Below are 52442 nucleotides of genomic sequence, written 5' to 3' on the forward strand. Positions count from 1 at the left end.
AAAAATGTAAAAAGTGGTAGTAACATAATTCGCTTTTATTTAATTGTTATCTCCTTAATAATTTATTCATAATTACCACTATGACTTACATTTCAAATTATTCTTATTGCAAAACAAAATACTTCATTTGCATTCACTTTCGGTCAGTAGTAATCTGTAAATTTTTTTTATACATAAAAAGTTGCTAGTTTTAATTTCTTTTAATATAACCTTTCATTGAAAGAGCAGTTCATTACCACTGGGAAGTAAAACTTGGCAGGTATGAAATTGGCAGCTATGATATTACTTGCCTGAAGACTCTTTTGGATTTTCCCGATGATTTAATTTTTATATTTAATGTGGTAGCAAAATTATTCTTATTTATTACAATTTATTCTTATTTGAATAAATAAGATTTAAAGTTATTCTTACTACCATTGCACTGAAATAATTGAATCATTTATACATAAACAATTATATAGAAGCTCTGTTGGTTCTATCAGAGAAGCCTCGGGCATAAAAGAAGTAGAAACTCCATTCATTATTTATTATTACTTTAGAAAACTTATTTTCAATAATAAGGAAAATTTAAATAACAGTTACAATTCTACAAAGTTTTCCAAAATTGATCGAGAAATTAAGCAACTACAAAAGAATTTTGTATTTACTCCTATAGACAAAGCTAACAATAATTAAACAATCTTCTATAAAAAAAATTCTATGTTGAACTTTCAAATAAGGAGTTAAAAAATAGTAAAAACTTTAAGCTTAGAAATATAAATAATAATATTATCATTAAAAACATTTTAACTTTGTTTAAGAGGTTAAAAATTAAAATTAATAATATATAATTTCCATACTTAATTATCCGTTCAAAATTTCTATTAAATTTCGAACAATCACTTGTGGGTCTAATACTTACCTAACTAAATCTGGCGCCATTTTCTCTAACCACTTAAATAAAATTATTAATATTATTATTAAAGAAGGTTCTTTTTTTAATTATCACTAGTAATCCCCGGATTTTAGAATTTATTAAACATAATAAAATTAATTCTATTGTGACTTTTGATTTCCAGGATCTTTTCAACAGCATTCCCCTTTCAAAACTAAAAGATGTCCTTTTGAATTATTATTATGAATTTAAAAATATCCTTAATTGCGATTTTGATTATTGGGAAATTCTAATTAATTTTTGTGTTTTTAATAATTATCTTTACAATGAAAAATATATTTTTGTTCAAAATGATGAAATGCCGCAAAGATCTAATTTTTCATCTCTCATATCTCATATTTATTCATAATGATAAGAATGAAAGAAATCACACAAAAAATCTNATTATGCTTTATTAAAACTAAATACGAATGGGTAGACTCGCCCGCGAATTCTGGCCTTTTGTTTACAACAGCAAAACTTATATTCTTTTTGTTTTTTTTCATATAAAATTAATGCAATCTTAGTCTTAGATAAGTTTATTACTTAACCAAGATGAAAATAGTAATAATAATACTATACTTACGGAGTACCAACTAAAAGTTTGCTGATTTTCAATACAAATCTCTCAAAAGACGTTTGAACAGGTCGGTTAAAAAGACACCAAATAAATAAAAACGGATCAAACTACTACAGCGCCATCTTCCTTAGAGTCTGAACTAAGTCCTCCGTCGGTAAAAATTTTTTTATTTGCAATTTAAAATAGTGAAAATTAAATAAAACTAAAATGGGTAGACTCGCCCCTGGATGGGTAGACTCGCCCCGGCTTACGGTATGTTAAAATAAAAATAGTTTCGTGACCACACACAATTGAAATCTGTGATTTTTACTAAACTGATTAGTTGATTTTTTTTTTATTGTAAGTTGTAAGTATTTTTTATTTAGTACTTAAGCCAACACAAAGCTATCCCACCTTTCATTTGTTTTTTTGCCAGAATGTGAATCTGGGGTAGCATATTAAGATACCTACACTGTATTTTCTAAGCCGTTCCGGCAATTTTAAGCAAAATCTGAAAATATTTTAACAAACTAAGGTGAAAGACAAGAAAGTAAAATTCGATTAAAGGGAAAAACTGACAATAAGGGACAATACAACTAATTATTTAAAACATTTATTAACCCTCAAGAGGGGAAAATTTTGTTAAATAATTCATTGTCCAGAAATTTTTCCCCAGAATCCCAGTACAACAAGCTCCACCAACCCCGAAACTCTTTTTACGTCAAACATAAGAAAAAACCAGAATAAGTTTCTTTTTTAATATTCTCGCCTATATGCTGACCCCGCTTGTTTTCGGAAGTAACTCAAAATCGAAATAAATCGAATCAAATCGAATTTTTAGATAAACATAATTAAGATATTATTACTAGTAATTTAAATAACATAAACTTAGAACTAGTGACCTAGAAAACTTAGAACTAAGAAATTTAATGTTAAAAGGCACAAAATTTAGAACCATTTACCATATATCAATCTTCAAAGGTCTAAAATACTTTCTTAATGATCTCAATAATTTTTGTTTAACGATATCTAGTAGTTTTTCTTTGCGTTTAGGAATGTTAAACAGAAAGGAAATGGGCTGTTTATTATTACTTTAGAAAAGTTATTTTTATAATAAGGGAAATTTAAATAGCAGTAACAATTCAACAAATTTTTCTAAAATTGATCGAGAAATTAAGCAGCTACAGAAGAATTTTGTATTTACCCCTATAAGTGGGACTAAGCTAACAATAATTATGCAATCTTCTATGAAAAATTCTATGTTGAACTTTTAATAAGGCGTTAAAAAATAGTAAAAATTTAAAGTTTAGTAATATAAATAATAATATCATAATTAAAAAAAAAATTAACTTTGTACAAGAGATTAAAAATTAAAATTAATAATATACAATGTCCATACTTAATTATCAGTCCAAAATTTTATAAATTCCTATTAAATTTGGAACAATAACTTGTGGGCCTAATATTTACCTAACTAAACCTGGCACCATTTTCTCTAACTACTTATGAAATTATTAACAATATTATTAACAATGGTTTTTCTTGGTTTATCATTAATAATCAACCTATTTTAGAATTTATTAAATTAAATAAAATTAATTGTATTGCGTCTTTTGATTTCCAGGATCTTTTCAATAGCATTCCCCTTTCTAAACTGAAAGTTGTCCTTTTGAATTATTGTTATGATTTTAAAAATATCCTTAATTGCGATTTTGATTATTGGGAAATTCTAATTAATTTTTGTCTTTTTAATAATTATCTTCACAATGGAAAACATATTTTTGTTCAAATTGATGGAATGCCACAAAGATCTAAATTTTCATCTCTCCTATCTCATATTTATTCATAATGATAAGAATGAAAGAAATCACACAAAAAATCTGTTATAAAAAACTATGTTTAATTTTTTCTGTACCATTTTCGATTTTAATGAAAATTGAAAGCCAGGAGCCCCACCTTCAAGGGGGGCCCATTATAGAAACAGGGGCCCAGGAGGTGATCGCAATTTTGTTCTATGCCCTGTGCAACCCTGTGATTTCTAAAAATAATATGAAGACCTTAAAAAGTACACATAAAGATTAAAATTAAATTTTTTTAAATGTTTTATTTTATTAGTTAATAGTAATATAAGCATTATAATATATCGATAATAATTTATGTTCCTTAAGAATAATATAATTACTATTTGTGTTGAAAATATCGTTCTTTGTTAATTAATTTATATTTAAGCTGATTATACTTTTCCGTCGATTGCAAACTTTGCGGGCTTATAAATAATTGCATTCGGTTAATGAGGAATCAAATTAAATTTCCATGAATAATGAGAAACTTCTCATTCGTGTGATTTGATTTGTATTAAGAATTAATTGCACTTCCTACTTATATCAGAAGCAAACAAAAAAGAACTAAAAAAAAATTATCTTTAAGCTCACGGCAAACAATTCTCGCTTTCTTCGAAAGCGTATCTGGCTTATTGATTTATCTACTAGGATAAGATCAAACGAAGCATTTAAATTATATTTCGTTCTTTTCTCAGTAAAAAAAAGGAGAGAAAAATCACGTGGAATTTTGTTCTGTTTCTAGAGCCATTTCTTTCAGTTTCACCCAGGGGCAGAAGATAAAAAAAAGAACAAAAAGAATAGAGCTCGCTTGCCATTGGATGAAAATCATCGCTGACTTGGTCCCAAAATCAATGGCGTAAATATCTGATTAAATCAACTTTAACAAATCGAGTGCTTTCTTTTATTTTTCAATGGTACCAAGAACACCAGCTTGTACCTTAATTTGAAGTGTCGGAGCGCAAATTTTCAATTTACTGCGGATATTTTGAAGCAATAAACATTTTATTTCGGCTGTTTTTACCGTAACCGTGTTCATAGGACTTTTCAAGAGTTTCTGTAAGTTAATTATGTTTTCAACAATTTCACGCCAACCGGTTATTTAATAAGCGTTACAGAAAACCTAATTTAATGAAGACATCAAAAAATATCGGCCATTATCATAATTCTGTATTGTTGAAAAGAAATTCTAATTCGATATCGCTGAAATATAAATGAAATTATTTTACAAAGATATAGTTTAGTTTTGAAATAAAATAAATAATAAGTAGTATAAAAGAACAAATTCGATGACGCTATTATACTTGTTTACTTTAAATTCAGTTTTAAATAATTTCAAATTTCGAATCTAGTTAGCGAATTACCGTACTTTAAATGTCATTCGCTGAATGAACTTTTAAGTTTTCTATAAAAGTGAAAATACTAATTTCGTTTAACAACGAAATGACAAACTAATAAGATCTAATTTATTATGCAAATAGCCGTAAGCAATCAATTTACCATAAAAGTAAATAATAACAATAATAAACAAAAAGGAAAATGCAGCATTTTTAAGTTATGTAACTCCGTTTTTAGTCAAAGTTTTTAAGCTTATGCTTTACTAATTAGATAAACGAAACAAATTTACGCTCCTTTATTGCTCTTTTACATTAACGCATTCCAGGTGCTTGGCCATTAAACTTATCAATTCTTTTCTTCAACAAAAAAAAACATAAAAACTGCTAGCGAAATTAGTTTTATTAATTATTTTTATTTCGGGGAAATAAAACATGTCTGTTTATCGTGATAATATTAAATTTTTAACTTTAATCTCTAATCACGCTGGAAAAAATTAATATGAAACCGCGAAACTTACTTCATTCGACGAAACAGTTCCTATTGTCACTTCTTCGAGGAAACGTATCTCGTCAAAAGTAAAGAAATATTTCGTTACTCTTTTTTTCTCAAAAAAAAAAGAAGAAAAAACTCATTGTTCCTAAATTAGGTTTCTTTATTTTCGATTGCGTAGTCTTAATTCTAGTTAGCAATCTCCCACAATGCTCTACGATGAGGTTACGAGTTGAGGAAACATTTTCGTCACATATTTCTGAGTTCACATTTCGTCACAAATCACGTGATTTCGTGATGAAATTATTTTCAAATTTAACGAAATGTTACTCAAAGATTGCGGTGCAAAGATTCGTCAAATGTGAGAGTTTTTTTTTTTTTCTTCTTTTTTCTCTGAGAGTGCATAAAATAGTGATTCAAAAAATTAATTTGAATAGGAAAGTTTTCTTGATAAAATCTTTCTTTTACAGTGACGGCCATCTTTTCGAATTTATAAGAGATTTCCTTTTTAATTGGTCCATCAACAAAAAATGCAGATGAATCCACTTTTTTTCTCCGCTATTCGAAAATCCGCTTTTTAAAAGTAATAATAGTAATAGTGTCAAAATATATAGTCAAAATTATGTATAAAATTCTGTTAGCTTCAATTGAAGATGTCAAAACTCAAATTCGAGATAGCGTATTAAAAATATCGGATTTTGAAAAATCTTGTGTAATAGACAGAAACAAATTATCATTCAACGATGTGAACTTCGATGGATTTGTCAAGAATCGAACGCGGTCAAAGAGTGATAACTCAAATTCGAACTTGGGAATCACATCGCATTAAAAATATCAGAATTTTCAAAACATATGAAAAGGGCTGAAAAAGTGAAAAATAATTTCCAGAAACACTATCATCAAACGATCTGAAATCACGATGGTATTGTCACGAATCGAATACGTCAAAAGGTGAGAATTCGAAATTATGAAAACAACGTATTAAAAATTTCGGAATTTATTAAACCGTGTGAAAGGAACTGAAAAATAATAAACAACTGCCGAAAAAGCTATCATCAAACAATGTGAAATGACGATAGAATCGTCACGCATCGAACGCGTCAAAAAGTGACTGCTCAAATTCAAAATTTGCATGTCGTAACAACGTATTAAATGTACTGAAATTAATTTGAAAAATCATATAAAAGGGACAAAAAAAAGGAAAGAAAAAGAGAAGGAAAAAAATGATCTGAAAAACTAATTTTTTATTTACAAAGAAATTTGAATAAAAAGAGTGACTGCTAAAACTGTATGTTTTTCAATAATAAGTTTTCACAAAAATAATTTTCATTTCTCTCAAAAATATTATTTTGCGGCAAAAATCGGCCTAAAAAAAACTGGATCAATCCTAGTACTAAAGTCTTATAAACCGGTGAATAAGTCGACTTTTCAAACCCCCAAAATTTTACGAAAAACTGGGGGTCGACTTATACACCGGTAAAAAAGTCGGACATTCGTTGATCGTGAATTATCGTTGCATTGTAGACAATGAGAGAGTTATGAATAACTCTTTATCAATTTACCCTTGCAAATTACCCCTTTTAAAAACTATTTTTAATATATTATATGCAATTAATTTTGCATTTTCTCTCATCATATTTTCCTTACACATAGTTTTTTTTTCATTTTAAGAAATAATAAAAAAAGATTAAGAAAAAAAAGAACAAAATGAAGTTCAGAAAAAAAATTAAGAATGAGAGAAGTTACGATAATTTGTTCAGAGTAGTTCGAAAAATATAGGACAACGAAAACTTTTAAAATATAGCATAAAAGCTATAAATTTATTCAGGCTGCGTAGCCAAACCTTTCAACAAAAAATAAGCACCTTTTAATAAGCACTATTACAAATTCATTCACACATTAACAAAATGCAAAATAATTTTCAAAGACGCTTTTCTTGATTATATTAGCCACCATAAAAGATCGAGAGATTTTCCGAGTCGATTTCAGAGGGTGGAAAATGAAGCCTGAACTTATGCAAAATGAACTCTTGCAAAAGGACGCGCAAGTATTTCATCGATCATTTAGAATGATTGCAGATTTCATACTCTACGGACCGACGGTATGCCGAAATGCATTGCGAAAACGTTGAATAGAACAATGTGGCAAAATAATACGCGGCAAAAATCGACATAAAGAAGAAGAAAAATTTCATTTTCGAAAAAGGAAATTTAAGCACTCTTTAAAAATACCCAATAAAAAAAGCACCTTTAAGGGCTTTAAAAAAAAAACGAAAATAAGCAACTTTAAGCACTTTTTAAAAACGCTACGAAACATGTTACTTAAAGATTCCAGAACATCATCTGTGTCTTATTCAATAACGTAAGCAAGGGTGCCATGAACTTATATTTTTGAGAGGGAAAAATTCATATTTTGTCGAAGGAAATTTCGAATTTGACCGAATCATAAATTAGTATGTAATTCAATGGCTCCAATCAAAAAATATTTTGTTGCTAACATTTTCTCTTGTTAATATTTCCCCTCCGTAGCAGATAAAAATCGCGTCAAGACACGTCTTCGGATCATTCTCAGGGATGTTTCCCAGACAGTTGTCAATAGCCTATTGTGCAGCTCTAATGCGACATAAATAAAGTATAACTACTACTCCACCAATATATTACTAAATTAACAATATTATACTTAATTATTCTAGACAAGGAGCCGAGATTGGTCATTAGAAAAGCACTGAACAGTTGAGAAGATCTATGGTTCGATTCCCAAAGTTGGCTTGATGATTTAGAATCAACAGCTCGAAATTTCTTGAACCAGGTTTAGCGTTGGCGCTATCGTTACCGTAAACGTTACGCAATTTTTCTCAAGCTGGATGCGCGTCTTTCCCCTTACGGAAATAAACTATGGTGAAAATGAGCATTTTGATCTTCCATGTTCAACGTGCTGTCAAATCTTCAAAACTCAACGAAATATCTCAATTTGTGAAGCTTAAACTGTCTGCTATCCATAACGTAATGCCTGACAGGTGATTTTGATTTGAAAGATTAATCAGGAAAGCCAACTCAGATTGATTTTGACAAAATAGGCATTGATCTAGTGAAACCGACACGACACGAGAGATTGCAGGGATACTAAAGATCAGTAAAAAAAAAATTATCACGTCAATCTAAAGAAGCTGTGATACGCAAGCAAGCTCGAAATTTAGGCATCTCATGAACTTAGAGAAGTTCATTTGACGAAACGAACAAACATCTGCGATGTGCTCATGAAACGATCATACTCTAAAACGAATGGTTATTGGTGATGAGAAGTGGGGTATGTAGAACAGTGTGGTGCGCGAACGGTTTTGGTCCCAAGGTGAAGATCCACCATAAACGACTTCAAAACCTGAACTTTATCAGAGCCAGGCTATGCCCTCAGTGCTTCGGTTTTGAGCTCCAACCAAGTAACGAAATAATCAATTCAGACGTGTAATGTGGGCACAATTTTTTTATAACCGTCGTTGAACAGCCGAACCAATTTTATGGGTTCACGACTACTAATGTTCATCTCAGTAGCCTTGTTATTTTGAACCCAATTCAAAAGACAACGGAACTCCTGGATCGAGTATGGAGAAATTTGCCTTCGTGGAGAACTTTTTGATGGAACTAACACGCATTTGCACGTTACATGGAGAGGAAGACCACGAGAACCTCCCACGCATAGCTTGACGGCAAGGGGACTCTAATCCATGATCCGTCTACCACTGAGAATATTTCACGTCAGCACTGTGGTCGGTGCAAGCCGGATGCGGAATTCGTATCGACTGGGATTCGAACCCGGTTCGCCTCATTGGAAGGCAGAGGCATTGATTTGTTATAGGAAGCCCCAGAGGTATTGATTTGTTATGGGAACATGGAGGACTTTGCGACTCGACAGATTTAACGCGCATCAGTCACCATTTTCTACACGGGGAGTCTTCAGCCGGCGAACCCACGAACTCTTGGACATGGGCCCAGCGCCCTACCGACCAGGCTATCCCGGCCTACTACAGGCATTTGGACAGTTTGAACAAAGCTGCCATCCAGTAACGTTTTTAACTCGTCAATCGTATAGGAATAGCGAGACCACAAACATCTTCTGCAGCCAGTTAAAAGTTATTGGAGCTTTTATATGGCATGTGTTGTCCCACCCACCATACTCCCCTGACCTTACATACTCAGATTTCTACTTGTTTCCTTGAGTGGAATAACGTAACTCCTTGATTGGAATAACGTAAAATTCAGACGAGACTGTCAACCAACACCTTGTTCAGCTACAAAGCAATACACCCAATATAAAGCTCAAACTGTGTTTGAAGAGAATGAGATAAATTTGAATGCATGCACTGCATTGAATCCTCTCATTTCCAAATTTAAATCCAATGCAGAATTTAATATTGATGCAGGCAATTCAAATAAATTTAATTAAAACAAATTAACTCACCATGTTATTCACCATTGATTCCATTCTGCATAGATTGGAAGAGGAAAGCGTAAGATATTGTTCGTGTTTAGTTATATAGTTACTTTTTATATAGTTACTTTTTTTCAACTATATAAAATTGTGTACTCGTTTTTTTTGTTTTTGTTACTATTAATAAATTCGAGTTATTGACAGTAAAATTTGAGTACGTAAAAATAATTGACATGAGACTAGGTATTTTCAACAGACAAAATTTTGATTTGCGTTGAGTCCATTTTGGACAGAATTCATTATAATTGGGAGAAGAAAAAAAATAGTTCATTGATTAAAAAAAAAAAACTCTTGAAACTTTTATAAAAAAGGAGCGAAAATCTTATTTGTCAAATATAAAATGCTTTTATTAACATATTTACAACATTTAATCAAAAGTTAGTCAAATTTCTCGCAATTATATTTTTAAAAAAATTGTTCAAAATTTAACTTTTGATAAACAAGTAACACAAAATCACATATTCAAATGATAATGCCTTTTAAAAAATAAAATATAAAACATTTTTTTTCACATAACTGATGAGCACAATTTAAAACAATGGCAAGTTATGACTATTTTTCAAACAAAATAATACATCAACATAAGAAGTATGGACAATACAAATTTAAAACAATATTATGTAAGAAAATTTCTTAGAAATTAATTTTCTACAAATTATGTGTTAGAGGAAATTTAAATATATTAAAAGCATGTTTTTGGACTTTACCTTGTCATCAAAAATGAGCAAATTACAAACCCCTCCTGCCATGTTCATGTAAGGAAGTCACAAATCCTTTTTTTTTAACTTTAATTCAGACTATTACCGCAGTAATCTAATTCTCACAATTTTGGGATTAAAATAAAATAAGAGATTTAACTGACATATTAAAAAAAAAACGTATTTAAAAAACTTATTTCATAAAATTTCATATCTCCCTGAAGAAATTTTTTCAGACCCCTTTTTTTTTTGGTCGGTACTTTATTTGCGTCGCACTAGAGCTGCACAGTGGGCTATTGGTGACGGTCTGGGAAACATCCCCAAGTATGATCCGAAGACGTTCCATCAAAATTTTGCTCCCCTGCAGAATGGATGGCTCCTCTTCTCTGGTAGCTTGATGACCTGCGTGCAAAGCCGAGCACTTTACGGTAGAACAGTTTAACGAGGACCTATACTGCACACCCTCGGTCCCTATGCAGTCTGATCAAAGTGGTCACCCACCTGCTTTGGTAGCTCGATGACCTGCGCACGAAGTCGGGCACTTTACGGTAGAACAGTTTAATGAAGACCTATACTGCACAGTCTGATCAAAGTGGTCATCCACCTGCTTACTGACCCCAGCCAGTGATGCTTGATTTCGGTGTTCTACTGGGAACCATGTCTTTACAATCAGTCCACTGCAGGACAGAATTTAGATGCAATTATACATCTAAATTCAGGACAGATTATTCCAAATAGTTTGAGTGTTCTGCGGTTTTCACCACTGATATTAAATATTGCTTGAATCCTTGACAAAATTGACATAATTTTTTCGTTTTATGTATTTCGTTGATTTTTTTTAAAATGTGAAAATAAGGAGATTTTAGAGTCTTAGATAAGCATTGGTCATAACCCTGCTCCACTCTCGTCAACAAAAATAAGCAAATCGCAATTCCTTCCTCCCCTTCAGTGCTTACCTAATATTTGAACGACCCCTTAGTCCTAAATTGACATCTTTAAAAATGCAAATACAACAATATAGATATTACTTAAACCTATGACCTTCTGCTTAAAATGGAAAATACAAAATATACTCCGATTGGAAAACAAATAGTTAAAAAAAATTGATATCTTTGCAATGCCATTTTTATAAATAAAAATAGGACAATTTTATTTGATGTTCAACCAAAACATTTTCAAATTAAAGTATTCTTGAAATTTATAATTTGCAATAAATTTTAAAATAAAACATATTTTATCCAAAACCATAGTTACGTTTAAGTGGTAATAACAAATAATAAAAACTATAAACTAAAAAATATACATAATTACGTTTTTCTACGACAGGATTTTAAATCATCACATAAACATTGACTAGTTGTCTAATAGAACACATTTTCAACTTAACATTAGACCAAGCATACACATAACACCGTCAGCATAAATAAAAAGTCAAAAAGAATATTCAAAATATTATTTCAGACGAATGGCAAATTATCAGAGCATCAACATTTTAGATATCTTCGAATAAGTATTGTTATCACAAAGATGTCTTTGAGGACAATGGCATAGTGAAATAATAAAGAATAAAAAGTTCTTTTTTTTTCTTTTTTTTTTTTTAAGAAGCAAGTTGTAATTCATGGACAACTTCATTACTACTATTTACTAAGGATGTACAGAAATGATTGACACAATGAAACTATAAACAATATATCAGGGAAAACCAGTGAAATCGACACAAAAGAGCCTGATCTACCAGGAATAACTTGTGCTACGTGGAGATAAACAGTAGAAGACGGTATAAGGTAAAATCAGGAAATATTGCTAATGTTCAGTTATAGCATTTCTTACATTGGCCACTTTTTAAAATATGAGGCCACTTCTTCAAAAATTTAAAACAATTAAAAAACTGTTTATAATAATGTAAGACAATTCTTTTTGAAACATTTCTTAAAATATGAGGAATATTACAAGAATTATTAAAATGAAGAAAAATTTCAAGAAACAAATAAAGTTGACATACATAAATAATATTAAATTAGTAATCATTATTACTATTATAAAATATACATAATAATTACTTATTTATAAAAAATAGTAATAATAATAAAATGAACACGGGACTTGACGAAAAAGTGGGGATCGGGTGAAATTTATTTTAATTTTATTATCTCCATTTGTTACCTTTAGTTGCCCCATGACCAGCAGTGACCCTTAATTTTGCCCTATATCTCAAACTATGCTTTATTCATCAGGATAAAGGATCTAGTCAAGTGCCAACATGCTAAATATTTTGTGGAATCACACTCAATTGCCCATAGCTATAACATTCAAATGATGTTGATATTGTTTTTCATTATAATAATATCAAAAAAACACATGAAAATGTTTTACATGAAAATATTTTTGATTACCTTATTGCATGCAAGCAATTAGTACATATATACTAACTTGTTGTTAAATTTTAGAAAATACATAAGCAAATGATTGTAAGTAAGAGGTAAATAGAAAATTTTACCTCAAAGAAAAAAAAATTATCACATAGTAATGAAAGTAAAAATACACAGATGCTTCAAGACATGAGAATTTTTAAAATAATTGTCATGTATGATAATAATACTTAAAAATAAGTAGTCACAATATACATGAAAAATAAAAGGACAGTATTCTGAAAATAAATCGGTAAGTCTACATCAACAGTTCTTCGTTATGTAGACTTCTATAAGCATTTGATGCTTTTATTTATCACAGTGATAAACTCAAAAGAAAATGTCTATGAAATGACGACATATTTATTCCTTTAGTGGCTGAATTGTGGAAACAGCTGGAGTAAATTTTCTTTTAGCTAAAAAGAAATAAAAACATTTATATTTTAATGACATAAATGTTACAATTTAATGTAAAGAAAAAGGTATGTTTAATTAATTGGGCAAATTAATTGGGACAAGTTACTTCTGTATCCTAAACATGTGGCAAAATGTGCTCCCCCCCCCTCAGCAAAGAGTGTGGCAAGATTTGTGACTTTTTTTTGTTGATATTTTTAAACAAAGAATTTTAAAAAAAAATTGTATGTTATTTAACATAGTTCAAAATTCAGCTGTATTAAAAAACGAATAAAAAATACCCTAAGATGTTTCTATAGATCATAATTTTTTAATAAATAAATAAAAATGCTCAAGTGAGAAAAAATTTCAACAACCATTTAATATATATATCATGTTTCAAAATTTTTTACCTTAAACTTTCATCTCCTCATATAATAAAATAAAGAATGTGTGTGAATGCCTATATGTCAGTATAATGGATTGTGGGTATATCAAAGACACTAAAAACAGAACTATCAACATGAAGCTAAATGAACACATTAAAAAACAAATTAAAAAAGTCTGATATTCGATTTTTTTAAAATAGATTTTTAAATATGAATTTTTTAGATAAATTTTTTTGTGATTTTCTTCGTTATCTCTGCATTTTTAAGTCCATCATGTTCAAACAAAACGTCCTAGAATTTATTAATTTTTTCATCTCAAAGTTTAGAAGTTTTGGTTTTCCTACGAAATGAACCATTTCATTTTTTCTTATGATTTTTTTCTACTTAAAAAAAAAAAATATTTAAATAACCCACTTTTTAATCATCTTAAATTGTGACATCTGAGAATTTATAGCAGACATTAACTCTGAATTTAGATAAACATATGTAATGAGTTTTCTTCTTTCATTTAAGACCCAAAATAAGAAGAAAAAAATAGTAATTTGTAATTGTAATTTTTAATTAATTTTTAAACACATAAAAAATTAAAAAGCTTTTGATTTCATTGGCAACTATCTCTACCACTGATGCCAAATTATTTCATCTTGCTTGTGCTTAGGGTCAACTGTTGAATCTGCTTTGCATTAGTATTGGATATATTTTATAACATTAGTGATTTGCTAGCTTTTAGCTCTATTAAACCAAGAATGAGTTTTATTGGGAGCATGTTTAATTAATTAACGAAGGAAATATTTTGCAACAAAACAAAGGGATCAATATAGCTGAGAGCATATACTTTATGGAGATACTCAAGAAAAAGCAGACTCTTTAATAGGGTCATCCATAATTTCAAAAACAGTGGTCCCTGTAACAATGGGTGCAATACTTTGAGATGGATTGTCATGGTTATGCAATCCATTCTTTTAGTTGGTTGTCCCTGAACAAATATTTCTCAAGTCATTTTCAAAATTAATGTTTAAATTAATTTTTAAAATGACAAATTTATTAGGGCTTAGGGTTATAAAAATATAATTAATTTAGAAATAAGGAATTAAAGATTTTTTAAATTAAAGGCTATTTTTATTATCTTGACTCATACTAAGTAGTGCTATTTGATTTATTATTTTTTATATCCGTCAATGAATAGCTAACCCAATTTTGAGTTTACGACTACTAATGTTCAACTCCGTAGCCATGTAATTTTGAACCAATCTAGAAGACAAGGAAACTCCTAGATCAGTACCCCCAGAGGTATTGATTTGTTATGGGAACATGGAGGACTTTGCGACTTGACAGATTTAACATGCATCATTCACCATCTACTACACGGACCCACAAACTCTTGGACATGGGCCCAATGCCCTACCAACAAGTATATCCTGGCCCTATACTAAGTAGTATGAAATAAAATTAAAATTTTGTGAGGAGAAGAAATAGACGGCATTCTTCTCTCAAAATTATTATAAGAAATAGGCAGTATTCTTCTTCTCTTTGTACAAAAAGCTTTCAATATATTGGTGAATTTATTGCAATAAAATATGTTGTTTTGCACAATTCAAATTAATAGAAATAGTTTTCAGTTTAAATTTTTTTCCTTCTCAATATTTTATTCTTACTTTATTTGCTATGCACCGTAATCTCTAGGGATTTCAAAATTTCAGTTTTTTTTTAAAGAATTTCATTCTGAATGCATTCTTAATTCAAAAATTTTCTTTTAAATGCCGTGAAATTTGAATAAAATTTTTCATGAATACTGTTTAGCTTGTTCGATGATAGAGAAAATAAATTATTTAATAAATGGGAGCGGGTCAAATTTATCTATAGAAACCTATTATCTGATCAAAACATAATACACAAAATTAAGAAGATATAACAACACATAAATTCAGAATTTTGAATGCTCTTTTTTTGTTTTTACCTATTTAAGGCAAATAAGAGGTCCCCGATACTGAGTGATATTTCTTTTATTTCTTGCATCAGATGTTAATTATAGCACCATTTACTCAGATTGAATTGAAAAGTATTTTGATAATGTACCCCCACTTATATTTGTTTTTGCTTGATGTTAATATTAAAGCAAAGAACATTTATGTAGAAATTAAAATACTTTAAAAACAAAACTCCATCTTTTTTTTCAAATAAATGTATAAATTCAAATGTAAATGTTGCTGAAGGCACCAGAGTCAACGTGGAACTGCAGCGTCTTAGTTTGTGTTGGCAAATATAAAGAGGGGGCAGAAAAGCAAAGAGATCATGCACAATTTTTACCCCATTCCTTTAATTTGCTTAAGAAATACCAATGACATAGAATCAGAGAAATGCTGCTGAATACAGCAGAATCAATGTGGAGCAATGACTTCGTGTGGGGAAAAAACAATGTGGAACTGTAAGGCTGTGAGTTCCTGTAGGTGAACTAGCTGGACGAAGCAGCAGATAGTTTTTGAATAAAAAAATAACTCCTTTAAGACCTGACAAAGGTAGAATAGCAGAATAATGGTATTTTCAGAATTTCATCAATGAAATTGTATACTCTAAGCAGGTTGTTAATATTAATTCATATCATTAATAAATATTAAAAAAAAGATTAAGAAAAGAAAATGGATAAAATTAGAGAAATGTCATGAAAATTATATAAAACATTGTAACAAACATAAAGAAATAATGTGGGCAACAATATAAGCAGAAAAATATGAATCTCTCTACCAGAAATCAGGAGAAAATGTTCTGTCTAAAATAAAAAGAAAAAGCAATAAGGAAAAAAAAAACATGCTACTAAGTAAGGACATTGGTAAAGAATAAGTAATGAGAAAAATAACATACTCCACACAGGAATAGTCAATTATTTTTGAACATTTATAATGTTTGGTGTTATTAAACAAATTTATTAGTATTATTAGTTAAATTATTATGCAGTTCTATACCTTTTACATAAGCTATAAGAAGAAATAGTGCAGAACACAAAAGTATTTTAGGTTCTCATTTGAAAGTTGAGTATCAGATGAAGCTTGGCAAAAATTATCAAGCTTTGCCATCATTGCCCCAGCTGGTTAGTGATTGGACACAGATGGAATTTTATTTTTGTTAAATTTAACTTATATAAATAAAATAAAAGATGTAGAAATCACATACTATGAAGAAAATTAAAGCACAAAGTAGGCAGCGGGAAAAAAGATAAAACTCTTTAAAGGTTTGTAACAAATGGGTTCAAGGTATATAATACTAAGTTACAACTAAGTTTAGTAGTAACTATGTATCCAATTAGTGTCCTGTGTATCCGTTTTAGAGCAGGAAGCTTTGTGGGGTATCCTGTAAACAGAAAAAAAGATAAAATTCTTTAAAGGTTTATAACAAATGGGTTCAAGGTACATATTACTAAGTTACAACTAACTTTAGTTGTAACTATGTATCCAATTAGTGTATCCATTTCAGTGCAGGGAGCTTTGTGGGGTATCCTGTAAACAGATAATCAAATTTCAATATTTAAACGTTAAAAATAAGTTCGAAAAACTTACGACGAACAATTTTCACATCTTCAATGATGGAAATATTTTTAGCAAGTAGATAAAATAGTACAGGAGTTACTCCTATAGCTAATGCAACAATTATGTTCGGATATCCTAAGTTGTAGTCAAAAGGAGGGAGACAATTATAAAGTTTCCATATTCTTCGTGTTAGATTCATCTGAAATAGAATAAGAAAAAAAATTTATATAGATCTTAGAAAATTTATGCATAAAATGCAATTTCAAAAGCAATTTGAGTACTTTTAAGGTAGATATATTCCAATCAAATCTGTAACGGATAGATTAATAAGTTATTTAAATTAGTCTTGAATTATAATTAAACTATATATGTGTGCAACATATTTAGTTTATAATTTAAGACTAATAATGACCAAGGATTCGTAAAATCAATTAAAGAAAAATGGAAAGAGAAAGAAATGTAGGGTTTGTTGTTTTCTGTTAAGGAAGATAACTATTTATTAACATCAAGTTTCAAAATTATTTAATTACAAAATTGGCAAGCAGATGGCATTGCTGCCTATGAAAATTAATTTAAAAATACCCATTATTAGCAAAAGTAATAAAACACATTCTGATGACAACATTAACTAATATGCTACAAGAAAAAACAGGAAGTAAAAAAAAAAATTTTTTTTTCCTTAGTCAGAAAGAAAAAAAAAACTTATGCTTGGAAATAATCACTCAGTTTATTTTGATAAAATTTTTTAATTTCTTATTTATTTCATGAGAAATTTTTTTACTAAATTTAAGAACTTAAGTAGGCTTTAGTGCTATTACACAACATAAAAAAAAAGCATTAATTGTTAAAAAATCACAGAACTTCTTTTTGCCAGTTTATAGTGTTAGAAGGATATTTTAAAACAGGATACATTTATTGATAAACCTTTTATAAATATATATTATTATTTTCTTACAAAATAATTAAACAATGAATGAGGAGCTGGATTTTCGATCAGGCAAAGCACAATTTCATTTGAAGTAGATTAATTTATATTTATTATGAAAAATGAAAATTATAGATTTTGGTCTAGTCCAATAAAAATTCAAATTAGAAAAATATAAATTTTATTTTTTTTAATCTACGTTATTATTGATAATATTTAAAGAAAAAATAAATAGAGAAGATAAACAAAATAATGACACTTATACATAAAAATATTGTTTAAATTATGAAGGTCTAAAAGCAGATGAAAAATTGCAGTGAAAGTGGAGAATAGTTGATGTTTTATGAATATAAAATTATTATTTTACTGTTAAACTTTACATCTGTAAAATAATATTTGTAAACATTTATTCAGAAAATGTTTTCAAATGTAGCATTTTTCTTGTATACATTTTTTTGTATACTTATACATGAAAATATTGTTTAAATTATGAAGGTCTGAAAGCGGATAAAAAAACTTCTGTGCAAGAGAAGAAAAGTTGGTGTTTTGTCAAGATAAAATTATTTTACTGTTAAAATTTACATCTGTAAAACAATATTTGCAAACATTTATTCAGAAAATGTTTACAAATGTAATTTTTTTTTCTTTTTTTGTAAGCCTCATTACAAGTAGCCACTAAACATACATATACTAAAACAATAAAACTAGTAATAAGAGTAAACACTTAATAATTTTATCTAAAGATAAATAAGAACATGGTATATGTAAATTATATTTCTTACATAATCTTAAAATAAAGTTTCAGTCAGAAAAATATTTGGAGATTCAGATATATGATGTTATTTATTAAATAAATGCTTAAATAGAATAAAAAGGTAATTTAAAATTTTAAGACATAAACATGGTTCACATTTTTTTTAGAAAAGTGTGAAGCAAAAATTAACCAGAAAATATTTTATAAGCATATAAGATATTTTCTACACAATTAAATATAAATTAGAAATTCAAAATGGTGTTTTTGAATTGTAATTCACATTTAAAAATTAAAAGTAAATTAACAAAATTGAAAAATTAAATATAAATTACAAGAAAATTCTGATAAAAAATCTATGTGTAGTGAATCTATTATATTTGAAATACACAAAATAAAAATTATCAGAAAAGCACTCTTCTAATACATTGATGACAAATTTGAAATAAATAAATAAATAGATCATTTAAATTTTTCATGACATTTTTAGTTCCTTTCTTTAAAAGAAAATTAAAAAAAAAGAGTTTTTTTTAAAAAAAAAATCATAAATATTTTATGGATAAAAAATGAACGATAAACATGTTGGTTAAAGATGTTTTTTTGTTTGTTTGTTTTTAAAAAAAGACATGTTTAACTGGATAAAGATGGTGATTACTAATCCTCATTAATTAAAGCCTGAAACATCTTCAATACTTCCACCTTTAATCAGCTAAAACTGGGTCTAACTCAATCTATGCTGGTTAAAATCTGAAGCTAATACCCACAATACATAAAATCCTTAAACCATAAAAAATCCCTAAATCATAAAAATACTAGTGCATGGAAAACAAGGCAATAAGTCTTAAAATTAAAAAAGAAAATAATCATTATTGTTGTGAATCTATCATATACTATGACACAAAGCCAAAATACTAGTCAAGGTTCAGTTTGGTATTACCTAATATAATATATTTCTTTACAGCAACAATCATAACACAATTACATACTTTAACGAACTACAATTGTATACCTGCCAACATTAGAGAAATAAAGTAAAGGAGATTTTAGTAGTGACATTTTTCAGGCTACGAGTAAAGTTTTGATATATCATGCATAATCATGTAAGTCAAAAAGAGAAATTTAAAATTGGAAATAATATAATGACTTACATTTAGCGAAGTAAAAAAAATGGATATAAATCGTAATCTAAAAAAGATTTTTTTGAACCATTTAAAATAATCACTTAAAACTATTTTATTTTATAACTGTTGTTGAACAGCTGACCCAATTTAGGGATTACGACTACTAATGTTAAACTTTGTTGCTTTGTAATTTTGAACCCAATCCAGAAGAAAAGGGAACTTCTGGATCAAGTATTGGGAGAAATTTGCCTTTGTGGAGGACTTTTTGATGGAACTAACTCGCATTTGTGTTACATGGAGAGGAAAATTACAAAGACCTCAAACAATTAGCCTGACGGCAAGGGGACTCTAACCCATGTTCCGTCTACCACTGAGGATATTTTACGTCTGCAATGTGGTCAATGCATGGGTGTGGAATTTGTATTGACTAGCCATCACTAGGATTCGAACCAGATTCCCCTCACCAGAAGGCACACGCTCTATCCCCTGAGCCACCACTACTGCAGGCAACAGCAACATCTGTTGAGGAACAAGAAAAGTATTTTTGCCATCAGAGGAAATCTTACCACCAAAAATTAATTTTTAAAAAAATTCTTTAACAAATACGGAGAAATTTGAGATTATACGGGTAAACAGGAGATATTCATAAAACACGGGAGTCTTCGTTAAAAAAACAAGAAACTCGACAGGTATGTGATGAGTCAGATCTAGTCTGAGCCAGTTCAAAGCGGATATGGAGATTTTTTTCCAGTGTTAACTTAATAAAACTGATAATCCTCACTTTAATTGGCTAGACTTAGATGAATCTTTCATTATTGCGCTTTACCTGCAACAAATATACAAAATGCAATAAATCTAATCTAATAAAAATTTAAAGGTAAATCTAACATACTGTATCAACCACATCCATGCAGATTTTGCCATAGTCTCCTGGGGATAAAACAAAGAGGCCGTATTTGTTGCTAAGGTCAGCGTATAGGCTATGGCAGTCAGTACATGTAGTATTAGCAGGTAAGAAGCCAGTCTAAAAATGTAAGCTTTGTTGAATATAAAAAGTATTACACCCGAAAGCAAGCATACATCCTAAAGCAAGTATAATTTTAACTAATTTTATTATTGAGAATTTCTACACTTTTTTTTTTTACAAAAAAAATTCTATTAACTTCAGACAGGAGATAAAAATGAGACTTCTCATACCATTTCAATATTTTCGATTTCCATTTTTTAATAAGCTAAATGATTTATGAATCTCTTTATATTATGTAACAGACAGATATAAAGAATAAATTATTTGATTAGAATACATTAAGTAATAATATAAAATATTTAATTATTTAATAAATTAAAAGAATAAATGACAGATATAAAGAATAAATTATAACTACGTTTTTAAAACATTATTCAATTTATGCCAACAACATTACGCCAAACATTATGCCAAATTATTCAATAAAAAATAAGCACCTTTTAAGCACTTTTCAAGCACTCAAAAAATATTTTTAAGCATAAAAAATATAATAACTAGGCAGGGTTGGAAAGTTTATGACAATTAACGGTTTTATCTTGTTTTAACCGTCATGTCATAAGAAAAGAAAAGAAAACTTTTGGCATTTTATTTGACAAATGTCAAAAATCACGAAATTTTAAAGCATGTAAAACCAATGTTGTTTTCATACGTTACGAACTGATAATACGCCGAAGTATATTGATTGGGTTTGAATTAATTGCGAAAAAGCTGAATAGAACAACATGAACTGTGTCTTTTTGCATAATTCGATATGAAAAGTTCGATATGATGACATGGTAAAGGAAAAATCTCCTTTTGAAAAATGGAAAATTAAGCACTTTTTAAAAACACCCAATAAAAAAAGCACCTTTAAGATCTTTTAAAAAACGAAAATCAAAAATAAGCACCTTCAAGCACTTTTTAAAACACTATGCACCCTGATTTTCGATTTCCATTTTTTAATAAGCTAAATAATTTATGAATCTCTATATATTATATTAACAGACACATATAACGAATAAATTATTAGATTAGAATAAATGAATTAATAATACAAAATATTTAATTATTTAATATATAATAAATTACAAGAATAAATGAAAGATATAAAGAATAAATTATAACTGTGTTCTTAAAATAGATCTGCATAATTGCACACTTACTCTATTTTTATGAACACAATCCATAAAAGCCTTCGATATATTGAAGAAACCTTTGGTAAGGTTTGGGTCAAGATAGCAATCTATAAAATAAAAAACAAAATATTTATGAAACAATTAATTATTAAAGACAAATCAAAATTCTTTAACAATTAGGGCTACATTTTAAAATTAGCATTTCCTGTGAAAAGTTCCGCAATTTCTACTTTGTAAATATTCTGGTTAATTGTGCTGTTCTCAAGATGAAACTCTGGAAAATAGTTGAGTATTTATATGAAAACAATACTAAAGAACATTTTATATAAAAATTTAACCTCTATGTACTTCTTAACATTAAGATGAAAACAAAGTTATCAGAAAATCGTAGTTGGGATTTCTTCTAGAAGAAACCTACATCTACCAGAAAATTAGAAAACATGGAGGAAAAAAAAATGTCAAACACAATTTTTCACACAAGTAATATGAAAATAGTTTGAATTTAAACGACTATTATTTTATGTTCTACAAGAAACTCAAGAGATTTTTACAATTATACATTAGAAAGAAAAAAACTATTTTCATATTATTTATTCTCAAATAGATTTATGCTAACACTATTTTTTTAAATAAAAAAATACACTTATAAGAGATAAATTATGTATACTTGTGTTATTTTTTAGTTAACAATATATTAATAGAAATTACAAAGACAGTCTACCCTCTTTAACATGACCATCCTATTAGTGCAACCCTTCCATTATAACAACTGTTACATGAAGTCTCATTTACTGTTCCATAGACGCTATGTTATATTAATATCCATTAGAATTGGGGCTAACTACCACTATAAATATTAAATACCAATTCACTAGTATATAAGACATGTTAACTTGATTAAATCTCGAGGTACCTTTTGTTAGATGGAAGTTGACATGATCAATAATTATATCACCCTTAATGGTGACCTGGACGTGATGTAAATTAGTCAACATTCACAGATGTTCCCCATTAAACAGATGATTTACTTAAAATATAGCGCTAAAAAAATCCTGTGAAGTAAATAATTCTTCCGCCTATAAACAAAAAAAAAATTTAAGGAAAAAAAATAAGGAGGAAAACGATATAAAAAATATAATGAGCAAAAAAATTATAAATTAAAAAAAACTACATAAATCAACTTGTGGTATTCGTTCAATGAATTCCATCACAGATAAAATTCTGGAAGGGGAGTAACGTGGCATAACTATTACTACAAATATTAAATACCAATTCACTAGTATATAGGACATGCTAACTTTATTTATTCTCGAGGTACCTTTTGATAGATGAAGGATGTCATAGTTAATAATTATATACCCTTAGAACACATTCAAACTTAATCATTAATTTCAATATAAATACTGAATTTTAGTTTAATTTTTTTCCTGGAAAATCAGTCCAAGAACAGGTGTAAGACATTTCTGCATCTGAAAACTTAGATTTTTCCATGGACAATGAGCCAATGGATAAAAAAACTAAAAAAAAAACTATTCAAACCAGCATAATTTTTGACGCGGTATCGCTCGATAAACTTGAAACATCTTGAATTTTCTATGAATGAAGAAGGATAAACAGGATCACCTATTCAAAACCTAGGATGTCCCAAGCGTAATCTATGGTCAAAAAAATTATGAAATATGGATTACTTAGCATTATTTAAAATCTGAAGTGTACATTGAAACATCATTTAGATATTGGAATCTCCTGTATAACCATCACCTTTCAAAATTTCTTTTAAAAAGATTCAACACATTCATCAATCATATTTTTCTGGCTTGAAAATTGTATTCATTCTCATTGGGAAGTATTGTAAGAAGTGGTTTATTTTGGATTTAAAACACAAGGTATAATTTAAATTTCTTATTTATTTTAGCTTTGCTCGTTCTCTGGATGTTTGTTATTTAGCAAAAATGGCTACTCTAATCAATTTAATGCTGTATGCTTAGAGTGCAAATTAAAAATGCTAAAGGGAGTGGATAAAAGAATAACACATATTACTTAATTATTCAAGATCCTAAAAAGAAATTTGTTAACAATAATTCAAAATCAAAACGATGCAATTCTGAAAGCAGAAGAACAAAATGTTCTAATTTCTTGACATCATTCTCTTGAATTAAAATTTCAAGCTCTAGAAAAAGCACGAAGTAAATGTTTAAAATTTATTCGCAATATTATAAGATGTCATTTGGAAAAATTCAACTGTATTTTTAATCTTTAATGTACTATATTGACCCCAAAATTAACCCAGTATTTATGAAACACGTGTATCAAAATATTTGCACTCTTTTTATGTAGACACAATATAGTGAACTCACATTACAAAGTCCACATTACATTTTGTTTGGACCATAGGGATGGTTGGTTGGTTGNACCCCAGAATATAATAGCAAATGGTTCTTAATATTTGAAACTTTTATGATATATTCCACAACTTTTCCAAGCCTTAAAAGTATGTCTCAACTTCAAAAAATTTGAAATTAGATCCAATCATATTTTTAATGTTTGCACATTAAAAATAAAATTGGTATAAATTCCTTGAAGTCTGAATTTATAATTCAAATTTCTTGGGAGTAAATAATAGAAATAAACAATCTAACTTACTTTGGCAATAATTATTTGACCATAACTGATTCACATTGCTATATAAAACATCCACAATAGCAATCTGGTCACTACTGAAGAAAATTTCCTCACATTCTTCCCCTTGCTGCAAGATATAAAAACATTTACTTTATGTTGCAATTAGTAAAAAATAAATGTGATAGTTTACCATTATTTAAAATAACAATATTAGAAAAAAATTATTTAAATTTTTTTAAATAGAAAGAAGTTTGTAAAGGCACACATTTAAATTCAACTAGTATCTATGGTTATCAATCATATGGCAAATTCAAACCTTCATTTTACTGGTGGTAATTTAAGAACTATTGACAACAGAATGACACCTGAAATAAAATAAAAAAAACGAATCTATCTGGCATCGATTTGCCAATCTATGGGCTGAAAAGATTTATTAAATTTAGGTTTCTTTCCAGAAAAACAAAGTTCTTAATCTGCAAAACTTTTGTCAGGCCAGTCTTCTGAAGCTTGGACAATGACAAAGCTGGAGGGAAATTGTATCTCAGTATTTGAAAGAAAGATTTTGCGGAGTATACTTGGCGGTGTAAATGAAAACAATAACTGGTGAAGGAGATTTAACTTTGAACTGTACAAGATTTAAAAACAACCCGATATTACTAAATACACAAAAATAAATAGAATGAATTGGGTGGCCCATGTGATTCGAATAAGTGATGATAATACAAGAATAAAGATGCTTTTTAAACAAACTGGAACAAGAAAGTGGGGAAGGTCACGGTTGAGAAGGACTGACTCGGTGGAGTCTGATTTTCTTGCAATTAATGAAAAGAATTGGAGATCAAAGATTAATCGGAAGTCATTATGGAGCAATCTTCAGAGGAAGGCATTGGCCTGTCTGGCCAACTATGATGATGAGTGTTTTTTTTAAAGATTTAAAGTTATAAATCGTTAGAAAATTTGAAAAAAAATGTGTTTATCTGTAGAATTTGAGAATTTTAGATTTTTCTACCTCAAAGACAAATGTAGTAGACTGTTATAAATCATTTTAAGTGTTAAAAATAAAATAAAAAGGAACAAATTAAATCCAGCTGCTATAAAGAAACAATCAATGATCTTCAATGAAGTTTAGTTTAGACAAACTGATCGTTAATGGACATGGATATAGAGAACAAACTAGTGACTAGATCAGTGATGTTAAAGTTCACTGTGACGTCGGCTTGGTCGAGTGATTGATGTTTTTGCNCTTCAATGAAGTTTAGTTTAGACAAACTGATCGTTAATGGACATGGATATAGAGAACAAACTAGTGACTAGATCAGTGATGTTAAAGTTCACTGTGACGTCGGCTTGGTCGATTGATTGATGTTTTTGCCTTTATATCTATGGAAGTATCACAACTATTTGGCAACCCAGCCACATACATTGGCTTATTTTTTGAGCTTTATATCAACTGAGACACTGCCCCTGTGTCAGAATTTTTTTGAGCTTTCTGCGACAGAACTATCTAGTTCTAATCAAATTGGCTTGGTCGATTGATTGATGTTTTTGCCTTTATATCTATGGAAGTATCACAACTATTTGGCAACCCAGCCACATACATTGGCTTATTTTTTTATCTTTATATCAACTGAGACACTGCCCCTGTGGCAGAATTTTTTTGAGCTTTCTGCGACAGAACTATCTAGTTCTAATATCTTTCCGCAAGATAATTTCAATAATAACAAACACTAAATTAAGGTAACAAAGACGCTGTATTTACAAAAAGGAAAAATATAATTATTTTCATTGAATTTGTAATACTTTTTTATTCTAAAATATTATGGGTGATATTCTCACATTTTAATGAGGAGAAAAATGCACAAATTATTTCCTTTATCACATTTTGTAAATCCTCATCACATTGAAAAAAATAATTAAATATCATGAAATCCGTAGAAGTAATCAACGAAAAACAGATCGCGCGAATCAGACTGTTCAAAAAGGGGTTTTCTCAAATACATGTCAGGGGTCTGTCTAGGCCGAATTTACTACCGTTTAGCGGTACCTTCACAAATTAAATTTTAAGTAAAACGGCAGTTTCACAAATTCTACTTTAGGCAAAACGGTAGTTTCACAAAATACTTTTTCTAAAAATTTTATTTTTTTATCCTTTAAGAACGATAAATCTATATTTTTACCATGTTTCTGTATTGATTTTTTAATATAATTTTTATTTTTTCACAAATTATGTCTAAATTTTCACAAAATAGGTACCTTTCAGAAAAACCTAGACAGACCCCTGCATGTTTCGTTTCAAGATTTGATTGTTGTAATAAAAAATATCAAATTTTAAAAACTATATAGAAATTAAAAGCAATAATTACCAAAACAAACACTATAGAATCATTGCCCTAAAAAGTAAATACTCGAATGCACGATTTGAATTTCCTATATCGTCTGAAATATATCCGGATAATTAAAAACCACGCGAAAATCAAACTACAGAAAAATACAATCGAAACACTACATAGATTTACAATACTATTACCGTAAATTGAACATGACAAAAAGTGATTACTTATATGGGCAATTCAAATTCAAATTTCATGTGTAAAATTTCTACAGGAAAGAAAACCAAAAAAAATTTTTTCCCAAAAGAAAAATCTTTCTGCAAGAACACTGTAACGTTCTGCGACAATGTCAGATTTACAATAGACTTAGAGGTTGGGCAGCTCTGACGAGCAGGGCACATCGACCAGAGGTCTATTGTACCCAAACCCTAAAATCATGATTAGCATGAAAGCCCTATAGCTGAAATAAAATTCAGCAAGCACCTTACAGGAACATCTTGCAGTTCCCAGGCATTGACAATATGCTGTCCTAAATGCTCAAATCTTTGAGCAGAATAGACCTCACAATCACAGATTATGTGTCGTGATGTCTCTTCTTCTAGATGACATCCCCGACAAAGAGAATTACAATACTATTACCGTAAATTGAACATGACAAAAAGTGATAACTTATATGGGCAATTCAAATTCAAATTTCATGTGTAAAATTTCTACAGGAAAGAAAACCAAAAAAAAAATTTTCCCAAAAGAAAAATCTTTCTGCAAGAACACTGTAACGTTCTGCGACAATTTTGCCGTGATTCTGCCACAGGTGACACTCCAATAAAAATAACATGAAAAAACTTCAAGTATTTATTAACAGTTTAAGAAGAATCTCGCAAATAAAGTTATCCAATAAATCTGTAACGCAGAAATCCTTAGGAAAGCAAAACAGAAATGGCTTGATCCAGAAAGTAAAAAAACATAAATGAATAAGTCATGTTCTAACGTAAACCTGCAATTTTTTTTAAGTAAAACAAATTATTGATTGGAACCCTCTGGGCAATAGAAAAAGAAGCACAAAATTCTTGGCACCGGGTGGTTGAAAGTGAATCGAAAACAATAGGAAAGACATTAAGAGAGGCAAAATATCTGGCCACAAACAGAATGAGATGGAAAGCTATGATAGAAGTCCTATACTCCTATTAGGAGTGAAGAGAAATATGTACATATAAGAATGCATATCAATTTAAGAAGTTCTTTCAGCTGTTTGGTGCAATAAAATCACTGAGTAATTTTATTAGAAAACTCAAGAAATGAATAAATTTTCTTAAATAATTATAGTCTTTAAGTTTTAAGATACATAATTGAAATATAAGAAATGTTTGTAGAGAATGAAAATAAAAACTGTTGTTGTAGTTAATTTACGTCGCACTAGAGGTGCACAATGTGCTATTGGCGACGGTCTGGAAAACATCCCTGAGGACGATCCGAAGACAAGCCATCACAATTTTGATCCTCTGCAGATGGGGTGGCACACCCGCTTCGGTAGCCCAACGACCTGCACGCGAAATCTAGCACTTTACGGTAGAACAGTTTTACGAGGACCCATACCGCACACCCTCGGTCCCTACGCAGACTGATCCAAGTGGCCTCCCACCCGCACACTGACTGGACTTCGGTGATCTTCTGGGAACCGTGTCTTAACAATCAGTCCACTGCGGGACAAAATAAAAACTGACCAGAATAATTTAAGAAAAAGTAAAAAAATATATAATATCATTAGGTAAGCTTTTATATAAGATATGACAGATAACATCAAAATTTTAATGCTAATAAATTAAAACTTCAATTGAAATATAAGGTATGTTTATCAAGTTAGGAGATAAAATTAACAATATATCCAATCAGAATAAATTAAGAAGAAAATAAAGAAAGAAATAGTCTTATCATTGAGTAAGCTTTCATAAAAAGTATGATAGATAACATAAAAAATTTCAATATTAACAAATTAAAACACATAGATGACAAAATTGTGCTGACCTTATACTGCACTTATTTATTTATACATTTTTTGACATCTCACCTTTCTTAAATTATTATATTTGGCAACTGAAACATTGTATGCATTTCCACATTGATAACAAACGCGAACAGGTCTTGCATGTTCCAGAGCACAACGGGTGAAATTTACTACAGCCTCAGAAAAATTACCGAATGCCCATGAACAGTTTGGTGAGGGAGCAGGAAAAATATGCTCATGTTCCTCTTCATTGTAAAAACTTTTCAGAGACATATTTAAGACTTTTTCATGTGATTTAATCAAAGGAGTCGGTTTCGAACTAAGTGAATCGATTAGTGAATGATCGATTGCACTAATTACATTACAAAAACTAATAATCATTAAGAATATCGCAAAATATCTCGAGCACATCATTTGCATTTTATGAAATATTATATTTTTAAAGAACTAAAATATTATTCAGAACAGTCAAGCATAGCTTGTATCTTGTAGCTTAGTAACGTAGATTGATTCTCATTTAAATTGAGCTAACTTGAGAGATATTTATTATTATTATACAAAAGAAAATTTTTTTGAGTTTTCTCTTGTTTACATAATGTTTACATTGTGCTTTCGGATGACAAGCTGCAATTACGTCATTTTGAGCCCATATGATCTTTTGAAGTCATAATCGAAAAATTTATTTTAATCGTTATCGTTAAAAGTTTTTAGCATTAAGCAAAAAATATCAATATAAAATATTGAATGAAATTTAATTTTCTTCATTTATAAAATTTTATGTTATTTTATCTCAATATTATGTCTCTTTTAATTATAGTTTTCAACTCAATAAAACAATATTTATATAAAAATTTTACAAGCTTATTTGTAACCGAGTTCTAAATTTACTTCAAAATTTCGAAAATATTTTGATGCGGGTTTGGTTTTCTGCAAAATTTTTATTTGTGAAGTATTTTTTATTTAATTCATATATTAATTTGTTATTGTATTCAAAATAGTTTTTTGATAAAAAGTTTCTTTTTCATTTTGACTTAGACCATGGACATTTTGTTTGATAAATTTCTTTACTAATAATTTTAAAATACTAAATGTTTCCAAAGTATTAAATTGATTATTAATGTCATATATACTATTGATTTTTCTTTCAGTAATTAATTGTTCCTAGAACAAGTTTGGTTTTTATTTCGTTTAATTTTTGGAGTAACATTTTTTTTAAATTTTTTGAGGAGGCTGTAATCATGAATCTTAATATTTTAAAACTGACTTTAACAAAAATGAGTAATTTATTACTGGTATTTAATAAAATAAATCTGTTTAAAACCCAATTCCAGCTATATTTCTAATTTTTGTGACAGTTAAAATAAATCCCTATTGAACCCACAGATAAAAGTTACCTTTTGTGACATTTAAAGATCAACAAAGTGTGATTTAATTTCTACTTAGGATATATAAAGATTAAAATATCAACAAGTCAATTTTAGTGTATATTTGTTGCTTGTCTGTGTCATAATTCCTGCCAAATTGAGAAATATTCATAATTTTGTAGATAAAGTTATTACTACTTTTCGTTTGGTTCTGGTGTGTTTTTGTTTCTTTTTAAATGCTGCAAACATTTTGTTTTTTGTCATCAGAAACAAAGTACATTGTTTTTTCAGTGTTTATTTTTGAATGTGAATAACTTTATTAGTCGTTGGTTTAATTATTTGCCCAAATTCTGACATTTCAGAATTTAAAATTTATTTCCCCATTTTAAGTATCTATGTCTATGCCAGTTTGTACTGAGATTAACATAAAGGGATGTAGACATCCAAATCTATTTTAATAAGTATTTAATATCACTTGTTAAAATTTATGTATACTTACTTTTTAAATTTTATTTATTAATTTATTTCTTTTCATAGTTCAGATTTAAATTATTTTCTATTAGCGCAAGTATTTTGTCTTTTCTGTTAGCTAAGTACGAGAATGTTTGAATTTTGTGGAGTTTTATTTTTGTGGGAACTTTTGTGCCCAGTTCTCATACTTGCAATAAATTTTAAGAAATATATGTCGGAAATTTTACACTGAGATTCGGTACTTTTCTCTGTTATGTTTTTCATAGTTTCTAGTTCTACAGCCTGGCACTAGAACTTGGTGACCATTTTGGTGCATAATCCTACATAGATTTTTGTTGCCATCTAGTTAGAAAAGTATCTAAGTGTATTTTAGCTGAATAATTATCTATTAACACTAAAATTTCATATTTTACTGAAGAACAGTTTATTTGAAAAATGTGTGGATTATTCTGGTTACATTTGTAAGGGATCTGTTGAAATAAAATTATGTAGGAGAAATAATGAAAGATTCAAAAATGATGTGAGAGATTCTATTGTAGAGTATTTCACAATAAATTAATAATAGGCCTGGTGGCACAATTTTTGTAGGCTACTGCGACATATCTCTCTAATACTAATATCTTTCTGCACGATAATTTTCAAATAACAAATATACAAGTTACTAATTTAAAGTAGCAGAAGCATCAACTTCAAAAAGAAAAAAAACTTTTGGAATCAAATAAAATAATTTTTTTAATTGAGTATGTAATATTTTTTTTAATTCTATAATATTATGGGCAATGTTCTTGTATTTCGTAGGGTGAAAACACACTAATTATTTCCTTTTCGCCTTTCGTAAATCATCATCAAATTAATAAAAGAAAAAACGTGAAGTCCGTTGCAGTAACTACCGAGAAGAAGAAAAAAGATAGACATCAGAGTCTTCAAAACGGAGTAACTAAATGCGTGTTTTTATTTTGGGATTCAGTTGTAATCACTAATATCGTATTAAAAGTATCAGATTTTAAAGCTATGAAAAATCAATAGAAATACCTGCATAAAAAAATAGAAAGAAAATTTCTACAGAAAATAAAACCAAGAATCTTTCTGCAAGAACTCTTTAATGTTCTACGACGCCGTGCCGGTGGCAGAAAGTAAAATTTGTTTTCTGAATTAATTCTGGCTATAATAGTTGAATTGATCTCTTTTCTTTCACCACAGAGTGGAAAGTGTTCTCTGTCTCATTCATTGAATGTTCAGTAAAAAATTTTTAATTGATGTTTAGCTAATTAAGGAAGGCATTGGCCCACATTGGGCTGTCTGGCCAACTATGATGATAATGAGGTTTAGCTAATTGAGAAAGGTTTTTGCAATTTTTCTTTTCTATAACTTTGATTATTCTCCAACCAGGTTATAATCAAAGCAAAAGTATTAACTATCATTAAATTTTCCTATATCTTTTCTTCAAAAAAATATGCTTTTTATGTCATCAATGTTGTTTATCAATCATGATAAAACAAGATTTAATAAAGACATTTTAAGCCTTTATTTGAATATTATTTTTCAAAGAAATAGTGCATAATAATTTTAATAATTATGTGAAGTTTTTAAAAAGAAGCATTTTAGTTTATAGTTAATTTATCATTGTATTTTTATTTCTTATAAAGCTGTTATTCTCATAGAATATTGAAATAGATTTTTTACTTTTAGTTTCCATTTTGGGAAAGTTATGTAAATGCTCCAGAGGAAACTACATTTATTTTTTCAGTTCTCAATATTGAATATCTTCGTCCCTCCATTCATGGCTTGGCGTTCCCATGGAAAAAATAATGCAGATCTTGTGCTAAATTTAAAAAGTAGGAATTTCTGATGTTTTCCTTTTAAATTTGTGTTTGTTTGATTGTTTTGAGTATAATGCATTGAGTCATTTTTTAAGTTAAAATCTCTATGATGCATTTAGCATGTTTTTATTGTACATTTTAGTAATTATTAGTACTTAGATTTTTATTTTTATTATTAAATTATTGAAAACTAATTACCGATTGCTATTTTATAGTTTTAGCATGTAAAAATTTTTTGAAATGAATTATCTGTTTTTCCAGATTGTGCATATTTTTGAATTTTATTTAAATATTTTTATGAAGAAAAAAAGTTTATTATTCATTATCTTATCCCAATGCTCAAATAAGATGAATACTAAATCCATGTCTAGCTCCTTCCCTTTTCCATAATACTCTTCGCATTTAAATTGTCAAAAATATTTTTTAAAATTCTTGCGTAGCTTGTTTTAAGAATTATGTTTAATGTAGTTTTGAGTTTTATATAATTTCCAAACTTAAAATGTTTTTTTAATCAGTTCAAGGCAGAAACTAGCATACTTCCTACTTCTATTACTATCCACATGCTAATGGTGAAGGCATGCAAAGGTTAGCCATAGGTAAAGAGTTCTGCAATGCACCTCCCGTAGTCTATTTCAATCGCCAATAGCTGAAATAATAAAGCTGATTTAAGCATGCCAAATACCTATACCTTAATTAAGAATTTTTCAAGTTTTTATGAATTTTATTATTAATTTTCTGTCGAAATTAAAAATGCTTGTTGAAATATTTAATTGTGTAAAAAAAAAATAAACCAATGTGCAAATTTTCTTAAGTAATAAAATAATTCATTAGGTAGTGTAATCAATAAATTTCAAATAGAAAAAAATGAAATACAGATGCTTTACTTTACTTAAATAATAAGAAGAGAAATAAAAAATCATGTATAGAGCAATTTATATACAGTACAGAACCCATTATCCAGAAATCGGAAAACCAAAAAACCGGAACGAAATTCGATTCCTTTTTTTCGCCATTTTTTAAAAAAAAAAATTTCCTCATAAGATTTTACGATTTTTCTTTCTTTTTTTAAAGATGTTTACCTTACCATCATTTTGGAAATAATCATTAGTGTATTACTTCATTGTTTTTTCTTATTTTTAAGATTTTTTCCAAATATTTTTTTTTTCTTTTTTTAGTTGGTTTAACAATAAAAAAAGCGGCTTTTGTAGTGATTCAGAAAACCGGAAAAATCAGTTATCCGGAATAGCGATGATCCCGACCGTTCCGGATAATCGGTTCCCTACTGTACTACAATTCTAAAGGAAGGTTCTGCAATGCAGCAGAAATTTCATAAGAAAATTGAAACCAATAGAAAATTTTAAGGAAGAAAATAATGAAAAATATAAAAATTACTACCAAAGCTGACGTCGTCAGAGGGTGCCAACTCCGGAAGTCATAAAAACACAAAATCTTTTCTATCATGAGAAAGCGACAAATGTCTAAAAATTGCTCTCTCTGTACCTCAAATGTTTTGTAAATAGTCCAGGAAGAGAGGAAAGAAATACAAAATTAAAATATGTAGTCTAATTACAAAAGGAAAACATTGTTCAAAAAACCTATTAAAAAATATTCTTATTTCAAACCAAAGCACATAACTTTCTGAAAATCTTTAACCAAACCAAAATTCAAAAACAAACTAAGCCCTCATTTAATGCCACAGAAAGAAGAGAGAGAAAAAATGAAAAGCATTGTCATTTTTATATCTTCTTTAAAATTTACTTTGCTTAAATCGACTTATAAAAAATAGTAACAATAGTTTGCACTTATATAAATTAAATTATTACTGGCAATATGATTTTAAAATATTTAAATATTTTATTAATAATTAAACATAAGCATAATTTATGTTGTTTAGAAAATGGCATTATAAAAGATCCCAAAGTTGAAAGAACAATGCTGGCTGTGGATAGAGTCAACTATTGCAAGAATAACCCTTACATGGACTCTCCTCAGGGAATAGGATATGCAGTCACTATAAGTGCACCTCATATGGTAACTTTTATTTATTGTTTTTATTGATGCTCCATGTCCTTCATAAATATATTCAGGGGTGATCGTATTTTGGGTCTAACCCCAGGAGTCTGTCCAGGAGAACTTTAATACCATTTAGTGGTACCTTCACAAATTCAACTTTTGGAAAAACGGTAGTTTCATAAAATACTTTTAAAAAAGCAAGTTCTAAGGTTCTTCTCTACGCCTCTTAAAATTTTGTTTTTGTATCCCTTTTAAAAACAATATACAATTAAGTAAATTAGGGACCAATTTACTTATTTGTAGCAGACTCAGAAGTTTAAGCAACTATTTATTTCAAAACTATTAGACAGCTTGCATTGATAAGATTAAAACTCTTTAAAAAATTTACTTTTTTGTAAGCTTTTATAAAAAATTAATTTTATTATCTTTATTGTATCATGGTTTTAAATGAAAACACAGTGTTCTCCATATGCATTTTTTTTAAGGGCGGCCCACCCTGCCTGCCCTTTGATCCCAATAAATGCACCTTTTTTTTACCCTTTTTGTAAAAATTAACCGCCATTCCTTAAACACATTGTATTTTTATTCATATTCCATTTTGAAAGAAATTAATTTACTGTTTAAATAATTAAACACTGGTAAAATTTATCTGTGTTTATAGATTTAATTCTGATTAGTATTACAAATATTTACTTTGTTAGGATAATTCTGAACTGGTTAAAGTTTGATAATGATATTTTTTGCAGGGATATTAATATCCCTTTTGTGATTTTAAAGCTCTTTATTAAACAAATACATTTTTTTAAATACACTTTTAAATGTTTATTTTCTTCAATTTTCAGTTTAAGTTATAGAAAATGACTTTCAAGCTATTTATTGATTAATCATTTTTTTAGTTTTCTTTTTTTGAAGGAAAAAAAAATGAGAACAGAGATTGCCTTTTAGCATGTTTTAATCATTTTTATAAACTACAAATTTTTCTCTTATTTTGATAATGAGAGAGAATTACTTTTTGAAATGTATGCACACAAAATAGTTTAAGATAGTAGTTTAAAAACTTTTGAGGATATATTTCAGTTATTACATAATATTGTACATTTTGGATACATTTTTACAGTGGTAAGTGAGTGCCCTTTCAAAAATCTAAGTGCTATTTCCAGGGAGGCAGTGCCTTGCCCTTTTTAATTCCTAGGGAGATCTCTGGAAAACATATTTAGTTTACATAAAGTATTTTTCTAACCTTAATATTTATTTTTAAAGTATGAATTTCTTTTGTTCATAATGGATAGTTAAAAATACATAGTATGAATGTTTAATTTTAAGTGATAATTAAGGGAATTAAAATATTACATTAAAGTTTTGAATTTAAATTATTTAGCTCTATTTTGTAATAGTTCTAATTAATAAGGTTAAATTGAATTTTATTTAGCAAATTGATTCTACAGGTTTTATCATAATACAATTATACTCTAGTATATTACTACTAGAGTATATACTATATCTAGTATATACTCTAGTAATTATATTTTAGTATTACAAAATTATTACTTTTCCCTTTTACAGGAATTATAGATTTTTTATCTTTCATAACAATCATTACAGTTATTCACACTCAGTGTTATACAGTTTAAATTAACCTATTTAAGTTTATGGTTAATATGGCAAATCTACATTCTATTTTGACAATTAAAGAGAAAATATTTCAGTTTCATTTAGAATAATAATTTAATATTTCAGCATGCTCATGCTTTGGAGTTGTTGAAAGATAATTTGTATGAAGGAGCAAAAGCATTGGATGTGGGTTCTGGCAGTGGCTATCTTACAACTTGTATGGCATTGATGGTAATATTTTTATTTTGTTAATTTTTGCAATACTGTTTTAGTATTGATTTAAGTAGTTCTCAATATGTGATCTTCATTCTCTGTCATTTTGATGCAAAGTTGTTTGATGAACTCTGAGTTGGTATTTTCTATTGCTTTAAAAGTAGCCAGCTTTTTCCTTGCTTCTTGTGACCATACATCAGTATTATATAATAATATTAATTATATGATAATATTTTTATTTATGAATTGGCAAATTAATTTACTTTGTTACTGTTAAGCAATCCAAAGTTAAGTATTTCATCTATTTACACTTTTTAATTCGGGATAAAATGATTACATTAACTCACGTTTGAGTCTTGTTGTTGGGTTTGAGGTTAGGTGATTAAAGTAATCTACAATTATTTTCTTGTAAGAAATTTTTAAAACAATACACGTAATTATGATTTAAAAAAATTTAATTCTTTCATGTATAGCTTTTATCATGCTGTAAATTTTAATTCTTTTTTCAAATGCCTATTTAATATTTATGCATGAATTCTACATATATATGATTTTCTGTTGCTTTGAAATTGGATCTTTATATTTCATTATAAAGTAACAGGAGTTTTTACTGCAAGTTAAAACATTTCAGTATTATATTTGTTTTATTTAGGATAATTTTAGCTGTTTTTTAGGATGGGATTAGCAGTGTTTTAGGATATGGTTATTTTTGAAAATAATTTTTGTTATTTATTTTAGTTAAATTGTCATACATTTAAAAAATATATTAATAATGTATATGTTTGCATATTTTTATTTTTTTTCTATGTCTCATGTGTTTCTGTGTATAAATTTTTATTCCTTTTTTCTGTCAGTCTACACTGAAAAGGCTGTACTTCAAAGCTGTAAATTTTTAAGCTTCGCAAATAATATATAGTATTTTAAATATATATTCGCCATTTTAATTATAGAAACAAACATCTTTTAGCTTTATTCATTTTTTAGAGATCCTGATAGATTATAAACTTATTATTCTTAAATAATTATCTTATTATGTATCAGTTTATCTTAGAAATAAAAAAAAGTTTTTGTAGAATATTTTTGAATTTAAAAATATTTAAATTTTTTTATACTTCTTCTTTAATGTTATTAAATTAAAAAGTTTTCTGTGAATTTTTTTCCCTCCTGTATGTAATTTTTGATCAATGCCTACAATTATGTTTGTTTTAAACATGATTTTTTTTAAATAAAATTTTATATTTTTGATCCTACATTTTGAAATTTTAATCTCATAAATTTTGCACTTTTTTTCTTTCAAAGTTACAAAAACAGTTATAAAATTTCTTGTACTATTTATATAGCTTTTTCCAATTTTTGGTTGCAAGGCAGATAGTCACTCATTGATCATTCAAGGGCTGCTATCAGTTTTCAGGCCACAAGTTCTGCCCCTGTTGTAAATTATATAAGTAAAAGAATAAAAAAAAAATGGTATTGAATTACCAGTTTAAATTCTGAAGAAAAAATTTTTTATAAATAATTTAATATTATTGTTTTCTATTTTTGTAATTACTGCATATAATTTAAAATGCAAAACCATTTCTTACTTATCTATGTTGACTTTTTCAGACATTAATTTCTTTTCATACCTCCTTTTAAGTTTGTGGTATCAAGATTTGACTGTCTTTTCTAACTTTTTATTATTTGTTACTTTCATTTGAGCTATTTGTTTGAGTTTAGGTTTATACTTTTTGTTTCTATTTTCAAATTTTCTTAAATGTTTAATTATATATTTTGCGGTCAAGTGTGCACGATTATAAATGATACTCAGTTTCAAACGTCTGTGCTACATCTGTAATGTGTGTGTTATATCTGGCAAAATGATAATTTTTTTTTGTGCACAAATTCCATTAAAAGAAAACATCATTTGCCTAATTTTTTTAAAAAAAATTATTTCTTTCTAACTATGTTTTTTATTTTTTATCCATTAAACAAATTTTGAAAAATATCCCGTTAACTTAGTTACATGTATCTTTTCTGATTAAAAAATTTATATATTTTTTTTTAAAAAAAAAAGAAAAAAAACAAATAGACTTATTTTTTTAAATTCTTAAAATTTATTCCTAAATTTGTATCTATTTTTTTTTTTTAATTTATTATTTTTTTTAAAATTCTAGGTTGGAGAGAAAGGTAAAGCTGTTGGAATTGATCATATTGAGAATTTAGTTAACATGTCCATTGAAAATGTTAAAAAAGATCAGCCAGGACTTATTGAAAGTGGGAGAATAAAACTAGTCGGTGAATACTTTTTTTCTTTCTTTTATAACTGCTTTCCTTGTAACTAAGAATTTCTCATATAATGTCAGTTTTTTAAAATTCTGAATATAGTTTTAATAATGAAATTTATCAATGCATATGAGTATGTTGTTCTAAGGAAATCTGACTCCTGCCTATTGGTGCAAAATTTTTATACATAAAAATTTAGTTGAATTTATGAATTATTAAAATTAATTTAAGTAAAACAATAGAAAATATTTTATGTTGTGTAATGTTTTTCTTAACTCTGTATGTCAGCTAAAAATAGAGTTGCTAATTTTTTTTTAACAATATACCCAGTTTTGTTCTTAAATTTTTATGAACCATTAAGTATGTATTTATTATTGAATAAAATACATTTTTATAAATTAACACTTTTTTTAAACTATATAACTGGTTCTTAATTTTGTTCTAATTTTTAACTATGTCTTCATAATTTTTGTGAACCATTATTATGTTTTTGTTATACAATAAAAGCATTTTTAAATTTTTATTTTATTGATAGAGCAACTATTTTAACTCGAAATAAACTTTTAAAACATGTTAATTAAAAGGTAAGTTTTTTTTTTTTATGAAATTGATGTCAGAAAAATGTTTAACATATACTAGAATACAAGGAAATTCTCTGAGTGCTAGAAATTTCAGAGACATCTGCTTATAAAAACCTTTTATGCTTATGCTTTTAATTTAAATTTTTCTCATGATTATGAGCATTGAATTTTTAAGTTAGTAAGTACGCAATGTAAGAAAATGAAATTAAGGTTATTGCAGCCAAAGATCCTGGCCTTATCCTTTGCTATGGGTTGTTCATTTGGGAATTTACGGCTAATTTTCCTATCCTTTTTACTGCTAACACGGGTTCCACATCCAGAAGGTCCCCTTCTGATTTCCTCCTTTTATTTTATTTGTTCCTTCCTTTGTTGTCACCCTTATTATATTATATGATATTTTTTTATAATATTTTTTTAGTTTTCTGTGATATCCTTACTTTTATAACAAAATTATGCATATACTCAATATTTATCGAATTGTATGGTTATTATAACACCTCTTTTAACCATGTCATGTTATGAATATCCAATGTAAAAACGTGTCTCTGAAATTGTGTCATAAACCTCAAATATAATTTTTTTTGTAACAATATAAACATTATTATAATGCATTAAATGTCCATTCAGATATTAAATTGATACTTGTTTTGCCACAGTTTTTAATTTTTTTTAAGCCTTGTACAGATGCATTATACCTTTTTACATATCTATTGATGATTTTAAATTCCAATCTGGGTTTATATTCATCATCGTGATTGGCATAACTGCTTAGGGTCGGCCAAGGCCTTCTGTTGAAGATTCTTTCTGGACAACCAATGAATTCACCTAGATTGCCAGTTTTTTTTTACCTAATCACATTAAAATGGTAGTAGTGGTTGTTTTGGCCTTCTTTTCCAACTCTTTACTGAGCCGTCAGGCTCAATCTGTTAATTTTAATGCATTTTATGATATTTGGCTCTTTCAAAATTCTTAAAACTTCCAAGTCAAAACGTTTTCAGTAAAAGCCTTTTTCTTTGGCTTCACCAAGAATACATCCTAGAACCTTTTTCTTAAAAACTGATATTTTTTATTCTCTATTTTTTATTAAATGCCAGATCTCTGTATCATACATTAGGACTGGTTTAATGAAAGTTTCATAAATGGATGGTTTATATTAATTCAATAAAACAGTTGTCTTTACTTTATATTTAATGCAATGTGTGTTGAAATATATTATTGCATTGCACATAATTTTCTGTTTTTTTTTCCTTATAAACCTCTTTGACATTACGTTTTGTTAATTACCTTAGACATTAATTTTTATCAATGTAACTCAAATTTTGGTTGTTTAAATGTTCTATTAAATCTTGTCATATCAAAATTCATCATTTCATACAAAAAGACTATTCTATTATTATTCATTAGTTTTCATACATTTTATAACTTGGGGTGCTATGTCATGTACAGTATGATAAAAAAAACGGTCCCCTTAATCATTTTTGATCTAATGATCAGAATTTCCCGTCCTTAAACTGATTCTTAGTGGTTTAAAGGGGTGACCTCAAATAACCTAACTAATTAATACAGACGATAATTTAAGTTACGAAATCAGTCACAAAACCTCCTATATTTTTTGGGTTAGAAATCTGAATCTGTTGAAAAGAGTGTTTATTCAGAGAAAATACGTTTTTGTGTCCGATTTCTTTACTTAAAATATCGTCTGCACTAATTAATTAGCATCTTTGAGAATATCTCCTTTAACCATCACGATTGAGTTCTAGAAGGTGAAGATCCAATCATTAAATCAAAAGCTATTCAGGGTGATCTGTTTTTCTTTTGGCCCAACTATTTATAATTTATCTTTACAACTATTAATAATTTCCATTGCAGTTGGTGATGGGAGGCAAGGGTATGAAGCAGAGGCTCCTTATGATGCTATTCATGTAGGGGCTGCTGCTCCTGAATTGCCACCAGAGGTATTTGACTCATTTATATAATTTTTCTTAATTATTGTTTTTCTTTTTTAATGTTTGAAATTTTTTTGCATTGTAATAAAATATTGATAAAATTTTTATATGATAATTTGAATAACATTAACTTTGTAATACAATAGAACCCCGGTTTAACGAACCCCTATTTACCGAATCTCGCAATTTAACCAGTTATAGTAAATAATGGAGTAGATTTGTAGGAATCATTGAATAGCGACTCTGGCAGAAGTCGATGATGGTAATCAATCTACAGTAAAAACTGTTACTTTTTCTGATGCTTTGCACGGTTTGGAAACAGTAAAAACTTACATAATGCAGCAAGATGTAAATGAAGGAATATTTTCTTTTCTTCATGACGTCGAAAAAAAACTCTTTGAAGTAATAAGCAAACCTTACTCACGAAAAGCTTTAAAATTTCAAATAAATCAGCATGTAATTATTCACTGTATTTTAAATTCCTAAGTAAAAAGTGAAAGATTTCTATTTACTTTGTGCATTTGTTTATTAGATTTGTTTGAAATTTTCCATAAGGTTAGTCCATTTTTATTTTGCCCCGATATTACGAATTATCCTCGATTTAGTGAATAATATTTTCTGTCCCTATGAATCTGCAGTCAAGTCCTTTTACAATAAAAACTTTAATCTAAGCAATAAACTTTCAGCAGGAGTTAAATCCTTTAAAAATGGAAGAAATTGGTTGCGATATAGAATTGACATTACTGACATCTTGTTTTCATTAATTCCTCAATTAGTTGCCAATAGCGATGGAATTCTTGTCATTAAGAACCAGAAAATATTGACAATCGGAGAGGGTTCGTTTTTATCCATTTCATCCTTATGGATTAAATATCTCTATTTGAGAGAATGAATTATAAAGTTTGAAATAATGCTGATTTATCAAATCCTTTCTGTACCTCCCAAATTAAAGTTTTTAACTTCTTTTCTGTGTACTAAAGGTACATTTATTGATTCTTTTATAGTTGGTAAATCAGCTGAAAGTGGGTGGTAAACTGATTGTACCTGTTGGAAGAGAAGGGCACAACCAGATGCTAGAGCAGATAGAAAAACTACCTGATAACACCATAAGGAGGACATCCCTAATGGGTGTTGTGTATGTGCCCCTAACTGACAAAGAAGCACAATGGCCTGGAAGGTTGTGTTCCATTTTTTAATAAACTCCATTTCACTTATGTATAAATTACTTTACTTTAAGCAACATATCTTTGACTCTTGATCTAAGTATCAACCAAGACATTATAAGGTGAATTTACTATATGGTGAGTTTACAAAATTAAACCTTAAATATTTACTCTTAGCTTATCAAATAAATGATGGACTTTATTCATAATTATCAAATTCTTTAAATTGTTGTACAAGGATATAAATGTAGCTTTTCATTAAAGATCATCTTTATTGCGAAAGGCCTAATTTCGAAAATACAGACTATGATACTGTTTAAAGTAAATTTTAAAAAAACAAGACAAAATAATTGATAATAACACAAATGTGAAACATAAAGTGTGAGCAAAGGTTTTCATTAAGTGACATACGCCTTGAAAACTGAAAAGTCTAAGCAAAATTAAAAAGCCTGTGAGTAATTTATGTAACTTGAAAATAAACAACCCTCAAGAATGATTTTTTTTTTTTTTTTTTTTTTNATTTCTTCTTAGTTTAAATATAATCTAAACTAAGAAGAAATATTACTCAAACATTTCATAAAAATCTAGAACATTTTCAAACAAGAAAAATATGATTTATAAGTTTATTATACAACTTAAAAATAATTTTTCTGAAATTGGAAATGAGTTTTTAAATAACTAATAAACTTATACATTTCCAGATGCGAGTGCAATATTCTCATTCAATTATTAATTTTGTAAAGTTATCTGTATTTCATTATCCTATTAGGCCTTGTAGAACTAACTGTTTCATATCTAACATGCAATAACGTCAGAAGAATAGGAATTATAGTTTCTTTTTAATTTTTTTGCCTTCAAATGATTAAATGTCAAGAGAATCATTTCGTTTTGAAAGTGTAAACATGCTTGTCACCTATTTTTTATGAAAGTTTTTCTGAGATTAAAGGGGAAAAAATCGATTTTCTTATGGGCATTAAAAGAATGTAGTTTCAATAGAATGTCAAAGGAGATTTTATGTATCTCTCATTATAAAAGAAGGGTTGCTGTGATGGCGGGGATGTCATACAAGAAAGAATAGACTTTTTATTTTTGAAAAGAAAAACATGTTATTATTACGATGTTTTACTTCTGTTCTAATTTCATGTAAACTTTATGGTTTTCTTTTTAAATGATTATTGTGTATTAATATAAAATAAATTTTTGACATTTAAGTTAACTCTTTTGTTTCATTTAAATTGTTTAAGGTCAATTTTTTTGACCATTTCCTACTGAAAGATAATAGATGTTAAATTGATAATGTGTGTTTTTTTTTCAACCACAGTGTGAAAGTAAAAAATTATGAATTCTATAAATTAGCAATTTTTCTCGATTTTATATGAGCTTTTTTTTGATATAGCAATACCAAAAGCTGATGAAAGAGTAATTGTAATTTCAGAAACTATATTGTGAAATTTTTAGTTGTGCAAACAAATATTTTTACATAGTGTTTTAGTAATTATAGTTAAGTGGCTGTTTTATTTTGAAGTATATTAAAACACTAACTCAGCAGATTGAGTGTTAACCCATCATTAAAGTTTTTTTTTAATGATTGAATGATTACTAATGCTAACCGTGACATTGGCAATTTTGTAAAAATTTATGTATATTTCACAATTTTATGTATTATTAATTTGTTACTAAATTATTTTTTTTTATTTCTATGCATTTGATGTGAAAAAGTGATTTCTAGCCATTCAGTGTAGTATTTATAACCCAATTTTATTTCATATATTTTGAATTACACTCTATAGTTGATCACAAGATTTCAATATATAACTCAGAAATTAATACTATAAATTTTCTGTTCTTACTTTTTTATTTTATTTTTAGTCCACCTTGTTTTGAATGTAATTTAAAAAGCTTTAAATAGGTCTAAATAAGGAACCTGCATACTTTTTTCATTTTTTTAAATTGAAATTAAAATGTCATTTTACGATGATAGACACTAATTTTAGTTCAGTGGGGTTTCTAGATATTTAGTAATTATTGTTAAAAATTGTTTGATTAGCCCTGCCTCGTAAATCGCAGCTATTTTTCCCACCTCCACTGATGAGGGCAGAATTTGGGACCACTACAACACCTGCCACTTTCTGGTATAGTGAAATCATCTGCCATGCCAAATAGATCTTCCATAAAAATTAACAAAGATAGCTTCAAGCACAAACTACATGTACTGTACCATGTTGCTATAGCTCAACATTTAACACACCAAGTAAAATATATTTTAATTTACCAAAAGCATTAAAAAAAAGCACAATTAATTCCATCAAACGCGATAGTAAAAAAATGTGCCAATTGTTAGCAATTTTTTCATTATTCTTCTGCAAAGACCATTTTGCAATAAATTATTAAGTTTTTATAAGATTGCCTTTAATGAAATTCTCTGAGTGAATCATTTATTATGCTGAATTAAAATGTGTCTGAAATGATCTCTAGATCACTTCTGTTTCTTTTTTTATTCTTTGAAATACAAGAATTATATTTTAAAAGACAATGATGTGACGTGTAGGTTTTTTTTTTTCATTTATATTTTATTTTTATTTATCGATTTATTTCGTTTTGTTCTGCTTTAATTTCTGTGCACTTGTTTTTCGCTTTATTGAAATCGAAATTTTGGAGATGAAAAATAATTAATCTTATTTTTCTGTAGTTGTATGGAGGAAAAAGTTATTATAGATTAAAATTTAAAAAAAAGGAGGTTTAGCACTACATGCATCGCTTCTAAAATAATTTTAAAAAGTATTTTAAAAGTGAATTATGAAAAAATAATTATTTCCTTAAAATCTCATAATTATATATCCATTTCATCTTCTGTCTGGTATCAAATCATTAAGTAAAAATTTTCACAACAGTTTATATTTTATGTATAAATCAATAAACTATTAGTTAAAATAAGCCAGTGTTAATAAAATAATTTAGTTTAAAAGTTATTGAAAAATGTTCAAATTATAAAAGTAGTTTCAATATTATTTTTTTTTTATCATTTATCAATTCATTTTATGTTCTGCTCAAAAGCACCTGCAGAAATTTTTTTCAGAAGGAGTGATGGCAGCCAGTATTCCTTAAAATATTTCCAATATTAAATACTATCGGAAGGTATATATTTAATCAACAATATAAATTTTTATTTTTCTAACAGAAAGCTTTTTTTTTTCCTACTTTATTTAAAGAAAAGTTTAGTTAAACTTGATGTCTGATAGAATCAAGCTTCATAAATCTATATATTAATCGAATCACACCATTTTTTTAGAATAAAAATTTTACTTTATAGTTATTATTTTCCAAGAAATCATTAATTTTTGAATCACTACTTTTCTAACACTTCTTGAATAAAACTTTTTAAATACAGAAATAATTTATCTTGCGCAATTTTTGCTTAGTTATAATACTAGTTCAACATATTAAGAGATGTTGTAAAAATTTGATTTTAAATAAAGGCATAATTTTATGAAATATGTTACTTTATATTTTTATTTAAAAAAATTAAATTTAGAAAGTAAAAAAAGAACATAAGAAACATTCCACTACGCATGAAAAAAAAATTAATTATGATGTAGTGAGTGATTTCAATTTTTAGACTGCTCTCTGCAATTCTTCGGAGGAAAAACTCTTCAACGTCAACTTAAAACACTGAATTATGACTTTTCCTGTTGTTGGATTGTATCTTTAGTGCTTTTAGACATTAGGTAATGAATTGTTCATATTAGCAGTGATATTTAATAATTGTAAATGTTGATGTAAGATTTTATGTGTAAATATATCTTTAAAGCAAGGATTGAGCACATGGAAATCTAATTCACTATGTTTTTTTTAAAAAATAAATTCAGAGAAAATTATAAAATGAAGTAAAAGATTTGAAGAAGCACGGGATGCTTTAGAAAACACTTTATTGTAAGTTTATAGCCTATTAATACTTATTAATTATATTTTTAAGAACCACCATAATTCGTATTCCATACTCCTATTATTTAGATTTGCTTAATAATAGACAAATCTCTCATTATTACTTATATAAAACTTTGGTATAATTATGTTTATATTTGATTGCTGCTTAGCTTAGCAACAGGCTTACAACAACAAGCTTAGAGACTTAATTTAATACATTGTTTAATGCTTTAATTTTTTGGCTTTTTTAAAATTAGACTATCAGTTCATAAGACTTTGTCATGTTTTTGTATTTTTGATATGAGCGATGTGAATTTTAGCTGGTATAATTTTACTCTTTTAGATAATACTATTTTGTGTAAGTTATTAATTTCTAATCTGCTGCTTTTTTTCATATAAATAAAAATTTCATTACCTTGCATTAAATATTATGTTTGCAATGAAAAATTAGTTGCGAATGTGTTTTTAAATCATTTGTTTAATATGTGTGTATTAATATTTATTGTGACTATGAAGATTGCTTTTTTTTTTAAAGATATCATTTTTTTTAGTGGGTAGCTGTCAATTTTTAGCATTTTAGTTTTTTCGGTTGCAGAAACCCTCACACAGCGGTTGCTGTATAAATTATATATACCTTCTAATTTGACATATATCAGATATATATATGTACATATTGTCCCAATACTTGAACCAAGTTTTCCTTTATCTTCTGGATTGAGTTCAGAATTACAAGGCGTTGATAGCATTTAAAACATTGGACTTAACATGTTAGTTATTACAGTAGAAATGGAAGATTGTACTAAAGAGCATAAACTGTATTTAACACTTTAAATTGCCAACTTTTTCTCTTTTTACAACTGAACATTTTTTCATTAATTCATACCAATACTTAAAATAACAAAAAAATTATTAATTAAATTTAATAACTGTTTCATTTTTGATACATTAGGCAATGATAGTATATTTTGGCATTTAATTAATGTAATCAAATTGTTATGCATGTTATTGATAAAACTTAGTTGCTGAACTATATTCATCTTGGATTATATGAGCTTTTTAAAATGTATGTAGGTGTTTAACTTTCAAAATATATGGGTGCATTAAATTGTATTTCTAGCTGTAAACAGAAAAAGAAATGTTTCTAATTATCCAACCACAATTGAACATTTTTACATAAACAATCCAAAAATTTTATTTCAAGTTATTGTATCATATTGTGGTTATGACACTGAAACTGGAATTACTCAATATTTTTCTAGTTATAGCTTTGTTAATGCAAGAAGAGAGAATTGAATTACTTTCTTTTCAAGACAAATTATCTGATTTTGACAAATTTATCATAAATGTTCAAAAAAATTATGTTCTAAAATGATATCTTATTCTGTGTTAAAATAAATAAAGGGTTTAATGGAAGAATATGTTAAGTGATTCTCGTAAATTTGTGAGAATTTTAGTGAATTTTAGGAAATTCCACTTTTATTGTATGAGGACAACAGGACTCTGCGTTAAAAAACTTATTATTAAAAATTGCTTTATTTAAATGAAAATAAATGTCATATATTTACTGATCAACTATAACATGTTCTTAAATTTGGAAATCTGTTCGTTTTCAAAATGTCACTTTGCCTGTTTTTCCTCTAAGATCTTCAACTTAGTGATTAATTGCATTTTCATGATTATTTTCTTCTAGGAGTCATGACCCAAGTGAATTTTGATAAGAGATTCATTCAATATTCATCCTTTCTTTCATCTTACCTGCATAACATCCCAGCGATCGAAAGTGAGGCCCAAGCTGCATGTAGGTGCCGAAGAATTAGACAAACTGCCAATAACACTTAACATTGCTGATCCTGAGCTCGCTGTTTTGATTGATTGTCTACATTTCAATAAATTCATGGAATGCTTTCATGTGTGATTTGGTTTTAAGGGTGAAAGTATAAAAGAAAATGGAGTCGACAAAATTTATTTTTTTCCCTATAGAATATAATAAATGTTGACATTGTTTTGAGAATGTGAATATTTGTCATTGTTATGTATAAATCGCTGTTGGGCACTCAACTTTAAATCTATGCAAATAGTTCATTGTTTATAATGGTCTGTTCATAATAGCGTTTAGACTATGCCCTGATGTGTGTTATGTTTGATTGTTATTGAAAATTAAATATATTCATGAACTGTAAAACTAAATTCATTATTAAAATATTTCCTGATGATGTGTGTTTTTTTATAATGTGTAATAGTTTTCATACTAAATTACTTTTCTTTTTGCGATTGATTTTTTTATTTAACGACATTTTATTAACTTATTTTTGTGTACGTGGGAGTAGAGTCTTGCAATTAGAATTTTTGTCTTTACTCCTTATGAATTGACTCGACATTTCAAGGTTAAGCATTTTTCTGCTTCACGAACTTTTCCATCTCTATTTCAAAAAATCTTCCCTTTTCCCCATGGTAGTATTTTTCAGAAATAAATGGTAATATTTGCAGATACCACGGTAGCGAAGAGAGGAAAAGTGTGAAGAGTGGGGAAATCGCATAATCTTGAGGCTCTAATTTTATTTACAGTGAGTATATTTATAGCATTTAGATCTTTCTACTAAGGCTCTGTGTCTGGTTCAAATGCAAGTTTTAATTACTTTGTGACATGATGCAAACACAATTTATTACAATATTATCAACAGGTGCTCTACTGGGCGACAGTACGAGTTTCGATGATTTTCGGATCCCTGCAATCAGAATTTTGACTAGCTAGAGCAAAACTAATGTAAACAAAACTAAAAAGAGGAAAAATCATAAAATAGAATTACATTTTTAAAATGTGCTCTTTTCAAGTACACTAAAAAGGAAAAAATTATTTTTTTCAGGACAACGTCTAAAACGAAAAACAGATCTCGTCAGTTTCTTACTGTCAAAGAGTTTCGAAGTGATCTTTTTTTTTTTATATTATTCGCTCTTGTGTTGATTTTTCGTCAGTGCTTATGAAAAGTGCGGGGGGGGGAATAACTTTCCCTCCTCCCCCCTGAATAACTTTTGATCTAAAACTCAGTTGATCTCCACGTTCTTAAGATTTAATCTTAATGATTCGAGGGGATGACCTCAAATATGCTAGTTAATTAGTGCAAACGATATTTTAAGTTATGAAATCAGACATGGAAACATAAATTCTCTATATGAATATACCTTCTTTTTTTTTAAGGGATATGAATTTTCAATCTCTAAAATATAAAATAATAAATATTGGGTAGCCCCAATCTGATAAATATGGTCCCCATAGTTTGGACCCCTTATTGTTAATTTTACTCTTTGCGTACTTCGCAATAGCTCGAAAACGTTTAAAGCGAATTGAAAAATTTTTGCACACAGTTAAAAAATTTGATTATCCAAAGATAATTCCATGCAAAAAAAATAAAAAATTGTTATAAATATGTATTATTTTTTTATTTAAAAATAAGCGAAAAATTATGAATTGTAAGGTATAAAATTTTTTATATTACTATAAAATATGTAATTTTACATGGCAAAATACGAAATCGGTCGAATAGTTCCTGAAAAATCGAATTTTAAACAAGCGCATATTTCAAAATTCGATTTTTCAGGAATTATTCAACCGACTTCGCTCAAAATTTGCATTTTGCCGTGTCAAATTACATACTTTAAAATGATGTAAAAAATTGTACATCTTACAATTCGAAAATTTTCGACTATTTTATTCATAAAATAATAAATATTTACTAAAAATCTATTTTCTGCGTGGAATCATCTTTGGAAAAAAAAAATTCATAATTATGTACAAAAATTTTCAATTCGCTTAAAAAGTTCTCGAGATATGGCAAAAAACACAAAAATAAAATTAACATTATTAGGCCCAAACCTTGGATCGCTCTCCTGACCAAACTATGGGGTCCATATTTCCCAGATTGCGGCTACGCCTTTTATTTTGGGACTTAGAAATTCGAATCCGTTTAAAAAAAGATACGTTTATTCAGAGAAAGTACGTTTTTGTCTGATTTTATTACATAAAATATCGTCTGCGCTAATAATTTAGAATATTCGACGTTACCCCCTCGAAACATTAAGATTGAGTTGTAGAATGTGAAGATCCGATCATTAGATCAGAAGTTATTCAGGGTAATCCGTTTTTGTTTTTCTTTAGCGCACTGTACACTGAGCCTGATTTTTTATGACTCTTAGTTCTTTATTAGTGATTATGACGTTGATCTATAGTCTATGAAGTTGATCTAGAAGAAAAGTGTTCGATCATAAAGAACCTAGATCACCCGTTTCACTCTTTCAAATGCTGCTGCTCAATCTAGGACCACTTAATTCAAAAATATTTCAAAATACTGGTAATGTACGAGACAAGACATTGGTTGTCTCTGAACATTTCATCCTTTTTTAGCCATTTCGGAGCTTTTTATTCATTATGCTATTTAAGGTCGAAGTTTTCAAAATCTAAAATTTATCACCTTAAAAAGTTTAGTTAAATTTTTTGCCGGTAAAAGCGAAAGCTCTCTAAGAAACCTTAGCAAACTTCAAATTAAATCAGAATGTTTTATCTCAAAAACAAATCCTACTGACAATACAATTTCTGCTAAGCCCGAGTTTTTTTGGAATAATAATATCTAACGAACACGAGACAATCTGGGGTTCGTATATATTGCTGTTAATAGGGAAAGCACCTGAATCAAATTGATTAAACCAAGAAGTGATTGTTAAAATAATTCGAAAATATTTTGCTAACAGTAGGTGAAACTGGCAACATAAGAACAAAAGCATGGTATTTAAAAAATAAGAACATACAGAACTAAATAAATGTTAATTAGCAACCCAACCCAATTACCTCTTCTTAAAAATCAAAAGCTAATATATTTTAAGGGAAGGGCTTTGGAGATTTATTCACTTTATCAGATATAATGCCATCTATCCACCAGATCAATTCAATGTCGTCTGCCAATACTTTTTTTTATTGTTTATTTCCGCTTCCATTACAAGAAAGTAAAAACGATCACCCAATGAATTTATTTATCTTGGTAATAAGTCATTAAAAGAGCAGAACAAAAAGGAAAAATAAATCGAATATTCCCTTCCAAGGTCGATATCGTTGAACTAGGCTTACTTAGACAGTTCTCCAATAAAGGTAAACTGCCCGTTGAAGGAGGTCAGCAGCGTGTTTTGCCTCCATCAATGATCCATAAAATGGCGAAGAGAAAAAGAAGTCTTGATGAAGGCATGCTTTACTTCAGGCTATTTGTAGAAAGTGGAAGGATGTTATTATCTCACTTTTCTTTTCTAATTGCTTGCTTTCCAAACCTCGGGCAACTGTTCAGTTTTATCAGTAGATTAATTTGGTGTTCCACAAAAAAAGAGAAGGGGAGAAAAACAGGTAATGGGTTCTTATATTGCGAGAAAGTTACATTCGTGATTATGGCGCCTAAAGTATTATATCAAGGCTATGAATAATGGTTACGCTGTGCCCAGGTTCAGAATTTACATCCTATTCCTTTCAGATCGCAATTATTTTGTTCGGGGGGTTTAATTTAAAGCGTTTTAAGAGTTTTCTTTGAATTACTTTGACAAATAAAATAAAGAAAAAAAAGCTGTAGTTTGAATTCCTTTAAGTTTTCATTTTAGGCATGGTTTTTCCACTTGGATGGAAAAAAATTAAAATTCAGGGTTAGATTGAGGTATAATAGGGTCTGGGGCTGATATCTAACTTGGGGCCATTTCTGTAGCAAATTAGGTCCCGCAGTGGACTGATCGTAAAGACACGGTTCCCAGTAGAACACCGAAGTTCAGCATCACTGGCTGCGATCAGTAAGCGGGTGAGTGACCACTTTGATCAGTCTGCGTAGGAACCGAGGGTGTGCAGTATAGGTCCTCGTTAAACTGTTCTACCGTAAAGTGCTCGACTTCGCACGCTGGCCGTCGGGTTACCAAAGCCGGGGAGCCATCCTCTCTGCAGAGGATAGAAATTACTTTCTTATAGCGCTTTTCAAATCAAAATAACTAAATTCTTTAATAAAGAAATATGTATGTTTTCATAATAACCATTTTCAACGTTTATAGTAGTTTTTTTAAGTTTTCATATCGAAGTAAACCATAATTCGGCTTATTTTAATCATTTTCAGCGTATTACGCCCGAAACAAATT

General features: G+C 28.2%; 2 protein-coding genes across 8 annotated transcripts; one reads left to right on the forward strand and one right to left on the reverse strand.

The window, feature by feature from the left end:
* Positions 1-11846: 11846 nt before the first annotated feature.
* On the reverse strand, positions 11847-29556 carry LOC107445450 (osteopetrosis-associated transmembrane protein 1). Its single transcript, XM_016059841.3, has 6 exons — positions 28988-29556; positions 24614-24719; positions 21998-22077; positions 20721-20852; positions 17062-17230; positions 11847-13144 (listed from the first exon to the last, which is right to left on the reverse strand). The coding sequence occupies exons 1-6, from the start codon at positions 29342-29344 to the stop codon at positions 13092-13094; spliced, it is 897 nt and encodes a 298-aa protein (XP_015915327.1). The 5' UTR covers positions 29345-29556; the 3' UTR covers positions 11847-13091.
* Positions 29557-29639: 83 nt separating this feature from the next.
* Positions 29640-48505, forward strand: LOC107445451 (Protein-L-isoaspartate (D-aspartate) O-methyltransferase). Of its 7 annotated transcripts, none has more exons than XR_006225537.2 (9): positions 29642-29868; positions 32449-32594; positions 34474-34610; positions 36330-36434; positions 38570-38690; positions 41129-41214; positions 42210-42382; positions 45985-46093; positions 47983-48505. XR_006225537.2 is itself a non-coding variant. In XM_071187795.1 (8 exons), the coding sequence occupies exons 2-8, from the start codon at positions 32474-32476 to the stop codon at positions 48005-48007; spliced, it is 768 nt and encodes a 255-aa protein (XP_071043896.1). In that variant the 5' UTR covers positions 29640-29873; positions 32449-32473; the 3' UTR covers positions 48008-48505. The 7 variants fall into 7 exon arrangements, 2 of the variants coding, with proteins under 2 accessions (XP_071043896.1, XP_042901609.1); XR_006225538.2 differs by having other exon boundaries at positions 29743-29873; positions 47983-48198; XR_011638281.1 differs by having other exon boundaries at positions 29811-29873; positions 42210-42506.
* The last annotated feature ends 3937 nt before the right edge of the window (positions 48506-52442 follow it).

The sequence above is a fragment of the Parasteatoda tepidariorum genome, chromosome 1 (assembly GCF_043381705.1).
Source record: "Parasteatoda tepidariorum isolate YZ-2023 chromosome 1, CAS_Ptep_4.0, whole genome shotgun sequence".
Lineage (NCBI taxonomy): Eukaryota > Metazoa > Arthropoda > Arachnida > Araneae > Theridiidae > Parasteatoda > Parasteatoda tepidariorum.

Coding starts and splice junctions, on each gene's coding strand:
- LOC107445450 (XM_016059841.3), bottom strand. CDS start 29,344: ATGCAAATGATGTGCTCGAGATATTTTGCGATATTCTTAATGATTATT. Junction 22,078..24,613: donor GTCAAATAATTATTGCCAAA/GTAAGTTAGATT, acceptor TTTATTTTATAG/ATTGCTATCTTGACCCAAAC. Junction 20,853..21,997: donor ATTGTGTTCATAAAAATAGA/GTAAGTGTGCAA, acceptor TTACATTTTTAG/ACTGGCTTCTTACCTGCTAA.
- LOC107445451 (XM_071187795.1), top strand. CDS start 32,474: ATGCTCCAGAGGAAACTACATTTATTTTTTCAGTTCTCAATATTGAAT. Junction 41,215..42,209: donor CTCCTGAATTGCCACCAGAG/GTATTTGACTCA, acceptor ATTCTTTTATAG/TTGGTAAATCAGCTGAAAGT. Junction 42,383..47,982: donor GAAGCACAATGGCCTGGAAG/GTTGTGTTCCAT, acceptor ATTTTCTTCTAG/GAGTCATGACCCAAGTGAAT.